At 49.2% G+C, this 60,948-nt stretch overlaps 3 protein-coding genes and 1 long non-coding RNA gene across 8 annotated transcripts; 3 read left to right on the plus strand and 1 right to left on the minus strand.

Moving 5' to 3' along the window:
- Positions 1–37,123: 37,123 nt before the first annotated feature.
- On the plus strand, positions 37,124–45,087 carry ehd4 (EH-domain containing 4). The gene is made up of 8 exons (XM_049740233.2): positions 37,124–37,524; positions 39,923–40,099; positions 40,726–40,823; positions 42,385–42,551; positions 42,629–42,762; positions 42,824–42,935; positions 43,386–43,550; positions 43,943–45,087. Exons 1-8 carry the CDS (start codon positions 37,295–37,297, stop codon positions 44,495–44,497), a joined length of 1,638 nt encoding a protein of 545 aa, XP_049596190.1. The 5' UTR covers positions 37,124–37,294; the 3' UTR covers positions 44,498–45,087.
- A 212-nt stretch (positions 45,088–45,299) lies between these two features.
- g2e3 (G2/M-phase specific E3 ubiquitin protein ligase) lies at positions 45,300–52,945 on the plus strand. Of its 4 annotated transcripts, none has more exons than XM_049740264.2 (10): positions 45,300–46,781; positions 49,647–49,769; positions 50,113–50,210; positions 50,315–50,416; positions 50,481–50,605; positions 50,677–50,845; positions 50,923–51,029; positions 51,652–51,768; positions 51,859–51,983; positions 52,241–52,945. In XM_049740264.2, exons 2-10 carry the CDS (start codon positions 49,703–49,705, stop codon positions 52,531–52,533), a joined length of 1,203 nt encoding a protein of 400 aa, XP_049596221.1. In that variant the 5' UTR covers positions 45,300–46,781; positions 49,647–49,702; the 3' UTR covers positions 52,534–52,945. The 4 variants fall into 4 exon arrangements, with proteins under 4 accessions (XP_049596221.1, XP_049596219.1, XP_049596222.1 ...); XM_049740262.2 differs by lacking the exon at positions 45,300–46,781 and adding an exon at positions 49,181–49,335; XM_049740265.2 differs by lacking the exon at positions 45,300–46,781 and adding an exon at positions 49,181–49,335 and having other exon boundaries at positions 52,244–52,945.
- Positions 47,009–49,185, minus strand: LOC137840897 (uncharacterized). The gene is made up of 2 exons (XR_011088058.1): positions 48,020–49,185; positions 47,009–47,910 (listed from the first exon to the last, which is right to left on the minus strand). It is a non-coding gene; the product is annotated as an uncharacterized lncRNA (long non-coding RNA).
- A 264-nt stretch (positions 52,946–53,209) lies between the features above and the next one.
- Positions 53,210–60,624, plus strand: scfd1 (sec1 family domain containing 1). 2 transcript variants are annotated; one of them, XM_049740228.1, is made up of 25 exons: positions 53,210–53,335; positions 53,840–53,910; positions 54,075–54,163; positions 54,235–54,325; positions 54,700–54,822; positions 54,973–55,060; positions 55,156–55,245; positions 55,317–55,372; positions 55,675–55,760; positions 55,822–55,921; positions 56,004–56,143; positions 56,213–56,303; positions 56,371–56,444; positions 56,747–56,828; positions 56,902–56,998; positions 57,071–57,141; positions 58,002–58,081; positions 58,495–58,557; positions 58,631–58,706; positions 59,020–59,073; positions 59,283–59,335; positions 59,415–59,448; positions 59,930–59,995; positions 60,061–60,129; positions 60,383–60,624. In XM_049740228.1, the coding sequence occupies exons 1-25, from the start codon at positions 53,305–53,307 to the stop codon at positions 60,404–60,406; spliced, it is 1,899 nt and encodes a 632-aa protein (XP_049596185.1). In that variant the 5' UTR covers positions 53,210–53,304; the 3' UTR covers positions 60,407–60,624. The 2 variants fall into 2 exon arrangements, with proteins under 2 accessions (XP_049596185.1, XP_049596186.1); XM_049740229.2 differs by having other exon boundaries at positions 53,290–53,335; positions 53,993–54,163.
- Positions 60,625–60,948: the final 324 nt, after the last annotated feature.

The raw sequence follows: 60,948 nt of genomic DNA on the forward strand, positions 1-60,948 counted from the left end.
ACTCTCCACACTGATGGCTGAGGTCGCTGCGATCATCAACGCCAGACCTCTGATTCCAGTGTCTACTGACCCGGACGATCCTTTCATTCTTACTCCAGCAACCCTCCTCACCCAGAAGGTGAGTGTACCTTCAGCCCCAGTCGGTGACTGGATCAAAGACCTCCACAAGTCCGGATGGCGCCAAGTCCAACATCTGGCACAAACGTTCTGGGATAAATGGAAGAAGCAATACCTGGCATCACTTCAGCCGCGACAGAAGTGGCAGGCTCCCACTTTGGAGGGCAGGATACTCACCTTTAACCATCTCGAAACGCTCTTCGACACACTCTGATTCAGGCGATTGCAGTTCTTGTGACGGCTTGAGCGCTCAAAGGCCATTCACGGCTATTTAACCGTTAAAGGGGTACACCTCTGCCCTTGCAAAACACCCCTCCCCTGTGCCTCTGCTCTGTTTCCCATCATAGTTTATAACAAGGACGGATGCCCGAACAAAACACCCTCCTGTATGTCATTTTTATGTCATTTTAATTGGATGGGAAAAAACTTAACCTAACACTCCTATAGTTTAAATTACATATCTTTCCGATAGTTTGCATGATTCATTAACCGTAAATCAACTTAATTAACACCTGCTCTTTTGAACATTAACGTAAATCACAGACACACACATGCACACACACACACACACACACACACACTGGTACCCATCATACGTATATAGTATACTATAACAGCAAATCATGCATTTAATATCAATGATTCATTAACTGTAAATCAACTTGTTAAAACCTTTGATATATAGATCACACACACGCACACACACACACACATACATTACATGCCATACCACAGATAACATTAACATCCGCTCTTTTGAACATTAACGTAGGTCACACACATAAGAGAATAGAAGAAGGCACTAAGCCTTGATGTCTATTCATATGCAAATGAGTTAGGGGTCATAAAATTTTATGACCTTTTTATGACTTGTTATGGTATCATAAATCACCCCCTTTTGAATTGGGGCGGGGTTGGGGGCATCAAGATGGCGCCAGTCGTGACGGCGCCATCTTTGACTGTCGCCATTTTGGTTTGCTGGCGCCATTTTTAAGATGTGGATATGTATGGGCATGTATTTTTATGAATCAAGACAGGTGTAGCATCTGAGCTAGCTTTGCTACCACCCCTCTGAGCTAGCTTTGCTACCAGCCCGCGCGTGTGGGTTGAAGGGGGGCCGTTTTGTTGAGAAGGCGATGAGGAGGGGTGTTTGTGTCAATGTGGGGTCGTTATTATTGGTGCCAAAGTTGTCTGGATGAGAGTCGCCTATAATTTGAGAAACAATAGTTTAGCCAAAGGTGTCTGAAAGCGAGACGCATGTAATTTGGCAAACAATAGTTTAGAGGATCAAGGGGGTTTTGTTGAGAAAATCATTGAAGTATCGTCAGCATGGTGCCAAAGGTATCTGAAAGATAAAAAAAAATCAAGAGGGAGACAGACGAAGGCCTCTGTTTTTATGAAGGCTGTCTAAGTTTAAAACATATCCTGATTAAAAAAAAAAAAAAACACGTGATACACAGAGGTGTGGTTTGAGAGAGGGGCCGGACATGTTGTTCATATATTGCGCGAGAGTATTGTGCTGATAGTTCATAGAAAAGAGCTAAGCTAAAGCTGTGGTGTTAAACTGCAAACCTGAAGCTCAAATCATGATAGCAGAGACGCCGGTCAGTATCCATCTTTGCCGCAGAGGCCCCGATGATTTGCTAGACGCCCCTAGGAAGAAACAAATGTATCTAAGGCGTATGCAACAAAGGCCTACAGAAAAACTTGAGCGGAGCTGGCATCTAACACCAGAGACTCTATGGGGATTTAAATTTTTTCACGAGACTGGTGAGTTGTCTTTCTTTATGAGAAACCAAGAGAGCTCTGGATCAAACAACAGCAACTATGAGCAGGCCGGTGCATATGGTACGTTGAACTCAAATGACTGGGGTGTTTTAAATCAACTCCTGCCAAAGGTCTTGTCTGAATTTCTCAATGAATACGGGTTAGAAGGTGAGCTGAATGCAACATGGATTTCAAAAATCACAGCCGGCGGGAGATGTTTTTTCCGGTTTAAAGTTTCTCCTCAAACTGTTGATGGGGCAGAAGATGGAGAGCAAATCGATCTATTGTATCTAACGCTAGAAGTGTTTAGCAGCGAATGCGGACTTTTCCAGACGATATTGAATAAACCATTGACCGCATGGTATGAAAGGATGCAAGCATTTGGTGAGAGTATTACGGGGCTTTTTCTATCAAGCCGTGTCTGGACAAACGTCGTCGGGGTGAAACGTAAACTGACTTTAGATTAACCCTTACTAAAAAATTAAGTTTAAACCCCTGGCCCCCCACAGCACACAAGACTCTGTTCCTCCTACCCCCTCATACCCCCCTCTTTTTCTCACCTGCAGACACAGAAAGGTGGGGTTGTAGTCATTAGCATAACTATCTAAAATGTATAAGAGCGGACATGCAGACACCCCCTTTCACACACGCACACACAAGAGAGAAAGAAGATGGCTCAAAAAATGCTTGCCAGAAGACTTTTACCACATTTTGTACCTATGGGCAATGAGCCGGGCATCACATTCTGGTCCAGCCCTGACAACTCTGATGCCGAGACAGATGATGCGGACACAGCTTTCATCGAGGCGCCACGGCCAAGCACGGCTGCTGAACAAACGGAACCAACGCCAGCGGGCCTGAGACAAGGGCGGAAAGGTTTGAGATTCTTCCAATGCCTACACCCGACCCGAACGAACGCATTCCACCGATCTGCCTCGACGATCTGCAACCCGATTCTCTCTATGGAGCTTTGTCATCAACTTTTGACGTGTTTGAAACCCCTGAAACCTCGGGGTACAACCTACCAAGCACGATGGGACAGCAGGAGCAGCTGGAGCAGCAGCAGCAGAGGCCTCAACGGCATGAAGCGTGGTCATCGTCACGAGCTATCGAGTTGTTTGATGATGCCTGCGCACGCTATCCTGAAAATGGCATGGATTTGCCCTGCTTGTCTGCTGCTGACATTAGAATCATGCTCAAAGAGACAGAGTCAGAGGTGCCCGGTGATTTTGAGGAGGCTGACGACACGATCGTTGACAATGACCCCCCGCTGGATCTTGAGTTTGGTGTCGTCCCTCCGGTGACCTCGACGCCTGGGAAAATCAACACACAACAGGGCTCAGAGTATAATATGAGGGTCGAGCCGCTTAAATGGTTATGTTAAACCTTAGGATTCATAGAAAAACATTTTTTTACCATGTTTTTATTTTTACCATGTTTTATACTTGTTTCTGTTTATTAGTAATGTTTTTTAAGAACTAGTTTGATTTTTTTCTGTAATAAACTATTGTGACTGGAAAAGCGATTGTTTCTCTGTGTTTATTCAATTTAAAATCATAGCTTGTTTTATTAACAGCACCACACTCTGATATCCAACAGAGCTTACCTAACAATGGGTGGCGATAGATGTCTTCAGAGACTCTATTATTGTGCTAAGAATCCAGCTAGTTTTGGGGGAGAGACACGCCTACACAGAACAGCGGCTGTTAGCTGTAAAAACATTAACATTAAAAAAGTGAAAGCTTTTTAATCCGATCAAGATGCTTACACTTTACACAAACCAGCCAGAATAACTTTTCCTAGAAATAAAGTTTTTGTTCGAAGTCCTATGAGACAATTCCAAGCAGATTTATGCGATATGCAATCAGTAGCACACTACAACGATGGATATAAATATTTACTAACCGTAATCGATATCTTCTCGAAACGTGCATATGTACGCGTTTTGAAAGCTCAAACAGGTACGCAGGTCACCAAAGCATTTGAAGATATCCTATCAGTTAGCGGTTCACCATTACGCCTTCAAACAGATAAAGGGGCGGAGTTTTTTAACAAACATTTCCAGAAATTAATGAGAAAGCACAATATTACACATTTTTCCACCGCCTCTGACACCAAAGCGGAAACGATCGAAAGATTTAACAGGACTCTAAAATCACGCATGTGGCGCTATTTCACAGCTAAGAACACACAACGATACGTGGATGTAATTCAGGATTTTATTGTCAGCTATAACGACAGTTTTCACAGCAGTATAAAAATGACACCAAACGCCGTAAACGAAGAAAATTAGGATACCGTTTTCACCAACCTGTACGCCAAAAATCCTTTCCGACGGGGGGACAAGTTCCGGTTCGCACTGGGTGAAACTGTGAGAATTTCCAAAATAAAAGGCAATTTTGAAAAAGGTTATTTACAAAGTTACACGGATGAAACGTCTCCACCGTGTTCCTCCCGTCTATAAAATATCGGACTTGGATGGTATGCCTGTAGAAGGCAGCTTTTATGAAGCGGAATTACAAAAAGTAAAAATAAAAAATAAATACAATTTTCGCATACAGAAAATTCTTAAATCACGCACCGTGTCAGGCAAACGCGAGTCCCTCGTCCACTGGGTGGGCTGGCCAGCCAAATTCGACAGTTGGGTACCCACAAAGAGTATTAAAAACATCTGACGATCTCTAAAACGGCCATTCTGTGGAAATTACAAGATGGGTGAATTCTACGTAACATTAGCGTCAAATGCTAGTATACATCTATTTAGCTCAAACACCCTCACAGAATTTAAAACCGAACTGGCTCAACATATCGATTTAAAAGGTTCGTGGGAGGTTGGTTTATGTGAGATTTCATACATCAACTCAATCCCCAACATTCCTGAGAAAAAACGGAATTTCTATCTGAAACAGCCTAAGTTCCCGCTCCCGAGAGGTGATATGTTTCAAGATGAGTCAGAAGTTCGGACCATGCTCAAAACTAAAGGAGGGGTTTATCACAATCATGACTCGTTAGCTTTGGACATCCAAACTCTATTAACTAAAGCGAGTAACAAAAAGATTGACGTCCAATTTGATCAACATAAACAGAGGTTCAAGTTTTCGGGCGAAGAAGGGTTGAGAATTATGTTCAAGAGCCCCCTGGCGTACATTGTCGGAATGAATCCTGAACATTGGCTCTCACTCAAACCGGAAGGCGTAAACGCACAACATCCTGCCGACAGACGAGCCGGATCATATTTCATGTTCATCTACACTGACGTCATACATCATCAGACAGTTGGTGACGCCTACGCTCCAATGCTTAGAACCCTACCTCTCGAGGGTAACTATGGCGACGTTATAAACAAAACTTTTAATCCTGTTTACTATTTAGATGTGTGCAGAAGCCATATTGAAACCATTTCGGTTTACCTGCGAACAGACCAGAACAATCCGATAGATTTCGAATACGGGAAGGTCATTCTCACTCTGCATTTTAGATCGAAATAATAATAAATTTAAAAAATAAATAAATAAAAAAATGACGACATCGTCAATGCATCCCGACTTGTATCGTTTTGTTGATTATTATGAAACACAAGTGGGGGGCTCGTTTCAAGGTTTTGCAGGTTCGCCGGTGCAATATGGGCGTGGCCTAGGGTCTATTTTTGCAAAATTATTCCGTTTCGTGATGCCTATGTTCAAAAACGGGTTTAACTTGGCCAAGCCGCATCTTCAAGCCGCCGCTAAATACATAGCAACGGATGTAGCAGGGCGCGTCATTCAAAGAATCCACCAGAAACAAGGCCCCGATCAACAAGGTTCCGGGCTAGCTGTATTGTCACGTGGGGGGCTCCAACCTGGTGGGCGGAGAAAAAGGAGCGTTAAAAGGAAAAGGCGCTCAACCGGTCTCAGGTCAGTCGTTAAAAAAAAAAGCGAACTAGACGCCAGGTGGATATTTTCTCTTAAAAAATGGCCCTTCTACATTTTAAAAGTCAAGAGGCAATTTTATCAAGTCTAGACCTATTTTCGGCGCCTCTGACGCAATTCTCCATAGAAGATAGCTCATATGTCGAATTTCAACCGTTATCCGCAATCGTGGACCAAGGACCAATAGAATTTTTTATACCTGGGGACGGCTCAAAATATTTAGATTTATCCGACACTTTACTACATCTCCGTGCAAAGGTGACGCGTAGGGATGGGACAAATATTCCACCGCAAGAACAAGTCGGCATCGTGAATTTCCCTATAAACACAATTTTTAGTCAATTAGATATTTCGTTGGGTGGGCGGTTAATCTCACAATCTAGTGCCACACACACCTACAGATCCATCATCGAGCTGCTGTTAAACTTTTCAAACGATTGTTTGGAGTCACAATTCACAGCAGTAATGTTCGCAAAAGACTCTAGTGGGCGTATGGACTCCATCGCTCTCGAAGGGGCGGGGGTCAACGACGGTTTTGTGCGGCGCGCACAGCAGATTGCAGGCTCACGTGAATTCCATCTCACGGGACCGCTTCATGGAGATATTTTCTTTTCCGAACGCCATCTATTGAACAATGTGGATCTGCGTCTAAAGTTAACTAGAGCTTCTGATGATTTCTGTCTCATGAGCGCTCCAGACAGCGATTCGTGTCTCAAAATACTAGGAGCGTCCTTATTTGTGAAAAAAGTATCAATCTCACCGGCTGTGGCTATAGGTCACGCCGCCGCTTTACAGAAGGGTAATGCAATTTATCCATTAACTCGAGTCAACATGAAGACCTTCTCGATCCCACCAAACCCACGGATTTGTCATCAGGATAATCTATTCCTCGGACATATACCTAAACAAATTGTAATAGCGCTCGTAAACCACAACAGTTTCATGGGACGGAGAGATTTAAACCCGTTTAATTTTTTGCATTATAACATAGAGTATTTAGCTCTCAGCCACGAAGGTCGACAGATACCTGCCAAAGCTTTTCAGCCCAATTTCGAAGCTGGGATATGTACACGTGAATTTCATAATTTATACACGGCAACAGGTCGTTTTTTAAAAGATCTACCTCTCTGTATAAATCAACAGGATTTTAGTCAAGGCTACTCACTTTTAGTTTTCAATTTAAGTCAGGTAGATGATTCCGGTGCATTAACGCCAATTAAAAACGGGGTTTTAAGATTAGATTTGCGTTTCAGAACGCCGCTACCACACACAGCCACTCTTATTGTATACGCGGCTTACGATTCGCTTATTGAGATTAACGCTAAAAGGGAAGTATTGATGGACTATTATTAACGCTATGAACGGTCGTGAATTGGACTTGATTATGACTCGGATGCAGAGAACCTTATTTGGAGGCGTTTTCGCATCGGATGAGTTAGCTGATGTCAGAGACACGCCTCCAAAATATTACATCGTCAACACCCATCCAAGGCATTTACCCGGAGAGCACTGGCTCGCTTTGACTTTAGAATCGAACGGTTCGGCCACATTCTTTGATCCTTTTGGTCTGCCACCGGACAGCCCGTACTACCCATCGAGTATATACAGATTTTTGAAGAAGCATTCTAAACGGGTCGAATATCAGAACGGACAGCTGCAACACGAGCTGACAGACACCTGCGGTCAGCATTGTGTGTATTATCTCAGTCATCGTGGGTGGGGGCTGACCTATCGTGAAGTGCTGACTCGTTACAATTCCGACCCTCTCCATAACGATGCCATGGTTAGTGAGTTTGTCAAAAAATGTCAAAGACCAGACCGGATGTGCGGCGGACAAACATCATGTTCATTGCATAAATTTAAAAAATGTCATTGTCTGAAACCGTGTTAATGTTTTATAAAATCTCTTTTATTCAATAAACATTGTTAAAGAGAGTTACAGAGTCATGCGTTTTTGTTTTTTCCACTAACAACAATAGAGTATCATCTAATAACTAATCCATTTTAGTATCGGGGATGTCCTCTTTCTTTTTTTTTTTATTCATCATGCTTACATCTTCTACATAAGAAACATCCTCATCTTCACCTGTAGCGTATTTTAAACGTTTAAAATCTGTGCGAGCCAAGGGGTTGGAGATGCTTGTTTCCGGTAAGTTTAACCGGGCTAGCGTCCGAAGAAATTCACTCCATCCTACCGGTTTCTCGTTGATTTTTTTCCCACTCGCACACAAATGTCTCAACAAATCGCTCATATGGGAGCCTTTGATAGTTTTTCCTCTAAAAACAAATTCACTTAACGGCGTCCAGCTTACATCTTCTGCCGACAGTCTTTTCAGCACATAGTTGGCATTGGGTCGGAAACGTGGACCTATGGCGTCCAAAATATCCTCATAGCGTTCACCTGTCATCTCATCTGTCGTCTTTCTTTCACCCCCCTCATTGGCTTCGTTGCGAATCGTAATAGGAATTTGCTCGGAGTCTTTTTGTTTGATCAACCCCATGTAACGCTGCATTAAGGTCTGATAAATTTTGATCTTTTCATATTGATTTAAATTTTTATTATCCAAAACCTGTTTCATCTCTTCATCCAAAGAATGCTCTGCTGTATCACGGATGGTCGGAGCGGATCGATTCAGCCTCTCGGGCTGATAAGGTGAAATCAGGAACATTTTCTGAGCCGTTTTCAAACTCATTTTATGCTTTGTTCATAAAGCCACTAATGACACTTCGAGAACAGGTGCGAAAGCGGCCAGTAACGGCAATATAAAACCACCTTTCTGAACTAACACAGCTCTTTTCTTCTTCAAAGTATTTTTCTTATCAGCCAAAAAGCGGATATTTTTCTTTTGCTTTTTAAGTCTCTTGTAAAGTTTTGATTTTAAGGGTACATGTCCTTTAAGAAGATTTAGAGCAATCTCACATAATGCTTTCACCAAACTACTGGGGCCTCTGAGTAGCAAATGCTTACGTTTGGCCGGTTTGGATGTAAACAGAGATTTGAGTAACGGTGCGTTTGTTTTTAAAAGCTTCGTCATCGTTTTATTGTTTGGGTATATAAACGACAGGCCACTGGTTATGTAGTACACCTGTACTTAGTCTATATTGTTCTGGGCATTAAGGGCGGTTCGGTCCCTGTATCACCGATGCCAGAGTCTGGTCCGCATTTCCGGCAGTAAGTCGGATTCGTTCCCAGTGAGGGTTGGACTCCGCCAAGGCTGCCCTTTGTCACCGATTCTGTTCATAATTTTTATGGACAGAATTTCTAGGCGCAGCCGAGGCGTTGAGGGGGTCCGGTTTGGGGACCTCAGCATCGCGTCTCTGCTTTTTGCAGATGACGTGGTGCTGTTGGCTTCTTCAGGCCGTGATCTCCAGCTCTCGCTGGAACGGTTCGCAGCCGAGTGTGAAGCGGTCGGGATGAGGGTCAGCACCTCCAAATCCGAGTCCATGGTCCTCGATCGGAAAAGGGTGGAATGCCCTCTCCGGATCGGGGATGAGATCCTGCCCCAAGTGGAGGAGTTCAAGTATCTTGGAGTCTTGTTCACGAGTGAGGGGAGGATGGAGCGTGAGATCGACAGGCGGATCGGTGCAGCGTCGGCAGTAATGCGGACCCTGTACCGGTCCGTTGTGGTGAAGAGAGAGCTGAGCCAAAAGGCAAAGCTCTCAATTTACCGGTCGATTTACGCTCCTACCCTCACCTATGGTCACGAGCTATGGGTCGTGACCGAAAGAACGAGATCTCGGATACAAGCGGCCGAAATGAGTTTTCTCCGCAGGATGTCCGGGCTCTCCCTTAGAGATAGGGTGAGAAGCTCGGTCATCCGGGAGAGACTCGGAGTAGAGTCGCTACTCCTCCACGTTGAGAGGAGCCAGATGAGGTGGCTCGGGCATCTTATCAGGATGCCTCCTGGACGCCTCCCTGGGGAGGTGTTCCGGGCATGTCCCACCGGTAGGAGACCCCGGGGACGACCCAGGACGCGCTGGAGAGACTATGTCTCTCAGCTGGCCTGGGAACGCCTTGGGATCCCCCGGGATGAGCTGGATGAAGTGGCTGGGGAGAAGGAAGTCTGGGAGTCCCTCCTGAAGCTGTTGCCCCCGCGACCCGACCCCGGATAAGCGGAAGAAGATGGATGGATGGATGGATGGATGTTCTGGGCATGAAGGTGTCAAATCTACCAGTAAATACCCATGCGGCTCTCTTGTAGCATCTTCAAAGCATTCCAGGAAAAACCTCCGGTTGCTGGGAGGAATTTGATTTGCCAGGACACTCACCTGCAGTTTATCACGGGGGGTTTTGAACAAAATCAAATAATTACTGTTTAAACTAATAGTACGGCTGAATTTGCCCTGATGGAATACATTCTGCGTTAGCATTATAACGCTTACATTTTTATGATGTCTATATTGGGTGAATATTCGGACCACTTCCGGGTTATCCGAAGCTTGGAAGATGACGTCATCCAAAATCAGTAGATGCTGCTGCTGTGGCGGGAACAGCCTCTTGTCATCAAAAGATTCAGGCAGCCCCTTGATAAAAACAATGTCTTTATTCAGGTTTTTGAGCTCATCGTACATTGGCTGATATGAAGTATAAACCCAGACAATATTATCAGGTTTTTTTCTCAGAACATGTTCAGGATTTTGCAATACATTTTTTACAAAGAAAGTCTTGCCACAACCTGAAGGCCCTGCTACTAGAGATGAAAAAGGAAGTTCTAATCTAGGGTCAAATTCAATCTGGTTAAAAGCCATTTCCACACACACACACACCCCGACACACGTATGGATAGATAGAAATATCAGTAGCCAAACGGTTCAGTGGTGCCTCGCTCGAGCAGCCTTCTTTTATCGTACACCACACGAAGCCGCTTGGAAAATGACATGTTTCTGAGAGGAAACCCTCTCTTATCGCGAACGATATTACGTTGGGGAGCGTATAGCACATCTGAGGTTGCACTTGCTGTATCGACGTACCCTTGAACCAGACTGAGCATGCTATCGAGATTGACGCTGTGACCGCTTTCGTGAGACTGCGTGATCCCCTTCACTTTCATGACCGTCTGAGATGATCCTCGTGTTTTGTAAGCGTATGTTTTGGGGCCGGCTGAGACAAATTCTAAAATGCTGTCATTCGAAAGCTCATCTGTCAAATCACCCAGATAATCCCCTAGAGGGAGAACATTTTCGCCTGGCTTCACAGTGTACACGAGGCTGTCTGTATCGGTGTAAAGGACACGCCTCTGTAAAATTTCTAAATAGCTGTACATTTTTAGGCGTGCATAGGCTGTTGTGAAACACGCTGCAGCCACGTTTGATGTTTTTGAGGCGGGGATCTCATTGTTTATGTTGATACAATACTGCACAATTGAAAGCTTCTCACTGATAAAATGGAAGAATTTCACATTGTACAGACCTGAAAACAGAAGTTCAAAAAAATCCTCAGATTTTGTCACAATTTTTGTGTTTGTCATATTCTCACGTTGCGCAAGTTTTCCCTATAGATTGTTAAGACAGAGTTTGGACACTTGCCTTTTGCCAGGGTTTACAGCAATTTTGGAAGGGTCGAGTTGGATACCCTGGTGAATGGCATACTCATGTATATATCTTTGTCTATCAGCCTGGTTGACCACGTGAGCCGGATACCTGAAGATTCCTGTTTACCTTTTAGAAATGTCCGCATATAATCGCGGAAGATTGTGTCGCTCGTTCTTGTGTAATGCTATACCTCGGTAATATCTGCAACCGTGTACCCGAGATCAAGTGCCTTAACAAATTCAGGGGTTGTCCAAACACCTGTTAACGATCTTTGCTCATCACGCCGTCTGCTGGTTGTTACACTTGGCGCATGAGCGGCACAGTGTGAAGACGAGTTTACCTTTAGCTGTTTTGAAGGGTAGAACAGGAAAATAAAAACCACGGGGTGGGTTGACTGTGGCGCTGATGAAACCGAAATACGACCTAGGGTCTTTAAAATCGCCGTGGATAATCGTTGGATGACCTATAGGGTAGGTGCCTGTACTGTTGATGAAAGGGTATAATGACGTCACATCAACATACAACACGCGTTCGTTAGGCTCAGCCGTGTATCTTAAATCAAATGCGTTTGTTGAGCCCCCAAAAAGAGCCTGCCTCGGTTTGAGTGGTGTAGGAAATTTGTTTTTTTTAAGGAATTCCTTCACCTCTATGTCCATCTTTTTCATTTGCAACCATTCATGCTCCCACGTAATTACAAGGTACACATCCTGTCTAAGCTGTAGATCCTGAATTTTCTTTTGTGTTTTATCAAACCTCTCCTGAAAAGGGCGTTTTGTTGTCGGGCATATTTTAGAGAGGTCGAAGCATTCTGCGCAGCCGTGGTGATAACAACCAAAATACTCAAACACTATTTTTTGCACGATTTCAGAATAGTCTACAGCAGGGGTCACCAACCTTTCTTAAACCGAGAGCTACTTCCTGGGTACTGGTTAAGGCAAAGGGCTACCAGTTTGACACACTGTCACGGTGGAGCATGGAGCAGGACGACCAAGTGCAGCTTGGACCAGGGTTTATTGAACAACGCAAACTAACAGACTCGGCAACTGACATGACTTAACAAAACCTAACAACGAGACTGACCAAAAAGACGTGAAACAAAAAGACAGGGTGACATTACCAACGACAGGAACCAAAAAGACATCATGACATGAACACACAACATAAATCCAACACCAAACAACCACAACCAATGATCCGACCGGGAGTGAGGGGCAGACAGGACTTATATACACGACAGGTAACGAGAGGCAGGTGGGAATAATCACACTGATCATGGGCACACAGGAGGGGAGGGGCGAGCACACAGACAGAAACCAAAACAGAGACATAGTGGAGCAGTTGGGGACGAGACGTGACACACACACTTCTGAAATAGCCAATTTGCTCAATTTGGCTTTCGCTATGTGTTATTATTGTCATTTTCCAATTCGCATGTAAGTGTGATTTTAACAAGAATAGCAAAAATACAGTCAAACCTTGGTTTTTGACCACAATCCGTTCCAGAAGGCGGTTCGAGAAGCAATTCGGTCGAATTCCGAATCTATTTTTCATATTACAAATAATCCGTTTCAAGACAAAAAACTTTTTTAAGCATTTTTTCATTTGCGCGTATTTGTCCGATCGCACAACTGCAGCGCACCGCTGAACGTGCAACCGCAGCGCGTCGCATACCGCGCAACTGCACCGCGCTGGTCGCATTATTATGACAGAGCCGTCGCTGAAATTTTGAAAATATTTTTAAAGTCCTGATGTACTTTCCAAAATTTAAGTGGACTTAAGTGCCCAGGGAGCTTAATTTTGTCCGATCACGCAACTGTCACGTGCTGGTGGCACCTGCGACAGGACGACGCCCCCCTGTCAGTGGAATCGCCGTCACCTGCCACGGGTTCATGGACAGCGCTATATCAGCGCCGCCAGCGCAGACCCGAGTGTTAGTCTGTCCCGTGATGCTTCGCTCATCTGTCCCTGAGAATCTGACTTACAATTCGAATCCACAGAACTGCTTGTCCACCCCAGCCAGATCGCCGCTCCAGCGCCAGCCACCCCCAACATCCCCTTCCACAATAAAGTCTTGGCTGTACTGTCCGATCCCTTACAGCAACTGCAGCGCACGGCCGAACGCGCAACAGTGTCGCGTCACCGACCACGCAACTGCACCGCGCTGGTCGCATTATTGTAACAGAGCGGTCGCTAAAATTTAGAAAATATTTTTAAAGTCCGGATGTACTTTCCAAAATTTAAGTGAAGCTCAGTGCGCAGGGAGCTCAATTTGGTCCGATCGCGCTACCGCAGCGCGCCGGGCGCTCACTGTCGCATTGCTTTAAGAGCGTCTTTGTGTTTTAGGATGTCTTTACTGCTCCCACTTGCTTTCTTTGGAGGTATGATTAGGGCAGTGACGTGCGGTGAGGGTTGGGGTTGGTGAGGCAAGTAACGAAAATACAATAACAACGGAGTCAGTCGGCATCCGGGCCGCGCGGTCGGGTTTTTTCGGGTCCTCCCGCCTCATCTCGCGAGGTTCGACCTCCAAATTTTGTTCGACAACCGAAACAAAAGAATTCTCGAATTTTTTGTTCGAATTCCAATTTGTTCGAGAACCGGGACGTTAGAAAACCGAGGTTTGACTGTAAAATAAATAGATGCAGCTCGCTGACAAATGCCGCTATTTGAGCTAATTTTAGAACAGTCCTGCGGGCGACTCATGCGGTCCTCACGGGCGACCTGGTGCCCGCGGGCACCGTGTTGGTGACCACTGGTCTACAGTGTAGTTGTCTATCCTAACTTCACCACCGTTCAATGCATGTCTAATTTGGATATTTTGGCTGTGCATGATCCATTGCATGTACTGAATAGAATTGTGTGAAAAAGCTTTGTGCTGACGCATATAGTTGTCTGATGGTGTAATGGCTAGTGTTTGAGGGGTTAGAAAATTAGCTCGAAAAACTTTCATGCACGCCGACGCAATTGTTACAGCATTGAATGGATCTGTTCCCGTGGCCTCAAAAAACTCACTCCTGAATTTTTCACACCCTTGCATTAGGAGATCAACATCATTCTCGCAGTAGGCTATTGCCTGTTTAGCAAAATCAAACACATTGTTAGCTTCTTTGGCATACCACTCGTCAAACTTTGATCGTTGGGAGGGTGACATTCGTTCGGTACCGTAGTACGCGGGGTCAGGGTGAGACCCTACGTAGTTTAGATGCTCTAAAGAGCTGAATTTGTGTCGGAAGTAACCCTTTGATTTGTCTTCAAACCCCAGGGCCTTAGGCATTGCACTTAGAGGCATCGTCAAGAATGAGAGAGAGTCTATGAATCGAGATTTTGTGTCTAAATCGACAAATGATAGAACTTTACTCCCTTGCATCAGAATGTCAAGTTTGAGACCTAATTCAAGCATTCTCCTTATCAGTATGTATGAATCAAAACCTCTCGCATTATGTGCAACAAACGTAGTTTGTTTAAACTGTGGCCTTCGGAAAAATCTGAGAAATTCATCAACACAATCTGTGCCATACCAATGCTTCGCCAGTCTATTTGATTTGCAACAGATGAGAAAAGGTTTGTGTAAACCGTCTGCATCTACATAGGTTTCGAAATCGTAGTAGACTACATTTTTGCACGGTGGTTGAGGCTTGATGGGCTGAATGTAGCACATGTGGGGGTTCAACAAGGCGTCATCTTGATTTAAGATCTCATCACACACTGTGCATTTTTTAACGGGGCAACGATGTTTAGCACCGGTAACATCAGCTTTCACATAATACCGAAGACCACACTGCAAGCATTTTTTGTATGAAGTGCAGTTGCTCACACGATTCATTGATCGAGACTCTTTATGTTTGGTAAAGCATTCCTCATTACGACAAGTTTTGTTACAGTCGGGGCAGATGAGAGGTTTAATCCGTCGCTGTTTACAGCATGGCTCAAGACAAACGCCACAGTGTCCTTCACACTGGTGCTGTTGCCAATTCTCATGCCCTTTGTAACAAGCCTGCAAAAGAATGCATGACCAACGAATGCCTCTATCGCTTTCACACCGTAATAATGTTCCTCGAGGTGTAAGACAAATAAGGTATCGTTATCTGTTTTGGGATAACGCGTGTCGAAAAAGGTCATGGGGCGGCAGTCCTCTTTTCGATACATTACAGTTATTTTCCGTTTGAGGACTTTCTCAAATTTATGGACATCGCCCAGACTCACAGGTGTTTGACAATCCAATCCTACACTCTCATGTAAGAGCCGTGCCTGTCTTGTGGCTTGTTTTGTTGTAAGTGTGTTATTTAGCAGATAGGTTAGTGAGAGAGCGAAACACAAATTGTTGTCTTTATTACGAGGTATGTGTAGGTGTCGTTTTTTTCAACCTCAAAATCTCTCTGTTGGTAGTGTTCAACAGCCTGCGACGCATTCCACCACGCAATGGTGTGACTATTTGTACAATGAGCTCTAAGCCCCCATCAGCCAGAAGCTCTGTATTTGATTGGGCTAAACGTTCAAGCATGTCTGATACATTATCTCTGATAGAGTTTATATCACTAGTTTGCTGGTAGATGTGAGCTTTATCGTTACCACCAGCTAGCTCGATCTGAATTACATCACCTGTTTGGGCTCTGCTAGCTACCTCTTGCATGACATCATCTATTTTATCTTCAATCTGGAGGTAGAAGGTGGCAAAATCATTAATGTTCTGTTGCGATGGTATATTTAACTGTCGCCTTATCTCTACATTATTGAAATGCGGCCTATTGATTACAACAGAACCGCCGCGCTGATCAGCTAATACAAAACCGCTGTTAGATTGCTGGGGCGTGTGTTGAAATGCTGGTGTATTGTCATCAATAACATCTATTTTGTGATCAATTATAACAGAGCAGTTGTTAGGTTGAAATGTCAGTGGAACGTCGTCAATAGCAACCGGCGATGAATCGACAGTGTTAGCGGTCGACGGGTCAACCAGAGGCTGCGTATTTAGATTTTGGATAATGTTTAGCAACTGGACAGGAATGTCAGGACTGATACGCCCGTTGTTGTCATTAGCTTGGTTGTTTAATTCTGCTATCATGTTTAGCAATTGTGACGGGATTTGTGTCGGACTCTGCCCACCTTCATTCAGACTTTGATTGTTCAATTCATCTATGACAGCTTGTAAATGGGTAAGAATAGCAGGACTGTCTGGTCTCTCCCCCTCTAACAAAGCCGTGCTCACATTGTTGAGCAAATCTGTTATTTGACTCGTAGACGTATTGTTAACGTTTGATAAATCTAGCTCTGGTGTGTCACTTCTTTGGCTTGTCCCGCTAAATGGTGGCAAATCTATTTCATCAATGTTTGCTAAGAAATCTGACTCCGTTGACGTAAGGTTTGGATAATCCATTATATTTTCTTTTACAAAACACAACAGAAACAACACAAACCTATTTTGATTCGGCTAAATCTGTAAGAGCACGTATAATCTTAAAACATTCTTGTAACCGTCTTTTGTAGATACAGTTACCACGGCACTTTACAGACCCCCTGCTGGTTGAGTGGTGCGTGTTGTAGAAGGGGTGCCCCCTCCTCCTCCTCCTCTTCCTCTCTCTCTGAGCCTCCGTGTCACGACGCTCACCTGCAAGTTAATCCTTTATAATACCGAAAATAGCATGTCGGACTATAGCATACAAAGAGAGAAAAAATATAAGGAATACCTCCAACTTTGTTTGTCAACTCTTGATGATGATGGTTTAAACCTTCGTAAGTAGATAGAGCTTCAACTAGTTCTGAGTCCGTCGCTGCCTCCTGTCGGTTGGCGTGGGATGCAATCGGATTGGTTTCGACAGTAGCACGTGACTCTGATGTTGCTAGTCTAGATGGCTCTGTCGTTTCGACTGCGTCAATACGGCGGTCGAAGGCAGCTTGTGTCGGCCGATTGTTTTTTTCTAGTGGCCGCGGCCACGAGATCTGATACATACATACATAAAATAAAATCATCAACTACCGACATTTATATGAACTATCGTAGATGCACTATTGACTCACCGTAGTCTAATTGTGTTAGGTAAACGTCGCTAAAATCGTCGTCAAAGATGCGTGGACATCAGCAAGAGCGATGATGTCTGCAAATATTATATAAACATTACATTTTGTTTTATAAAATAACCGCAGTGTATTATTATTATTATTTGTTATTATTATTATTATCGCGAGAAAGGTATTAAAATGACTTACCTTTAACCATTCTCGAAACAGCTTTTTGACGCGCTTCGACTCCGTTGCTCAGAGCGATGGCTTGTCTTGTCTTGTCTTCTCCAAAATGATGCTCGTCCACACCAAACTTTAAATTCGGCGGGGATAAGACCACGCCTATGGGATCACGTGTCGCGGGAAATCAGATAACTCTGGCCGTATGTTGATGACGTATCAAAGGCTCTAGCTCATCAGATATCTTTGGCCCCAGTCAGTATTGTTTCTCAAATTATGCATCAACACCTTGCTTTTTTTATCTTTCAGATACCTTTGGCACCATGCTGACGATACTTCAATGATTTTCTCAACAAACCCCCCTTGATCCTCTAAACTATTGTTTGCCAAATTACATGCGTCTCGCTTTCAGACACCTTTGGCTAAACTATCCATCCATCCATCCATTTTCTGAACCGCTTAGTCCCCACGGGGGTCGCGGGCATGCTGGAGCCTATCCCAGCCGTCATCGGGCAGTAGGCGGGGGACACCCTGAACCGGTTGCCAGCCAATCGCAGGGCACACAGAGACAGACAACCAATCGCACTCACACTCACACCTAGGGACAATTTGGAGTCTTCAATCGGCCTACCAAGCATGTTTTTGGAATGTGGGAGGAAACCGGAGTGCCCGGAGAAAACCCACGCGGGCCCGGGGAGAACATGCAAACTCCACACAGGGAGGGCCGGAGGTGGAATCGAACCCGCACCCTCCTAACTGTGAGGCGGACGTGCTACCCAGTGCGCCACCGAGCCGCTAAACTATTGTTTCTCAAATTATAGGCGACTCTCATCCAGACAACTTTGGCACCAATAATAACGACCCCACATTGACACAAACACCCCTCCCCAGAGCCTTCTCAACAAAAAGGCCCCCCTTCAACCCACACGCGCGGGCTGGTAGCAAAGCTAGCTCAGAGGGGTGGTAGCAAAGCTAGCTCAGATGCTACACCTGTCTTGATTCATAAAAATACATGCCCATACATATCCACATCTTAAAAATGGCGCCAGCAAACTAAAATGGCGACAGTCAAAGATGGCGCCGTCACGACTGGCGCCATCTTGATGCCCCCAACCCCGCCCCAATTCAAAAGGGGGTGATTTATGATACCATAACAAGTCATAAAAAGATCATAAAATTTTATGACCCCTAACTCATTTGCATATGAATAGACATCAAGGCTTAGTGCCTTCTTCTATTCTCTCTCACATACATACACATACACACACACACGCACACACGCACACACTCTGGTACCCATCATACATATATAATATACTATAACAACAGCAAATCATGCCTTTGATATCAATTATTCATTAACCGTAAATCAACTTGTTAAAACATTTGATATATACATCACACACATTTTAAATAATATTTTTTGACATTATACACTTTGATATTTAAATGTGTAAGCCATCAATCAAGTTTTTGACAGCTCGACCTTTGGCCACATCAATCAAATTTTGTCATTAAGTCCATTTTCCCTCTCTCTCTGGTGGGTACTGTCACGACTCGTAGTTTCTGTCCGTGTGTCTGTGTGCTCGCCCCTCCCCAACTGTGTGCCCATGATCTGTGTGATCATCCTCACCTGCCTCTCATTAGCTGTCTTGTATTTAAGTCCTGTCTGCCCCTCACTCCCCTGTCGGATCGTTCTTGTTTCTTGGTTCCTGTCTTTGTCAGTTCTGTTTCGGTTAGCCAGTCTGTAGGTCAGTCTGTTAAGTTATGTTAGTTTGCCAGTTCTGTTGGTTTTGTTCCCCTCATCCTCCCTTCCAACTCCCTTTTCCCTCAATAAACACTGGACCAAGCTGCATTTGGTCGCCCTGCTCTATTCCGTTTCCTGACAAAATAACATTTGCTTTTTCAATGTAGGCTACTCATACAGTTATAAACTTTCAAAAAGATTTTATTCACTTGAGATTTTATATACTTAAAAAAAAACACTACCATTAACATTTAGCGACCATTAATGTTTGTGTCAGAAGCTCTTCTCTTCCAAATTATTAAAACTAAAACAACTAGTCACGTAGCGAATTATGGGAAAACAAAGTACTTAACAGGCAAGCTACAACTTAAGTCCAAGCTTGAAATCCATTGATAATGAAATGGACAAACATTGCAGGACAAAACAACAGCTCTTACTGAAAAACCTCAAAGACTCACCTCATAGCTGTTGTCCTTAGTGTCTTTTTTTTATTTTGTCTTTTAGAAGCAACATGCGTCGACTGAGCAATTTACTTGCTGCGGACACTTTTACTTCGAGTTCTTCTTCATGTTTTTTTTTTACGGTGGCGCACAATTTATCCGCGTTTCTGCCCCTAGCATTTCGAACGAAGCAATACAACATTGTTCGTACAAATTACAGCTGGTTTAGGGTTAAATATTTCATATTTGATGGATTTAATTTTGGCTTCTATATAAGGTCTATGGAATAACCTAACTTCTATATCAGGTTGCAGAAATAACCACACTTCACACGGATCATTGGTTGTTTAAAACAAAGCAATAAAACTTCTGTGCATTATTCATACAACTTATAGGGTTTAATATTTCATATTTGATGGTGGGGACAAGCGGTATAGAAAATGGATGGATGGATGGATGGATGGATGGATGGATGGATGGATGGATGGATGGATGGATGGATGGATGGATGGATGGATGGATGGATGGATGGATGGATGGATGGATGGATGGATGGATGGATGGATGGATGGATGGATGGATGGATGGATGGATGGATGGATGGATGGATGGATGGATGGATGGATGGATTTAATATTGGCCAGAGGTTACAGAAATAACCACACTTCACATGGATCAATGGTTGTTCAAAACAAACCATCACAACTTCTCTACATGATGTATACAACGGACAGTACAGCCAAGTGCGTAGCGACAGACTTTATTGTGGAAGGGGATGATGGGAATAGCTGGTGCTGGAGCGGCGATCTGGCTGGGGTGGACAAGCAGTTCTGTGGATTCGAATTGTAAAGTCAGTTTCTCAGGGACAGATGAGCGAAGCATCACGGGACAGACTGACACTCGGGTCTGTGCTGGCGGCGCTGATATAGCACTGTCCATGAGTCCGTGGCAGGTGACGGCGATTCCACTGACAGGGGGTCGTGGTCCTGTCGCAGGTGGCGCCAGCACGTGACAGAACCCCCCACACAAGGGACGGCTCCCAACGTCCCCAGGAACCAAAAAACAAAAAAAAAGAAGGAAGCCAATACCCCGGGCGACCAGGTGGGGGGGTCAGCACACCGCCGAAACGTCCGACACCTCGCCAGACGCAGGATCGACGGACGTGGGAGCAGAAGACCCCGGTACCGACGGACAAGACCCCCCTGGACCCTCACCCCTGGTCCCCTCGTCCCTCCTCGGGCGCCCGCGCCGAGGACCCGGTTGGTCCGGATGACAGCGATGGAACTCCGTGATGAGCGAACGGTCGAGTATCCAGCGGCTCGGAACCCAGGAGCGGTGCGCGTCATCATAATCCTCCCAATCCACGAGGTGTTGGAGGCCACGACCGCGCCGCCGCGATCGGAGCAAGGAGCGGAGAGCGTAAGCCGGACCCCCATTGACGAGCTGGGGCGGCGGCGGTGGAACAGGCGCCGGCGCCAACGCGCTCTCATGGATGGGCTGCACACGGGACACGTGGAACATGGGGTGAATCTTCATGGAATCTGGAAGGAGAAGACGGACTGCGGATGGGCAAATCACCTTCTGAATAGTGAACGGTCCAACAAAGCGGGGCGCCAGTTTGCAGGATCCCGCTCGCAGCGGCAAATCCCGCGTCGAGAGCCACACACGCTGCCCCACTCTGTACTCCGGAGCTGGCGCCCGGTGCTTGTTCGCCTGGCGGGCGTAGCCTGAAACAGAGCGGAGAAGAGTGACCCCGGCCCACGCCCAGGCATGATGACAACGGCGGACACAAGCCTGGGCCGACGGGAACGCCGCACCACGCTCCTGGTGGGCGAACAAGGGTGGTTGGTACCCGAAGACACAGTGGAAAGGCAAAAGTCCCGTGGCCGAGCTGGGGAGGGAATTGTGAGCATACTCTTCCCGGGTAAGCTGTTGGACCCACCCGCGCTGGTCCCCAGCAAGAGACCTGCCCAGTTCCTGTTTCAGGCGCTCCGCTTGACCATTGGACTGAGGGTGAAATCCGGAGGAGAGGCTGGCCGTGGCACCGAGGAGTGGGCAGAACCCCGCCCAGAAGGTGGAAGCGAATTGTGGACCTCGGTCTGACACGATGTCTTGTGGGAGACCGTGGTGACAAAACACCACCCGGACCATGATGGACGCAGTCTGCTTCGCAGATGGGAGCTTAGGCAGAGGGATGAAATGCGTCATCTTGCTGAAACGGTCCACCACCGTGAGGACCACCGTGTTTCCCTGCGAGGGGGGGGAGGCCCGTGTCAAAGTCGATTGACAGGTGAGACCAGGGACGCTGGGGAACCGGCAAGGGTTGAAGCAGCCCGGCCGGAGGACGAGTAGACGTCTTACAGCGGTTACAAATTGAGCAGGCTCTGATGTAATCGCTGGTGTCCACTTGCCAGCTGGGCCACCAGAAACGCTGCGCCACCACGTACCTCGTGCGCGCAGCGCCGGGATGACAGGCCAGGCGTGAGTCGTGCACCCATTGGAGGACGGACGACCGCAGGCCTTCAGGGACGAACAGGCGACCCTCCGGGCAGTTGCTGGGGCCGGGTTGATCACGTGATGCGGCTTCCACTTGGCGTTCAATCTCCCATGAAAGAGCCGCCACCCGAACCGAGCTTGGGATGATAGTGGGAGGCGGACCCTGTCCCTCCTCCCCCCCCACGAATTTGTCCAGCATGTCTCATAACACGTCGGGACTGGAAAACCTCTGGGGCGTTGGTGAGCCCAAACGGAACCACCAAGTACTCGTAGTGTCTGCTCGGGGTGTTGAAAGCCGTCTTCCACTCGTCTCCCTCCCGGATGCGGATCAGGTGGTGGGTGTTGCGAAGATCCAGCTTTGTGAAGATGGTGGCACCCTGAAGGCTCTCGAAGGCGGATGAAAGAAGAGGCAGAGGGTATCAGTTTTTTACAGTGATCTCGTTCATTCCCCGGTAGTCGATACACAGGCGGAGCGTGCCCTCCTTCTTCTTCACGAAGAAAAACCCCGCTCCCGCAGGTGAAGAGGACGGCCGTATGATACCGGCTGCCAGGGACTCCCGGATGTATTCCTCCATAGCCCGGCGCTCAGGAGCTGACAGGGAGTAGACGCGTCCCTTGGGAGGGAAGGTGCCGGGCAACAGATCGATGGCGCAATCGTAGGACCGGTGTGGAGGAAGAACAGTGGCCCTGGCTTTACTAAAAACCTCCTTGAGTTCGTGATAAAATGCTGGGACATTGGAGATGTCGGGACTGTACCTGGGCCGGGCTCTGCCGAGTGGGCTGGTGGCCACCTTCAGGCACACCCGATGGCAGCGTTCGCTCCACTGCCGAACAACCCCCACTTCCCAGTCCAGCTCCGGGTTGTGCTGCCGCAACCCAGGGTGCCCCAGTATGAGCTGCTGTCCTGGGAGGGAAAGAAGAAAAAACTGGATGGTCTCGTGGTGATTGCCGGAGAGCAGTAACTTAACTGGTTCCGTCACGAAAGCCACCTCGCCGATCAGACGGCCATCAATGGCACGTGCGGGAATGGACGGGCTCAGAGGGAGGAAGCCGACACCCCACTGACGTGCCAGGCTAATGTCCATGATGTTCCCCTCCGCGGCGGAATCCACCAAGGCCGCCACGTTCTGGTCACCCACCGCAAGCTGGACACGTGCCTGTAGTGTGAGCGTGCTGGGACTGGGAGAGCCGGTGCTGGTCGAGCTCACGCGGATCCCCCGACGCCGCGTGAGCTCCGGCCTTTTAACGGGCACCCCGCCACCCGATGACCCCCTTCCCCACAGTAGGCGTCGACGGTGCTCCTCCGAGGGAACCCGAGCCCCTCCCAGATCCATGGGCTCGGCGGGTGGTGTGGTTAGCGGGTCCCCACCAGACGGAGGAAGGTGACCACGCGGGTTCCGCGGGGACCTCCTCTCCCGATCGCGCCGCCGCGTCCAGATCCGCCGGTCTACTCGGGCCACCAAGTCCATCGCGCCCTTCAGGGTTCGCGGGCGATCGTAAGAAACCAGTTCGTCTTTCATGTACTGAGCGAGGCCGTTGAGGAATGTGCTAACGAGCGCCGGCGTGTTCCATCCACTGCTGCCGGCCAACGTCTGGAACTTAAGTGCGTACTCCACGACCGATCGGCTACCCTGACGCAGCATCGCCAGTTCCTCGGCGGCGTCTTCAGCGGCGGAGCCCAGGTCGAACAGGCAGAGCAATTCCTCCGCGAAGGCGTCGAATGAATCGCAAGCTGGGGCCATCCTTTCGTATTCGGCCAGACCCCACAGCCGCGCCTCGCCCGTGAGGTGGGTTAGGACGAACTCGACCTTGGCAGATTCCGACGCAAACGTGACGGGCTGGAAGCTGAACATTATACGGCAGTTAGTCACGAATGCCCTCACGTGCTTGGGATCTCCGTTAAACTTCTCGATGTTGCCAAGGCGGGGCTCCGGGACGTCCACGAGCCTCCTGGCCTCGACAGACGGGCGGTGCGGGGGTGCCGTGACAGCCGGGGACGCAGCCACCGACAGTTTCTGGAAGGCTTGGGCCATCTCCTGCTGCTGTAGCTGTTGTTGTTGACCAACCTCGATCAGATTCCGGATGTCGGCAGACAGGCTGCTGATGGCAGTCTCGGCTCGCTCCAGTCGGCTCAATGCCATCTCGTTGTTCGCTGGCTGCATAGCGTTGGTCAGTCTGTACTATAAGGGATCGGACAGTATAGCCAAGTGCGTAGCAACAGCCTTTATTGTGGAAGGGGATGATGGGAATAGCTGGAGCTGGAGCGGCGATCTGGCTGGGGTGGACAAGCAGTTCTGTGGATTCGAATTGTAAAGTCAGTTTCTCAGGGACAGATGAGCGAAGCATCATGGGACAGACTGACACTCGGGTCTGCGCTGGCGGCGCTGATATAGCGCTGTCCATGAGCCCATGGCAGGTGACGGCGATTCCACTGACAGGGGGGCGTGGTCCTGTCGCAGGTGGCGCCCGCACGTGACAGTTTTAGGTTTAATATTTCATATTTGATGGATTTAATTTTGTCGTGTATTTTAGGTCTATGTGTAGGTTTAGGTTTATTTTAGGTTATTCTATATGTAACACCTTTTTGTTTTTGACAGTGCTTACAGTAATTTAGATAGTGGACCAGTTCTAAGTTCGACTATATTTGTAGTGGTGATAGAATAAGTAAAATAAATGACCACAGACCAAGGTTTGAATTAAACTGACGGCTTATTTTAGTAAAGAAAATAGTTGACATACAATTTACAAACAATAGACATACAGTTTACATTTAAACTCAACATTAGTTGAAGAAAATAATTTCCCTTTCAGTTAAACTTTTTAATTTAAGGAGTTTTTGTCAGGTCTCGTCCCCAACTGCTCCACTATGTGTCTGTTGTCTTGGTTTCTGTCTGTGTGCTTGCCCCTCCCCTCCTGTGTGCCCATGATCAGTGTGATTATTCCCACCTGCCTCTCGTTACCTGTCGTGTATAAAAGTCCTGTCTGCCCCTCTCTGCCTGTCGGATCATTGGTTGCTGTCGTGTTGGTTGCTGTCGTGTTGGTTGCTGTCGTTCAGGGTTGTCGTACTGTCTTGATGCCGTCATGTCCTGCTCTCTTCTTGTTTCACGTCCCGGTCAGTCAGTCAAGTTATTGTTTGTTAAGTCATTGTCAGGCGCAGAGCAGGGAGAGGACTCGAATGCAGAGAGTTCAATGTCCAAAAAGGCTTTTATTGTCGCCACTGACAGTCGAACAAAAAACGCCTCACTAGGAGGGAAAAAAGGGAAAACAAAGGCGCCTCGAACCGAGGGAGAAAAAGGGGAAATCAAAGCGCCTCGAACCGAGGGAAATACAAAAACAAGGTAGCGATGTAACCAAGTTAACATCGGTGATCAAGGTTGCTCAAACAAGGCTTCTACGTGGAACTCGAGGGTTTCGTGATCGCTAGTGTTCTGACAAGGCAAGACGCACTGGCACTGGATACGGGGAAAGACGCGGGTTATATGGACACAGGAGGGGAACACAGGTGAAGACAGTTGGTCATTGGCGCAGGTGCACACACTTGGAATCAGGGGTTCACGTGACCGGACGCACAGGGGAAGGACACACCGACTGGAACGAGAGGAAAATCACACAATAAAACAGGAAGTGATCCGGACGACACATGACAGCATGACATAACCCCCCCCTCTAGGGCCGGATCCCAGACGGACCCAGAGCATCGGGGTGAGCCGCATAAAAGTCATCTAATTGCCCGGTTTCCAGGATATAGCTACGCGGCACCCATTGCCGCTCCTCTGGCCCGTAACCCTCCCAGTCCACCAGGAATTGCCAGCCTCGGCCCTTCCGGCGCACGTCCAGCAACTTCTTAACTGTGTAGGCAGGCCCACCCCCCACCGTCCGCGGAGGCGGAGGTGCCGCGGGAGCCGGCACCATCCCACTCTCCCTAACCGGCTTGACCTTCCCGACGTGAAAGGTGGGATGCACCGCAAGGGACCGAGGCAGACGGAGCCGCACAGCCGCTGGACCGACGACCTTGGAAATCGGGAACGGCCCTACAAAACGGGGGGCCAGCTTCCTGGAGCCCACCTGGAGGGGAAGGTCCCGGGCGGACAGCCAGACCCGCTGGCCGGGCCGGTAGGCAGGCGCCGGACGACGTCTCCGGTCAGCCATCCTCTTCACCCTGTCGCCCTGGTGGACCAGTATGGCCCTTGCCGCCGCCCAGATGCGACGACAGCGTCTCACCACGGCGCGTGCCGAGGTAACTGACACCTCCGGCTCGCTGGCGGGGAACAGCGGGGGCTGGTATCCAAAGACGCACATGAAGGGGGACATCCCGGTTGCCGTGGTGGGAAGGGAGTTATGGGCGTACTCTACCCAGGTCAAGTTTTGACTCCACGACGAGGGGTTCTGGGTTACCAGACAGCGGAGGCCCGTTTCCAGCTTTTGGTTAATGCGTTCTGCTTGGCCGTTCGCTTCCGGGTGGTAGCCCGAAGTGAGGCTCACGGTGGCCCCTATAAGCTTGCAGAAGGCCCTCCAAAAGCGGGACACGAACTGGGGGCCCCTATCTGACACGACGTCCCGAGGAAATCCATGGATCCTGAAGACGTGGTCCATGAGAACTACTGCAGTCCGTTTGGCCGAAGGTAATTTGGGCAGGGCAATGAAGTGGGCCATCTTGGAGAACCTATCCACGACAGTGAGTATCGTCGTCTTACCGCTAGACACCGGCAGTCCCGTGACAAAATCCACAGAGATGTCGGCCCATGGTCGAGAGGGAATGGAGAGAGGCTGCAGCAACCCCACACGGCGGCCCGGAGTGTTCTTACTTCGCGCACAGATGGAACAGGCTGCAACATACTCCCAGACGTCCGCCCCCATGGAGGGCCACCAGAATCTTTGTTGGAGGACGTGCAGGGTTCTTCGTACGCCCGGGTGACACGTGAGCCGGGAGGTGTGCGCCCAGTGGATCACTTGGGATCGTAGTCGGGGCGGAACAAACAGTCTATTCTCGGGACTTCCCCTAGGGGGTGGATCATCGTGGTTTGCCCGCTTCACTAAGTCCTCTATGGGCCAGGTTACGGCTCCCACCACGCAGTGAGGGGGGAGAATGGGCTCTGGCTCTGTGGACACCGGGTCTGGGCTGTAGACGCGTGACAGCGCATCAGGTTTGGTGTTCTTGGCCCCCGGTCTGTAAGACAACGTGAAATGGAAACGGTTAAAGAAGAGGGACCAACGAGCCTGGCGGGAGTTCAATCGCTTGGCCTCCTTGATATATTGCAGGTTCTTGTGATCGGTCCAAACCAGAAAGGGGTGTTGGGCTCCCTCCAGCCAGTGTCTCCATTCTTCCAGAGCCTTTTTGACCGCTAACAATTCCCGATCTCCGACGTCATAGTTCTGCTCCGCGGGGGTCAGCCGTCGGGACAAAAAGGCGCAGGGATGGAGCTTGTTGTCGACCTGGGATCTCTGAGACAGGACGGCGCCGATTCCCTGGCTGAAGGCATCAACCTCCACCACGAACTGACGAGATGGGTCAGGCAAGGTAAGAATTGGAGCGGTGGTGAACCGCCTCTTCAGCTCCTGGAAGGCGGCTTCAGCCTCCGCCGTCCAGCGAAACGGAACTGTCGGGGAGGTGAGAGCGTGCAGGGGAGCCGCGGTGGCGCTGAAGCCTCGTATGAATCGTCTATAAAAGTTAGCAAATCCTAGAAATTGCTGCACTCTTTTGCGGCTATCCGGTACCGGCCATTGGGTCACCGCGCTGACTTTGGCTGGGTCCATCTGGACCTTTCCTGGGGCTATGATGAAGCCCAGGAACGATATCGTTCCGGCATGGAACTCGCTCTTTTCGGCCTTGACATAAAGTCGATGGTCCAGGAGCCGTTGCAGGACCGACTTAACATGACTCTCATGGGTCCTCAAATCTGGTGAATAAATTAAGATGTCATCCAAGTAAACGAAAACAAAGTGGTCTAAGAAACCACTCAGAACGTCATTGATCATGGCTTGGAAGACCGCGGGGGCATTGGTGAGGCCGAACGGCATTACCTGGTATTCAAAGTGTCCCCGGGGGGTGTTGAAGCCCGTCTTCCACTCATCACCTTCCCGAATGCGCACGAGGTGATACGCGTTACGTAAATCTAACTTGGTGAATACCCGAGCCTGCTGCAACTGATCAAACACGGCCGACATGAGTGGGAGGGGGTACCAATTCTTTATAGTGATTTGGTTGAGGGGACTGTAATCTATGCAGGGGCGCAGGGTTCCGTCTTTCTTCCCCACAAAGAAAAATCCGGCCCCTGCAGGCGATGATGACGACCTGATCAGACCTGCTTTAAGTGACGCGACAATATAGTCATTTAAGGCCTTCTTTTCGGGGCCCGAAAGGGAATAAAGTCTACGCTTGGGGATCGAAGCACCGGGCAATAGGTCTATGGCGCAGTCGTAGGGACGGTGGGGTGGTAAGGAGCTCGCCTTAGCTTTGCTAAATACCTCCGCAAGTTGATGGTAGCATTTGGGTACTTGGTTTAGATCTGGAGCTCTAAAATCTGGTTCAGGAGACGCAAGGTCCGAGGGAGAATTGCAGGTGGGCTCGATCGAAGGGTTCGGTTTGACACACGATACTTGGCACTGGGATGCCCACCCCTTTATCTCCCCTGACTCCCAGTTTATTGCAGGGTTGTGGTGTTTTAGCCACGGATAACCGAGGATAAGCGGATTCAGGGGGGAGGTGACTACATGCAGTCTTACTAGTTCATGATGAGTGCCAAACGACAGTGAGAGGGGTTCGGTTATATAAGATATGTCAAAAAGGGCTTGTCCGTTAAGTGCCTTAGCCTTTATGGTTGTGTTCAAGGGTTCGGTCTTTACGCCTATGCTGCGAGCAAAAGCCCAGTCAATCAAATTCTCGTCGGCCCCTGAGTCAATCAACACCCCGAGCTCGAGTTCCTTGCCTTGGCAGGTTAGCGTCCCGACGGGTAGAGCCCTATTCTTCTGCCGGACCACGGAGAAGGTGCTTACCCTCAGCGCACTCCGCTCCGGGCAGGAGAGGAGGAGATGACCAAGCGCCCCGCAGTAGTAGCATCTGCCCTCCTGGCGTCGACGCTGTCTTTCCTCTTCGCTCAATTTGGCCCGGCCGAGCTGCATGGGTTCCGTCCCCTCGAGTGGCCCGGCCGGGATCGATCTTTGGTGGTGCGTCTCGTGGGATGACCGCCCGCCCAATGATGCGGAAGGAGTAACGATCGCACCCCGGCTTGCGCGCTGCTTCCTCCCCTCCTTTAGTCGGTTGTCAGTTCGGACGGCCAACGCGATGAGAGCGTCGAGCTCCACAGGAAGATCAAGGGAAATGAGTTGGTCCTGGATGGTCCCGGAAAGACCCTGGAGAAAAGCATCGTACAGAGCCGTCGAGTTCCATCCGCTTTCCGCGGCCAGAGTGCGGAAGCGGATCGCGTAGTCGCTGACTGTCTCTCGACCCTGGGTGATATGGGACAGCTCTCGTGCCTTCTCTCGGTCCATGGGAACTGGATCGAACACCATGCGCAGGGCCTCGATGAATCCGGAAAACGAGTGACAGGTAGCGGAATTCCTGGCCCATTCTGCGGTTGCCCACGTCCGGGCTCTTCCCGTCAAATAGGAGATCGTGTATGCCACCCGGGAGCGTTCCGTTGGGAAGTCGCCGGGAGCTCGCTCGAACTGCATCTCGCAATTCGTTATAAAGGCTCGACTCAGCCCGGGTTCCCCTGCATATCGTTCTGGGGAAGCCAGTCTGATCCCCCTCGCCAGAGGCGCGGGCGCCGGGTGGTCCACAGGGGGCGCCGCTGTGGAACAGGGCGTCGCAGCTCGCCCCGTGGTCAGCAGAGCGAGGACGTCTTGCATCTGACGACTCAGCGAATCCACCTGGGCGGCCACCGCCTTTCTGAAGCCTTCCTGGTTCTTTACCAGTTCCTGAACGCCAACACTCAGAGCGTCTACCTGCTTCTGCTGTTGGCCCAGTTGCGCAGTCTGGGAGCGTACTTGGGCGACCAGCTGCGCTGTCTCTGCCGAGTCCATGTCTGGCCAGTGCGTAATGTCAGGCGCAGAGCAGGGAGAGGACTCGAATGCAGAGAGTTCAATGTCCAAAAAGGCTTTTATTGTCGCCACTGACAGTCGAACAAAAAACGCCTCACTAGGAGGGAAAAAAGGGAAAACAAAGGCGCCTCGAACCGAGGGAGAAAAAGGGGAAATCAAAGCGCCTCGAACCGAGGGAAATACAAAAACAAGGTAGCGATGTAACCAAGTTAACATCGGTGATCAAGGTTGCTCAAACAAGGCTTCTACGTGGAACTCGAGGGTTTCGTGATCGCTAGTGTTCTGACAAGGCAAGACGCACTGGCACTGGATACGGGGAAAGACGCGGGTTATATGGACACAGGAGGGGAACACAGGTGAAGACAGTTGGTCATTGGCGCAGGTGCACACACTTGGAATCAGGGGTTCACGTGACCGGACGCACAGGGGAAGGACACACCGACTGGAACGAGAGGAAAATCACACAATAAAACAGGAAGTGATCCGGACGACACATGACAGCATGACAGTCATGTCAGTTTGCCTTTTGAGTTGCTTCAATAAACCCTGGTCCAAGCTGCACTTGGTCGTCCTGCTCCATGCTCCACCCGACCGTGACAGAATGATCCGACCACTACAACGACCAGCGCTTGGACCCCCCTCCACCACCAGCTTCCACTGCGACGCCCGATCCACATCTGAGCAGGTTCCATCGCGGTGGGCTCCACAGCTGCCGTCGAACTTGCTCCCGCGACTCCGAACCCGCGGCCGCCATCGGAGTGCTTCTGGCGCCAGCGGCTTTGCGGCCGCGATCGGACTCTGGTGCCGCGACGCCGGACACACGGCTGCCGTTGGAGTGCCTCCCGGCGTCATCAGACTCACAGCCGCCATCGGGCTCCACCCCAGCGTCGCAGGACCCGCGAACGTCAGCAGACATCCAAGCCAGCTGCGTCGGACCCGCGACCGTCGATGGCTCCACTCCCACTGCTGCGGCGCGTGATGGCTCTTGCCGCCGCGCACAGCCCTGCCTTCCGAATGCCGCCGATCACGGTACGGACTTTGTGAGTGGCCGCCGATCGCGGTACAGACTTCCGGAGTCGCCGCCAATTGCCGTACGGACTTCCTGAGTTGCCGCCGATCGCGGCACAGACTTCCAAGTCGCCGCCCGAGTGCGGTTCGGTTCCCCAAGTCGCCGCCCGAGCGCGGTTCTGTTCCCCGAAGTCGCCGCCCGAGTGCGGTTCTGTCCCCGAAGTCGCCGCCCGAGTGCGGTTCTGTCCCCGAAGTCGCCGCCCGAGTGCGGTTCTGTCCCTCAAGTCGCCGCCCGAGTGCGGTTCTGTCCCCCAAGTCGCCGCCCGAGTGCGGTTCGGTTCCCCAAGTCGCCGCCCGAGTGCGGTTCGGTTCCCCAAGTCGCCGCCCGAGTGCGGTGGGGTTCGGTTCCCCAAGTCGCCGCCCGAGTGCGGTGCGGTTCGGTTCCCCAAGTCGCCGCCCGAGTGCGGTGCGGTTCGGTTCCCCAAGTCGCCGCCCGAGTGCGGTGCGGTTCGGTTCCCCAAGTCGCCGCCCGAGTGCGGTGCGGTTCGGTTCCCCAAGTCGCCGCCCGAGTGCGGTTCGGTTCCCCAAGTCGCCGCCCGAGTGCGGTTCGGTTCCCCAAGTCGCCGCCCGAGTGCGGTGCGGTTCGGGTCCCCAAGTCGCCGCCCGAGTGCGGTTCTGTTCCCCAAGTCGCCGCCCGAGTGCGGTTCGGTTCCCCTAGTTTTTTTTTTGGGACGTCGGGAGCCGTCCCTTGTGGGGGGGGTTCTGTCAGGTCTCGTCCCCAACTGCTCCACTATGTGTCTGTTGTCTTGGTTTCTGTCTGTGTGCTCGCCCCTCCCCTCCTGTGGGCCCATGATCAGTGTGATTGTTCCCACCTGCCTCTCGTTACCTGTCGTGTATAAAAGTCCTGTCTGCCCCTCTCTCCCTGTCGGATCATTGGTTGCTGTCGTGTTGGTTGCTGTCGTGTTGATTGCTGTCGTTCGGGGTTGTCGTACTGTCTTGATGCCGTCATGTCCTGCTGTCTTCTTGTTTCACGTCCCGGTCAGTCAGTCAAGTTATTGTTTGTTAAGTCATGTCAGTTTGCCTTTTGAGTTGCTTCAATAAACCCTGGTCCAAGCTGCACTTGGTCGTCCTGCTCCATGCTCCACCCGACCGTGACAGTTTTAGTTTCAACCCAGGTTGTTTTATTAATTCTAAGGTTACCTCACTTTGTGTTGTTTGAATAACATTCAGTACAGGTAAGTAATTCGAAAGTAATAGTAAAGCTAATTTGAGTTCAGTTAAAGCCACTTTTAAATTCCCACCATTTCACTGATTTTGTTCAAACCAATAAATATTTCAATAACACAGATATAGTTCGCAAAAATAAAAGTGATAAAATGTACAAAACTCAAAACAATTCAGCAAAAGACTGAACAACTTTCAATATCCAAATGTCTCTATATCCCTTCAGTTGGCTTCTCCTGATTTTCCTGAATAGACAGTCAATCCTTTCCGAATCCACTTCGGTGTAGCACAGGAAAAAAATAGATAGATCCTACCAGGTTCGATGAACAATGTCCAGCGAGTGCTCTCCGCTCCTGCGTGAGAGACAATTCAAAGGCCTCTTTGGTGGCTCGCCATCTTGCGACTCGCACAAGAAAATCAGCTTCGTTATTAGTTCAGATGTTTGAACCAACTCTCGTGAATCAAGTCCCGTTCCGCACTTAGTGCATTACCAAGGTGAAAAGAAAGTTTGAAAACAGAAAAATAAGCCCATCAAATACAAAAAAACTTTATATAATTCTGTTTCACTCTCTCTCTTCCCTTTAGTTTAACGTACTTACTCCCGTATTTAGCGCACTTTTGTCGTCATCCCGAAAAAGAACGGCGAGAAAAAAAGAAAAGTAGAGTTCGTATTTTTGGTCACATGGGTCTTTTCATTACGTCATTATGTCTCCTTCAAAATAAAAGTGCATGTTCACACTTTTATCATTTTAACAAATACAAAACATTAATAAAATAATGAATTTGTATTGTTTTAATAATTCACATGCTTTTAATCGGTGTTGGTCTGTGTAGAATATATTTACAATGTGCTTTCTTTATTTTTATTAACAGGCTCTTATTTTACAAGGCTATGTTAACCTGGGTTACATATAGACCTAAAATAGACGTCTAAATTAGGTCTATGTGTAGACCTAAAATAGACATCTAAATTAGGTCTACACATAGACCTAATATAGACATCAATCAGGTTACAGAAACAACCACACTTCACCCGGATCAATGGTCGTTTAAAACAAAGCAATGCAACCTCTGTTCATTATTTATACAACCTACAGCTGGTTTATGGTTTAATATTTCATATTTAATGCATTTAAATGTGTCATCTATTTTAGGTCTATATATAGACCTAATATAGACGTCTATTTTAGGTCTACACATAGACCTAATTTAGACATCTATTTTAGGTCTATAGAATAACCTAAAATAGACGTCTATATCAGGTTACAGAAGTAACCACTTCGCATGTATGGATCAATATGGTTGTTGAAGCCAAAGCCAAACAACTTCTGTACATTATTTATACAACTTACAGCTGGTCAACCTCTGTTCATTATTTATACAACCTACAGCTGGTTTATGGTTTAATATTTCATATTTAATGCATTTAAATGTGTCATCTATTTTAGGTCTATATATAGACCTAATATAGACGTCTATTTTAGGTCTACACATAGACCTAATTTAGACATCTATTTTAGGTCTATAGAATAACCTAAAATAGACGTCTATATCAGGTTACAGAAGTAACCACTTCGCATGTATGGATCAATATGGTTGTTGAAGCCAAAGCCAAACAACTTCTGTACATTATTTATACAACTTACAGCTGGTCAAGACTTTAAATTTTTGAAATATGATCATATTTGATGTTTTTAATTTAGATGTCTATTTTAGGTCTACGTATACATAGACCAAGTTTAGACATCTAAATTAGGTCTATACAGAGACCAGACGTTTAATAGACGTCTATGGCTGACAGGGGATGTTGTGAAGGTTGCTGACGCCATCCAGCAGGGTTCGGGGGACTGAAGTGCACGCCACAACTAAAATTCTTGCTCACCTCTTGTGCCAATTTTAGATAGTGACTGTAATACTAAAAGAAACCACATGATGTCATAAATGGTCAAATACACACTGGAACTGCCTGAGTGGTACGTGTGTATTGTGTGTGTGTGTGTGCGTGTGCGTGTGCGTGTGTGTGTGTGTGTGTGTGTGTGTGTGTGTGTGTGTGTGTGTGTGTGTGTGTGTGTGTGTGTGTGCGTGCGTGCGTGCGTGCGTGCGTGCGTGCGTGTGTGTGTGTGTGCGTGCGTGCGTGTGTGTGCGTGTGTGTGCATGTCAAGTGTGATTGGCGAGGAACAGGAAGTCACCTCGTTTTTCAGGAAGTTGATGGCGACGCCATTGTTCTCCAGGAAGTGGACTCTCAGTCTAGGGCAGCTGGGCGGCGCCAGCAGCTTCCCGGAGATGAGCTCCAGCAACCGGATCAGAACAGCGCCGCTCTTCCGCGTTCGACTTCATCTACACATCTGTCAGAACTGCATTCTCCTGAACACACGCATCCCCCTCCAACATGTACGCAGACAGACACACACACGAGAAGAGACCGATGGGAAGTGTGTGCGTGCGTGTGCGTGTGCGTGTGTGTGTGTGTGTGTGTGTGTGTGCGTGCGTGCGTGTGCGTGTGTGAGACACACACACGTGTGCACACACGTACACGTGTGCACACACAATACAACTTACACGTAGTTGCGTGTTGTGCGGGCTGTCCGATGTTGAGCCAAGAAAAACAAAGATGTGGAGTTTAGAGTTGGTTCTTTATTGGCAAGATCTTGGGTTTTTTAATGGCAGCCAATACACATAGCCCGGCGGCACATAAACAACAGCTTCCTTCTCCAGGTCAGCTTGTTTTATACTGTCCGGAAATTGTCACATGACCATTTGGTATCTGTGAGTGTGGGGGGCGTCACCCCCCTCCTGTGTGTGTGTATGTGTGTGTCTATGGCTGTGTGTTTATACAGTTCTGTGTTGTATTCATGTTCTGATTGAGCAGTTACGTTAATATAAACTAATGAAAAGAATTGCACACATATAAACATTAAAACGTGCATGAGATCGTCTAACCTAACAGAATATGTGAACATTGCTGTTGCTCTCTCTTCAACGTGCACACACACATTATTAGCCAGGAAGCTAACTGCTGCACTTGGACATGTGGACAATTAGTTTGAAATGTTTTGACATTTGCTTTCAAAATAAAGTGTGGAATGTTTCCCAAAGAGGCCAACGGGAAGTTGAGCTGAGGTGGTCAGGGGTCATTCTTCGAGAGGCCACCGCCGTGCAGCTTCCTGCCAGTCTTCCACAAGTTCCTTTTAGCACACAAGTGTATGCTCAAATTTGAGACCTAAGTCAGATTTTTACTGATTTGACGTCATCAGCTAACACGTCTACTGTTTGCTTTGTGCGCTATGTGCTCACCCCAAAACTCACATTCATACAAGCCAAATCTGTTTGCAAACTTTAGTGACCTTGGCTCCCACCGTTGTTTTTTTTGGGGGGGTTTAGCTTCACGCAGGTAATAAAAGCATGTGTCGTAAGGTATGAAACAAAGGATTTAAAGTACTGAGTCAGCTGGGATAGCAAACGCTGTTTATTGTCAACAAGTGCTTTGTGTGGAGTGAGAACTGTCACGTTCAGGGGTGGAGTATGGAGCAGGACGACCAAGTGCAGCTTGGACCAGGGTTTATTGAGGCAAAAGGGAAGTGGAACGAGGCATCGAGGGAAACAGACGAGAACTGGCAAACTAATAACATGACAGACTGACCGACAGGGATGGCAAACAGAAACAGACTCGAAAGAGACAGGAACCACAAGGACAGCAAACATGACGACATCGACGATCCGACAGGGAGTGAGGGGCAGACAGGACTTATATACACGACAGGTAACGAGAGGCAGGTGGGAATAATCACACTGATCATGGGCACACAGGAGGGGAGGGGCGAGCACACGGACACACGAACAAAACTATGACACGATCGGGGACGAGTCGTGACAACAACAGCCAGTATGGAAACTCGAAAGGTGACACCTCAAAAGAACGCGTGCACACTTATATTTAATAGGACGTTCGTTAGCATTTGTTGCTAACGTCAAATAAATTTATTAATCTAAGCCATCAAATGTTTTTTTGGACCACTGAGTGCAAATGTCCTGTCTTGGTTAAAGGGGAAGTAACAAATTTCGTTGTAATATGTTCTGTGCAGCCAAACTCGTCGTAACGGTGTACTCATTAATGTTTCGTCTAGATTAATTAAACAGGCATATGGATATCCATATCGGGGGCGGCCATTTCGCCACTTGTTGTCGCAATGTATAATATCTTAAATTAAATTAGCAATGTATAATATCTTAAATCTTGCTTTGATTGCGCAGGCATTGTGTATCATGACGTAGGTGCGTGTTTAGCGTTTTAAGATCTGGACGAGCCATGGAGGAGCCTGAAGCTATGAAGCAGGGAGTCAACACACAAGCCTCGTCGATTGTACTCTTTTTAGAAATTCCCCTGCAACGCAGCGAGCGCGAGCGTCGGTCAAGACATACCTAAACTGCCGCTTGACACAGTTTGTCCTGAAGGGGGCGCCTAGCTGCCTTCAACAACTGGCGACGCTCAAATGACCTCCGAAGTGCCATGACGAACCAGTGACGCCACCTCGGTGACGTAGCAGCACTTTCAGCATTCAACCTATTCAGGGACAAAATGTCAGCATTATGAAACACATCTGCGCTGTTTGTTTCCGGGTTGCTGTGACGCAAACGTGAAGGGGCGGGGTATTATGAGCAGTTTGTCCCTCCCGCAGGTAGGTTGCTCGCTCGCCCATCCCCGGCAAGTTGCCCTCCAAGGCGTCGGTCAGAAAGTCCAAGACGAGGAGGGAAGTTGTAGCCCTTTACGCGTTGGCTTCTCCTTTTTTTCTCCCCCTCCCTTCGTTGTTCTGTGAGCGCTGCTGTCGCTGCTTGTGCTGGGGATGTTCAGTTGGGTGAAGCAGGAGCAGGGCGGCCGCAACAAGGAGGGCGAGATGTACCAAACGGTGACCGAGGGGCTGCAGAGCCTCTACAGCAAGAAGCTGCTGCCGCTGGAGGAGACGTATCTCTTCCACGACTTCCACTCGCCCGCCCTGGAGCCGGCCGACTTTCAGAGCAAGCCCATGGTGCTGCTGGTGGGCCAGTACTCCACCGGGAAGACCACCTTCATCAGGTAAGGCACGGCGCCACAGCGGAATATCCCGGCCAGCCAGCATTTGATTGATTGATTGATTGAACATTTATTTATCCCCGGGGGTGGGGAAATTCAGGCCCCAGCAGTATTCATACCACAGAGCGGGGATACAAAAGACACAGATGGCATGAGCGCAACTCAATAGGCTCTCATAAGGCTGCCACACAACGGCGCCACAAAGAAAGCCAGAAAGTGCGAAAGATAAAAATTTGCTTCCCAATTCTCTGCCGCACCTGGGAGGGACGGAGTGCGACCGTAACAGTCGACGGCGTTCAAATGGATTGGATGTGTTCGAATGACAACGACACGGGGCTGCTTTGAAGAAATCTCCGCCGCTCGAATTTAACTCGATCGGATTGCGTCGGCTCTCGGCGGACTTCCGCAAGTTGAAAGCAAAGAGGCATCGAGTGAATCAAGACGCCCGGCCCTGGCATGCTCATGAAACTCGTGCCGCACCTCCCGCGCGATGTAGAGTAATTCGGTCCCTCATCCTATTCGGCATTTGAACCTACTAGTGTGGATTACTTGGCGCGAACGCGCTCAATCTGATGCTTTTCAATATGGCCTTGGTGTGTGTGTGTGTGTGTGTGTGTGTGTGTGTGTGTGTGTGTGTGTGTGTGTGTGTGTGTGTGTGTGTGTGTGTGTGTGTGTGTGCGCGCGCGTGCGCGTGTGTGTGCGCGCGTGCGTGAGTGAGTGAGTGTGTGAAGGGGGTCATGTGACCATGATGTTTCACTTGACAGTTTCGCAGCTGTAAAAACACATTTTTTTGAAAAAAAAATTGAAATGTTCGCATATCTTTCAGCGCACGTGCACGTTGTTTTCGAACATTCACTTTGGACCTGCTACAAGTGTTCCTCCTTTTTTTTCTTTCGGCTGTCGACACCCCCATTGTGTGCACTTCCTTCATGTCATGTGAGCACTTGACAGGCGCTCGCAGTTTGCCACCAGACTCGACGTGATTTCAAACTGGTCCACTTGAAAAACGGCCGTAGCCACAGGCTGCAACATACTTGCAAATCGAATGCAACCGTGGTAGAAGACGCGGACGCGGCTGCACACCTTTCCCACCAGACGTGAGATTGGTGGTCGGTACCGACAGTCCAGTTGGTCGGTTGTTCCACACACCGTTGTTAAGTTAAATGAAACCTGTATTGCCATTCTTTTTTTCCAGCGTTTCATTTACATCAAATTTGCCCCAAAGCAAATTGTGTCATTGTGAGGTGTAGGTTGCCAGCCAAACGATTTGGGTACCAACCGACACCAAGATAAATGAGAATGATGTTCAGCCATCTGTCTTGTTCCGATTTGCTCCATTTGTTGTCTCTTCCCGCGAGTAACGATTCACTTACCCGTGCACAATTTGTGAGGACTCTCACGCGGTCCCAAATCACAGTATTATTTTTCACTCACTCGCAAAACTGATTTGGTTCTTGTTGTGACAGATTCGTTAATTGCTCAAATCATTTTTTTACTTTTTGTGTTTCCTCGGGTTGGAGTGTTCTCAAGTGAGAGCTGACTTGAGTATAATTTGAGGCGAGAGCGGGACAAAGAAAATGATTTTTTTCTTTCTTTATTTTGCCGACTAAGGGTAGAAATCCCGTGTGTGTGCGTGCTACATTTTTTGGGCAGCCTACAAGCTGCAGCGAAATCTGAGCTGCTGTTGCAGCACTCATGTGCGTGTGTGCGCGCGCCTCTTTGGTGCCTGTTCGGAGGAATGCCGCCAATCACAGGAAAAAGAAGGATTACAACTTCATCATGCGGACGGGACTCGACATGTCGCTTAAAGCAGCCGAGCTAATCGACTCACGTGACCCGCCAATGAAATGGCGGCTCTAGCGCTTGCTTATTTTCTCGTTAACGCGCTAGGCTGACGACGGCCCGTGTCGTGTTTTGGCCGTTTGTCGGTGCCGCAAATAGTAGTTGAATTTGTTGTGCGTGTGCGTGAGGAGTTGAGGACGGCCCCCCCTGCTTACAGCAACCAATCACATTGCAGCGGGGTGTCTACTGCCGACATTCGTTCTGGATATCTCAGCTCAGTGGTATTCCAAAAAGAATCGTTGCTCTTTGTAGAGGATAAATAATACATGACTGTGAGTACCGCGCTATTCACTGTCTCGGTGCTGCAGCCTGGAGGCACAAAGTGACGCAACATAGATGCTAATTGGCGCTTGCATATCAGGCCGCTTATTTTTTGAATCCTCAAGTTTAGGTTGAGCATGAAATCACATTCAACCAGGGCAATCGTGGTCATGACAGTTGTTATGGTGACATCACGTCAGAGGTAGCAGATGCAAAATGAGGCCGTTTCATCCAGTCATCCCCCCCCCCCAAAAAAAACGGGTCTTCGTTGCATAAGAGGAGGCTTCTATGACCACAGGTATCTTCTGGAGCAAGACTTTCCGGGTATGCGGATTGGACCCGAACCCACCACGGATGGCTTCATCGCGGTGATGTACGGCAATAACGAGGGGATCGTACCCGGCAACGCCCTGGTGGTGGACCCCAAGAAGCCCTTCAGGAAACTCAACGCCTTTGGAAACTCGTTTCTCAACAGGTATGCTTCTGACACCTAAAAATGGATTCGGCTCGCCGATAGGATCAGCACCGGTAATTGCCGTTTTGACGCATTTATACGCATCAGGCTTTGCAAAAAAATTGAATCTGCCATCTGAAAAGTGAAGAAAATTTCTGAGAATTAGTATTAACTTTTTTCAAATCGCTTCCTGTTCCAAGAGAAGCAGCCGAGTGTTTTGCTCGTTGCGCTTTTTGTTTCATCTTCAAAGCTATGTGAAAGAAGAACCTGTTAGTGCGCCCACAACCTTTGTTTACAATTTGAACACAAAGATGTCAGTTGTGTAAGACAAAAAGCAAAATACTACGTTGCCCGCATCCACAAGTATTTTTGAGAGGAAACGATGGGGAGCCATCTTGTGCCAGTGAGGCCCCCCGCCTCAATGAAGCATTGTTTCTAGGGGGAAGCGTTTGTGCGTCACACGTGGCGGCATTGCGCTCTTGTTATTTTCTGCCTGCCATGCGATTTATGACCAATGAGCCATTTATGGTCCCACGCGACCGCCCTTTTGGATGTACGCTGGGCTATCTATGCAAATACAAATACAGGCTCCACGAGCTAAGGGAGCTAAGCTATTGGCCTTCCAATTGATCTGCTTGTGTGTACAGGTTCATCTGCTCTCAGATGCCCAATCAGGTTCTTCAGAGCATCAGCATCATCGACACGCCGGGGATTCTGTCCGGAGAGAAGCAGCGCATCAGCAGAGGTGCCCGCTAGCCCTCCGCCTTGACTTTTGCTTCGTCACACGCTCACCATGCAACCGCAGCAGGAACAAAGCGCTAACTAGCCGACACGTAGCAATGCAACGCTATTTATTTCAAGAGTGGATTTCACCACCGCTGGAGCTGGAACAAAGCGCTTAAATAGATATTAATAAGAAATACTTTTTCTATTTGAACCGAGCATCTTTGAAAGCATCCCACTTGTCAATCAGACGCATGCCTGATTTAACATTTATCTTTGAATTATTTGCCCATGATATTTGTTGGTGCATTGAGGGAATCGGCTGCGCGAGGGACGGAGACGACTACTTTCAGGCAAAAGTCGTCATCCCTCGCAGACGCATTTGGAGCTTTACTTTATCCCCATGATTCCGTGTCGGTCCCGTCAACACATGATGCGTGGTGCAAGAAAGACGGGACAACCCGCTCTCGCTTCGGCGCCGGTTTGAGGTGTGTGCCAAAGAGCCCGCTGAGTTTGCTCGATGACATCACCGGCCTCAGCCAGTCGGGCGGAGTCTCGGTGGGAGGACGAGTGGAGATGGGGGGCGCGTTGCTGCAATCTGGAAACACTTAGCGCTGCTCAGCCGATTCACACACACGTACACGCCCTAACAACAATGTCACTCTTGTCACGGCATATTTTGTACGAATATGAAAAGGAATCTTAAAGGGAGCCCTTGATTGTTTCCAAGTCTGAAAATGGCCGTGCTACTCGGGTCACAATTTGACTCGAATCCCTCAACTCTGCCGTCAAGAGTGATGGTGTCACGAGTTGGAAGCATTTGTTGACATTTGACTCGTGCGTCTCACACCGCAAGTTCCACGTCCTGATTGGCACCAGGATGTGTTTCCATAGTGACCAGCAGGCCGGTTGAATGAATGAGCGCCCTTTGCGGGTTTTCTTGAGTCAAGTTGACAGTTGCCACGTGATTTTGTTTCACAACACTAAAAAAGGAAGCAAGATTGCTGGACAAAAAACATTTCCTCAAAAAGGGGAAATGGAACCTATGAAGTCTTCACCCGGCATCCTGCACATGCACACTTGAAACCGCGGAAGGAAACTGACACCCGAGGGCGTCGCCCTTGTCACCGCCATCCTTCATTTATTGATGGAGAAAAGCTGCTTTGGTGGGCAATCGCCTAAAGCAACTACGGCAACTTCACACCCTTATTGCATCTGCGAGAAACTCAGTATAGTTCTGGGGTCCTTTCTCGGGGGAGACGTCAAGGACTAGGTTAGCCTGTTCAAAGACAGCTTGTGGCTGATGATGAAGAGGAGGTATTCTGGCCTCCTGACGGGGCAAAGGGAAGGACCCGTGTGTGTTTTGGGTGGGGACGGGGGGGCTAAGCGAAAGTTTGTAGTAAAGCTGCACTACTAGGTGGATTTTTTTCCTCGATTGGATGGGCCGGGGTATAGGGGTCTGGAACGTGAGTCTCCTGATCAATGATGTGCTTCGGAGAGATTGGGAACTTTTTGGCTTGCGCTTTCCAGCTTTACAGTGTCCAAGCACGTCAACGTAAAGGCTCCTCGTCCTATGTGAACAGGTTACGACTTTGCCGAGGTTCTGCGTTGGTTCGGCGAGCGAGTGGACAGGATCATCCTGCTTTTTGACGCCCACAAACTGGACATCTCGGATGAGTTCTCCGAGGCCATCCGAGCTCTCAAAGGACAAGATGACAAGATCAGGGTGGTCCTCAACAAGGCCGACCAGGTCCGCTCTCCCTCGCGTCCGTTGCCTCGCCTCATCCGCAGCCTTAACGCCTTTTCCTGCCCACCCTCGTGTTGCAGGTGGACACGCAGCAGCTGATGCGTGTCTACGGCGCCCTCATGTGGTCTCTGGGCAAAGTGATCAACACCCCGGAAGTGGTGCGAGTTTATCTGGGCTCCTTCTGGGCCAAACCCCTACAGAACACAGAGAACAGGTACCTTCCCATAAGGCGTTTCCGTCCCATGACCTCTCGCTAAATTCACTCTCGCCCTCAGACGTCTATTTGAGGCGGAGTCTCAGGACCTCTTCCGGGACATCCAGAGTCTTCCGAAGAACGCGGCGCTTCGCAAGCTCAATGATCTCATCAAGAGGGCCAGGCTGGCCAAGGTGAGACAGGAAGTGCATGGCGAGGTGGAAGGAAGTCACATAGGCGCATGTTAAAACTGGAAAGGTTTAAGCAAGTCAATTACTGACACGAATGGCGGCGCTCGGCTCCAATGAAGTGGCTTGGGGGGACTCGACGTCAGAGACACAAGCAGAAACGGGGAAAAAACAGCATTACGCTTTATGTCTATATTTGGGCACCGCACTCAAATGTGCGTCAAGTATTTTGAAATGAATCTCATACTGACTTACCCCACCTGTGGAATGCAGAGGGTGACATTGGAAACGTTTGTGGAATGCGTGCGATGCCGTTTCCGCTGCCGGCGTCATGCGATATCCCCGCCAACGCCAGCCCACACGTTATCACCGCCTTTCTGCGCTCTGTCTCCTGTTGGAGAGAGGAGCCTCCGAACCATCCCACGTTTGCATTGACGCTGGCCGTGTGCTTGGCAGGTGCACGCCTACATCATCAGCTACCTCAAGAAGGAGATGCCATCGCTGTTTGGGCGCGAGAAGAAGAAGGAGGAGCTTATCGCGAGGCTACCTGAGATCTATGCCATCCTGCAGAGGGAGCACCACATCAGCCCTGGAGACTTTCCTAACGTCAACAAGATGCAGGTACGTAGAGGGCAATGCTCGACTGCCCCCCCGCTGCTGATGTCAAGATTCATTGGGCATTGAATGACTCGACAACGAGTCGATAATGGTTTAGCGCCATAATGATTCCAAATCCTCTGATTGATTTCTTCATTGAGATCGGCATGCTGAAAATAACGCTGTGGTGAGTCTACAGGTGTAACGTCAACTCCTCTTCAATCCTGCTTTTTACGCCCGCCGAACGTCCCGGTCAATGGCAGGCTACGCTTACTTGCGCGCAGTTATTTCTTTGGCATGCAATCACAGTAGCGGTCTGATGGACATATCACAGCCACCGGGGTGAATCAAGCAGACGGGTTCTGTTCGAAGGATAGGACCGGCGCCCCAATGACAGCTGCGCATGTCTCTTCCAGGACATGTTGCAGCACTACGACTTCAGCAAATTCCCATCGCTGAAGATGAAGCTGATCGAGTCCGTGGACAAGATGCTTGCGTCCAAGATCGCCGGGCTGATGACCATGATCCGCGAGGAGGAAACCAAGGCGCCGCCTGCCATGGTTTCGGGCGGCGCCTTCGAGGGCTCCCAGGACGGCCCCTTCGGCCGCGGCTATGGCGAGGGCATCGGCGCCGGCGCCGACGGAGCCGAGGACTGGATTGTCAGCCGGGACAAGCACCGCTACGACGAGATTTTCTACACGCTCATGCCCGTCAACGGCAAAATCAGCGGCGTCAACGCCAAGAAGGAGATGATGAACTCCCGGCTGCCCAACACTGTACTGGGCAAGATATGGAAGCTGGCTGACTGCGACCAGGATGGCAGCCTGGACGACGAGGAGTTTGCGCTGGCTCAGCACCTCATCAAGGTCAAGCTGGAGGGCTACGAGCTGCCGGCCGAGCTGCCCCCACACCTAGTGCCGCCAGCCCATCGCAAGCACGCCGAGGCTGAGTATGATCCCGGCGAGGACTAGACGCTCGCGTCCATGCACCCTGACTGACGCTCGACGACAACAGGCACCTGTGTTTATTTGCGACGCTGCCCGCTCGCTTGAAATTTTCGGTTTAACACAAAATTAGCAAGTTTGCCATCAGCAGATTTTTGGGGAGAGACTCTCGTCTTTTTATTTGCTGAAAAAGTCGCTTATTTGCTGTTTTTGTTCTCACTGCATCTTGGCTTTGGAACTGTTAAAGTGAGTTGAGGAGCTTTATTTAGGCAGATGTAGTGATTTGCTGCCATTTTGTGGTTGGCTAGTACAGTACACTTTAAACCGTTTTAGGGGCGTGTCACTCACAGGCTGGATGAGCTTCATTTAGGGCAGAGGTAACCCACCTTTTTGAAACCAAAACCAACTTCTTGCTCACACTGCTTAAAAGCAAAACATGGTTTTGAAGGTCCTTGTCATACTGGTTTTGCTGGTGTCACTTGCAAGACTCGGCAGCAAAAGCAGCCAAGATTTGAACAGCTGACCATTTGGTCACCAGGCAACCCACTACGGTAACTCAGCAAGAGATTTTAAGATGTGAAGACATATAGCCTTGTTAATTAAATTTGAAAAAAACAGTGTTTTCTACATGTATGTGTATATGAACTGTTTTGGAGCAATGATCAAAGTATTGTACATCATTTCAAGGTTCTTGTCCCGCTCTGTTGTCCCATAGTTAAAAGAACACATATCATGGGAAATCAGCTTTTTATGCTTTAAAAGTCATGTTCTTGTGTATCTGGACTATGCAGGAGTGTAGAAAAGTGTAATATATCCCTCCGGGTGCTACAGAGATACTGTTACGATCGTTTTGGGAGGCTATTTTTTACTCTGTTCAGATTTCTCTGTTTTCTATGACGTTTTTTTTATTTTACAACACATCCGTTGGGGCGGGGCAAACCAAACAAGGTAATGGGTATTGCCAAACGGAAATCCGAGTAATAAACATGGCGGATTCACGAATCTGCCATGTTTAAGAGGTATTCGCTTGTTTATAACTCAGCGAGACTTTTGTAGTCCAAACAACTCAAGAAGGCTGAGGTGGAGAGATCAAAATATTCCACACAAATCCACACAAATCATTGCACAACATCAGAACCTCCAAGGAGTGCCTGGTCAAATTTCATTTTTCATGCAGTGTTCCCACGTCTGTGGACAAAGTCCTGCCTGTTAAGGAGTGTTTCAGAAATCTTTTGTCAATATAGAACAGGGGTCACCAACACGTTGCCCGCAGGTACCAGGTCGCCCGTGAGGACCGCATGAGTCGCCCGCAGGACTGTTCTAAAATTAGTTCAAATAGCGGCACTTGTCAGTGAGCTGCATCTATTTATTTTACAGTCAAACCTCGGTTTTCGAACGTCCTGGTTCTCGAACAAATCGGAATTCTAACAGAAAAATCTTGATTTAATTCTTCGGTTGTCAAACAAAATTCAGAGGTAGAACCTCGCGAGATGAGCCGGGAGGACCCGAGAAAACCCGACCGCGCGGCCCGGATGCCGACTGACTCCGTTGTTATTGTATTTTCGTTACTTTGAGGATTGTATTAACCCCTAATCATGCCTCCAAAGAAAGCAAGTGGGAGCAGTAAAGTCATCCTAAAACACATAGACGCTCTTAAAGCAATGCGGCAGTGAGCGCCCGGCGCCCTGCGGTTGAGCGATTGGACCAAATTAAGCTCCCTGCGCACTGAGGTCCACTTAAATTTTGGAAGGTACATCAGGACTTGAAAAATATTTTCTAAATTTCAGCGACGGCTCTGTCACAATAATGCGACCAGCGCGGTGCAGTTGCGCGGTGGGCGACACGTTACGGTTGCGCGTTCGGCGGTGCGCTGCAGTTGCAAGATCGGACAAATATGCACAATTTAAAAAATGCTTATATTTGGCGTTTTTGTCTTGAAACTGATTAAAATTGTTTCCATTATTTGTAATGGGAAATATAGATTCGGAATTCGACCGATTCGCTTCTCGAACCGCCTTTTGGAATGGATTGTGGTCAAAAACCAAGGTTTGACTGTATTTTTGCTATTCTTGTTAAAATCACACATGTGAACTGGAAATGACAATAATACCACAGTGAAAGCCAAATTGAGCAAATTGGCTATTTCAGAAGTCTGTGTCAAACTGGTAGCCCTTTGCCTTAATCAGTACCGAGGAAGTAGCTCTCGGTTTAAGAAAGGTTGGTGACCCCTGATATAGAGAAGGATTTGCTGAAAGACTTCATTTCGTTGATGGTTCAGTTCCTTCAATCTACGGAAACGACGGACAGTTTGGTAAGTTTGAGATTACACAAAAATAAACTGTATTCTGCACTCGTTTTCATAGCATTAGCGCATTAGCGTCAGTCTTTCTGCTGATTTTGGAGTTGTGCGCTCTGTTTTCACTTTTTGTGGGTGTATTTTGAGTAGTTGTATCAGATGAATTGCGTCAAAGGCCCTGTTTTATTCTTGGGGATGCATTCGTTACCTTGTTTAGTTTGTCCCGCTTCAACGGATCCGAATCAAAGTCAAAGTCTGCTTTATTGTCAATTTCTTCACATGTCAAAACACACAAAGAGATCAAAATTGCGTTTCCTACTATCCTACTATTGACCAAGTTTGTGCATGCCAAACAGGGAATTTGACTCCGGTTGATCTCAGCCTCTGTACGAAATTTAAGTGACTGACAACATTTAAGTGGCGAGAGCAGGATGTTACTGCACAGTGATGTCTCTGAGTCTCTGAGTGGTGTGAATTCATCAGAGCAACAGCCTGGGGGAAGACGTTGTGCCTGTGTCTGCTGGTTTTGGCGTACGGTGCTCTGTAACGCTGTCCGGAGGGGAGTAGTTTGAACAGACTGGGACCTGGGTGAGAAGGGTCTGCAGAGATGTTACTTGCACGTTTCCTGGTCCTGGACAGGTACAAGTCTTGGATAGATGGGCGGTTGATCCCGATTATCTTTTTCGCAGACCTGATTGTCCATTGCAGTCTGTGCTTGTCTTGTTTGGTGGCCGATCCAAACCAGACAGTGATGGAGGTGCAGAGGATAGACTGGATGATGGCAGTGTGGAAGGTCTTCAGCAGCTCCTGTGGCAAGTTGAACTTCCTGAGCTGTCTCAGAAAGTACAACCTCTGCTGGGCCTTCTTCAGGACAAAGTGGCCGGTCCATTTCAGGTCCCAGGAGATTGTGGATCCCAGGTGATAGCATTACTGAGGATGCTGACGGGTGGAAGTGGCGAAGGGTCTCGCCTGAAGTCCACTGTCATCTCCACGGTCTTGAGCGGGTTCAGCTCCAGGTGGTTTTGGTTGCACCAGTGGACCAGCCGCTCCACCTCCTGTGTGTACGCAGTCTCGTCACCGTCCCGGATCAGTCAGATGAGAGTGGTGTCGTCTGCATACTTCAGGAGCTTCACAGAAGAGTCGCCTGAGGAGCAATCGGTGTAGAGAGAGAAGAGCAGTTGGAAGAGTACGCACCCCTAGGGGGCGCCAGTGATGATAGTCCGGGTGTCGGATGTGATGGTCCACAGCCTCACATGTTGTTTCCTGTTGGTCAGGAAGCTGGTGATCCACTGACAGGTGGAGGCAGGCACCGCGAGCTGGATGAGCTTCTGGTGGAGGATGTCGGGAGTGATGGTGTTGAACCCCGAGCTGTTGTCCACAAACAGGATTCTGGCGTACGTCCCTGGGGTGTCTAGGTGGCGCAGGATATAGCACAGTCCCATGTTGACCGCATCATCCACCGACCAGTTTGCCCGGCAGGCAAACTGCAGGGGGTCGAGCAGAGGGCCCGTGATGTCCTTCAGGTGGCTCAACACTAGCCTCTCAAAGGATTTCATGACCACAGATGTCAGGGCGACACGTCTGTAATCATTCGATCCTGTTCTGGTGGGCTTCTGGATACTCCAGATGCATAAGAAAATGACTTTAAAAGCAAAAACAGTCGATGTTCCAAGACAAGAGTCCTTTAAATATAATGCAAATATATTAGACGCGAGGGCACCTCGTAATAATCTCTTAGAAAAGATTATATTTTCACGACGAGCAAACGAGCGCCAACGATCCCTGTGAGCATTTTGTCGTCTAAAAGCGGTCCATTAGCGGTCTATCCGTTCACCCAGGTTTGTCCACTCTATTAAAACAATATTAATAGCTTTTCATTCTTTTCACCGCTGGCGTCATGTTTGTTGTTCAGTTCGACTATTTCGAATTGGCAGCGCTATCTGGTGGCTAAATTGTTGAACTTCCATTCCAATGCCATTTAGTCCACCAACAGGATCCTGGCGCACGTCCCTGGGGTGGCTAGGTGGCGCAGGATGTAGTGCAGCCTAATGTTGGCCGCATCCTCCACCTGTTTGCCCGGTCTTTTACGTCCAGATAATATTATTTAGCATTCAAAATGTCATAAATATGATGATTTTTAAAAAAAATCTGTTTAAATTGTTGTATTAGTACAAGGGATTCAATTCTCTGTCGTTTTCCTCAAAAAGGAAGCTGAAATGTATTTCTTTTTTTTTCTTTTCACGATAAAACACGTTAAAAAGGAACGGGAACCCGCCGCGTAAACTAAAACTAAAATTGTTGTATGAAGAAGAGACGACTATTTTAAAATACAAAAAAGACACATCTTCAAAAAGAATGCAATACACTCATTCGAAAGGCGGTGAACGCAAGGGACGAGAGAATGCCCCTCTTCAAGGAAAGGGGCGGAAGCGGAAATGACGTATCTTATTTTGAAAGAGCGAATTTTCAAAAGAGTTAGCCATCAGAAAGAACACCGCAAGTCCAGAAAAGACAACAGAGCGACATAAAAAATCATTGCAAACTTCTAAATCACGCGCTGAGCCTTGACGTAGGTCCACTCACTCTTATTCCACCGACATTTTTGTTTCGGTTTGGGCAGCTTTTGCACGGTTTCTCGCGTTAAACCAAAGAATGTTCGTCATGTCAACGGATAGCGAGAAGCAGTGGCTTTCATTTGTCAATAAATGAAACATTTCTGATGTATTGCTCCAAAATCCCATTTTAGACGAGAGTGTCTAGCTTCAGTTAGCTGTGAGTGTTTGCAATTAGTCATGATTTGAAGTTTATTTAATAGATATGTCTATTTTGGCAGCCTTGCTGTGTCTGTGAATGTACGAATGCATTTGTTGTTGTCTGCAGCATCAGACTTGAGTTTTCCAACAATTGTGTGACCGCTGACCCTGGAGAAGAACAACATGAAGAAGAAAGCCAGGCGCTTGGGAAGGCACAAAGCGGTCACCAGCAGCGAAATGTTGGTCCAGTGTAAGTATGGAACGAGGGAAGACTACGAACAACTCCCTTTATTACTTTTGACTTAGATTTGAAGCTTTTTTTTTTTGGTTTGTTTTTTAATTGGCTTCTTTTAGTACTGCCCTTATTGTTGTCTTGGTTCCTTTTGAGCAGATTTGGATTTATTTTGTGAATGAGCAATTTTGCATTTGACTAAATTTTGTCGCGTCGATTGCTTTTGGCTTCATCCTTTACTCAGTTTATTTCATTTTAGATGGGATAATTGTATTGAGTTGAGTATGTTTGTACTAAATTTAGTTCCCTCTTAATTTTTTTCCCCTCCTGCTCGGACCCAATGTTGCATGGTATCTCCCAGGTTGCGTTCTCTGCCGACGCTGTGAGGATGACCCCGCCTTGTTTGGGGACAAATTCACCCTGCGGGAGGACAACATCTCTGTGCACTACTTCTGCTTGGTCAGCATCGAGTTGCGCTTTCGTTGCCCCGAGAAGCCCTTCCTTCATAGACAAAGAACCAAGACCTCTTCCAGAATTTTGACTCTGTGCGCTTCTCCTCGCAGCTGACGTCGTGCGGCGTTTACCAGCGGGGCAAAGATAGCGAGGGCGTGTTGGGGTTCCTGGTGGCCGACATCAAGCGGGAGGTCCGCCGCTCGGCGCAACTGGTCGGTTTGCTTTGCCGCGTCGCCGCTGGCCCGGCAGTTGAGCCTTACTTGTTGCGTCTTGTAGACGTGCTGCGCGTGCAGGAAGAAGGGCGCATGCGTGGGCTGCAACGTGAAAAGTTGCCGAAAGACGGTGCATTTCCCGTGCGGACGCAACAGTGGGTTTGTTTCGCAGTTTACCCAAAACTTCCCGTGAGTCTCGCGTCTTTGACCTCGCGCAGCGCAAAATGTGCTTGTCCCACTCTCTGTCCATCTGTCCGCAGCTCTTACTGTCCCAACCACAGCCCGTCCCAGTCTGCATGCGTGAGCTCAAACCCGAGCCCGCCTCAGTCGTGTTCCGTGTGCTTGGATGCCATCGACGGCGACCTGTCCTACGGCGTCCTCAAGTGTCCGTCCTGCCGCGCTGGCTGGTTCCACAGAGACTGCGTGCAGGTGAGCTCGCCCGTCCGCAGACTGACGCCCTCACTGTGGACGCGCCTGGCAGCTGTGTGACATTACGTCCACGTCAGAGGCAAGCGCACAGCGCTGGCCTCTTCTTCTTCAGATGCGCCTTGTGCAATAACAAGGACGAGTACCAGCGGGAGATGCTACGCATGGGAATCTACATCCCCGAGAGGTACGCAACTCAACACCGCGCAAAAAAACACAAACTAGAGGACCACCATAACAACACAGCATCAAATAGCACATAAAAAAAAAACGGCAACATAAACTGACAACTGGCAAAAAAAACAGCAGCCAAGACATCGCCAGGCATCAAAAGGCATGACATAGAAACACACAGGACAAAACTGCACGAGAACGAGGCAGCACAACACGATACGGGATGCACAAGCGACGGAAATGCAACAGGCGATGGCAGGCAGGCAAAAGCCAAAGCGGCGCACCGAGCAACACAAGCGCACAGCTGGCGAAGGCAATGCGAGACGAGGTCACGCTGCAAGCCGAGACGCCTGCAGACCATTGCTGTGGTCTGTCTGTCTGTCTGTGAGTCACTCGAGGCCCCTGAGGATAATCCTCAGAAGCGCGAGGCTTGCTTTAGGGAGGCTGGAGAGTTCACTGAAGGAGGAACCAAGCTCTCGGTAGTACCGTTCTGACGTCAGCGCAGGGCACCGCAGCCAGAGGTGTTCGGCGGATTCTTCCTCTTCACCGCATAATCGACATCGGGCGTCGTCACACTTCCCCATTAGATGTAGCCACCTTCTGAGTGTAGTACCATTGCTGTGGTTGCGGTGCAGAGACGCATCGTGGGAGTTGGAGGCCAACGCCTACGCCGACCTGCTGGAGGTCTACATGCACTGCGACGCCCGTGCCTGTGTTTGCACCAACGGACGTGCGCATTCCGCCAAAACCGGGTGAGTCCGCCTCGCCGGAGGTCGCCGCATTCCCGCGACGTCGCTCTAAAAGTCGTCGTAATCTTCTCTCCCCGTTGCCACGACGCTCAGGTGGTTCACAGTGATCAGATGCCTGCTATGCGGGTCCAGGGGGACGCACAGGAAGTGCTCTGGGCTCAAGGTGGACGCCGCCGACTGGACCTGTCCCGAATGCGCAAAGTCCACTGACAGGAAAGGTGAACAAAGCCGACGCCCCTTTCAAGGCCCTTTTCAGCCGTCTTATGTCCACACGACTTCCTCCACCTTGACATACTTGTAGAAGCCCTTGCATATGCCTCATCCCCCCCTTGTTCCTGCTGGCAAATTACCCTAATCCCACAGCACAACAATAGTCTCTCCACATGAGTGTAGCCGCTTCACACGGACATGCAGGCCTCTCCAGCACACCCCAACGCACCGCATCCCCTCTTTGACATTGCATTTGTTTCTCCAGCAGCCAGCCGCCGCAGCACCATCTTCCTGCGAGACCTCCTCCTCTTGGCCACCGGTTCACCGACACCGCCAGCCTCCCACCGACTCCCTCCATCTATCTCCTCTGGCCTCACCGCCGACACGACGAGGAGGAGGAGGACAAAACGCGGCCAAAGCAGGGCCTCTTCCCGCAGAGCCAGCTCGAGGAGAACCCCCTCCTCCTGCCCGTCAAGTCGTCCTACCAGCCCGGCCGTTTGCCACCATACGCAGCTTCTTCCTGGCAACGTTGCACCATCACAGTTTCTTAACAATTAAGTTTTTTTTATTACTCTAAGACAGGGGTGTCAAACAAATTTTTTTCGCGGGCCGCATTGTAGTCATAGCTTCTTTTGGAGGGCCATCATGACTGTCAACCCAAATAAATGTATGAGCACCTCATACAGTAAAAGCTACAAAACAAACTGATTAAATTATGATTAAAAGTGAACACAATTTGAAATTCTAGTAATGACACACGAATTTGATGCACAGTTTGTCTTCGCGGGCCACATAAAATGATGTGGCGGGCCGTATCTGGCCCCCGGGCCTTGAGTTTGACACCTGCGCTCTAAGATGTAGCATGAAGAGAATAATGTTCCACAGTGACATTGTTCACTTGTTAAATTGTGACTTCAGTATCAACTTGGAAAAATACAACTCTTAATTCAAATAAATCCTTCCTTGCTTGCTTGTTTTGTTGAACTGGCTTTTGTACTCAGATTCTTCCCGTGTGAAGACCTCCAAAGTTTGAATTTTCCTCCAAGGACTACAAGAAAGACCTTTGATACATATGTTTATGATTCAAATGTTTGTTTTTCACGGTGCTGACAATCACGCTATATCATTTTGGAATAATTCAGCCAAATTGACTGGGGGGGGGGACAAATCGGTCGCGTTCAACGTCGTTCACTCAAAAGGTAGCGGAGTAATAACTCCTCTCGGTCGTCTCTCGCGATGGTTTCGTCAAACTGCGTCAGAGTGGCGCCTTCTCCTATTAATGCCTCTTTGTGCTGAGAGACACGTCACCGACAGTCCACAACATCCAAGATGGCGGCATCGGTGCGCGACAAGCAGACAGGTACGTGTCTTCCGATCGTAAATTTTCAAATCACTTGTCATCAGTCATCTGCTGCCGGTGGCGCACTCTTGACTTTTAAACTGTCAATTAAGACGGACGCGTAATCTAAACAAGCGTTCATGGACCGCCATATAGAATTAGCTTCTGTTCCCTGGCGCTCTCCCCCGTATTTCGCATTGACGTCTCGTCTCCAAAGATTTGAAGTCATCGAGATGGCAAAGAAACTTCCAGGATGAAAGCGTAAGCAAAAGTTGCCGCTTAGCTCGTCGTGCGTGTCCCAAAATTGACTGCCTCCGCTGCACATTGGAGGAGAGCAACGCTTGATCGTCCCGAACGGAAATGCGAACCTTTCCCTTGACTCTATTCCCCGAACTTCTCTTAAATTTAACCTAAGTTCCATCGAACAAAGTGTAGCAAAATAGAGCCAACCCGAGCAGGGTCTCGGCGCGTCTCAATTGATATGTCTGCTCACGTGTTGTGTCTTTTCTCGCGGTTGCCGTCCAGTGGCTCTGAGGCGCATGTTGAACTTCAACACTCCTCCCGTGAAGAACGCCACGTCCGAGCCAGTATGGAAGGTAAGAAACAAACACAAAATGACACACAAACTAACAAACCAAAGTCATCAAAAACCGACTCGAGCATGTGAACTTCACTTAGGAGCGAAGCGGGCGAACTCCATCGGATGGCAGTTTGAGTGTGGCGAAAGACACATCGAGACAAGTTTGCGTTTGTTTCCTAGGTGCTGATCTACGACCGCTTCGGCCAGGACATAATCTCACCTCTGCTGTCTGTCAAAGAGCTGCGGGACATGGGCGTCACCCTGCACCTGTGAGATGCCGTCGGGCGGGCGCACCTCACCTCGCCCCGCCATCGACATCTCGTTGCCTTTGTGCCTTCAGCTTGCTCCACTCGGACCGAGATCCCATTCCCGACGTGCCGGCCATATACTTTGTCATGCCCTCGGAGGAGAACGTCGACAGAATGTGTCAGGTGCTGGCGCAGGCGCCTGCGTCTCTCGAGTGGAACGTTGCCAACCTTTTGGCACTCAGTGAGCCGCGTCGGCAACCCAACCTTGAGTTGTGGCAGGTCTCAAATGAGCATCAAACTCAAGACGCAATTTTTTTCCCCTCATGAGGTTACACACTGGCATCGCCATATGGCGCGAATGGGCGCAGCTGGCTCCGGTTGCGCCTTATTTGGTCTTGGCCCGCTCCTTGAGCACGCCGTCATTTTGCGTCCGATTATCGGACTGCTTGTTGATCAAGCGAGCGACGTCTCGCAAGTGAAAACTCCCAAGTTGAGTTGATGTCAGCAGACTTCTGATCCGGCTCCGTGTGTGCATGCGTGTGTGTGCGCGGGTGCAGGACCTGAGGAACCAGCTGTACGAATCGTACTACCTGAACTTCATCTCGGCCATCAGCCGAAGCAAACTGGAGGACATCGCCGGTGCTGCCTTGGCCGCTAATGCCGTCAGCCAGATCACCAAGGTTGCCACGCTTACCCTTAATCGATTATCACTCACAAATTTCAGGATGAACAAAATGCGATACAACCTCGGCAGCCTCCTGTTATTATTTGGACCCAAATGTTTCTTTTGTAATGGCATTGGCTAACTGGACCTTTTTTGGTTGCTTCAGGTTTACGACCAGTACCTGAACTTCATCACGCTCGAGGACGACATGTTTGTCCTGTGCCATCAAAACAAGGAGCTCATCTCGTATCACGGTGCCGCTTTGCTGCTACGTCGTCACGCGAGCGCCTCACCACTGCTGGCTGCTGCCGCCCGCTCACTGGCGCCATTGTGCCGCATCACCCTGCAGCTATCAACCGGGCAGACGCACAGGATGCCGACATAGAGGCCATCATGGACACCATCGTGGATAGCCTCTTCTGCTTCTTCGTCACCCTTGGTGCGTCCTCGCCAGCCGCCGACCCGCCCTCGCCCTGACCTTGACGACAAATGCGCCCTGTGCTCGCGCAGGCGCTGTGCCTGTCATCCGGTGTCCCCGTGGCAACGCGGCCGAGATGGTTGCCGTGGTGAGTTGACCGGCGCCGTGCGCTTTTCAGCCTCTTTTGCAGGCAAAAATCCGCGAGAGCGTGGTCGAACTCAGGTCGGAACCCGGTGACATCTCGGATGGACACCCAGAGAACCAGAGACCTGTCTTGTAAGCTTGTGGTCGGTCACAACCATCGGGGCTCCATTACCGTAGAGGAAACGGAGCGAGTCAGTCGGTTTTGGTCCAGTTCCACATTGGGACAAAGTGATCCAGACCCGTTTGTCTGAAATGGATGCGTGACCTTTTGATTCATTTCACCGTCCACCCCACCCCGTCTCGTAGAAGCTGGACAAGAAGCTGCGTGAAAACCTCCGCGACGCCAGGAACAGCCTGTTCACGGGAGACAACATGGCCGCCGGGCAGTTCAGGTGAGCACACATTTCTTGCCAGCAGCGGCTCCTGTGACGCTTGTGCTCCTCTCGCACGCAGCTTCCAGAGGCCGCTGTTCGTCCTGGCTGACCGCAACATGGACATGGCCACACCCCTTCACCACACATGGACATATCAGGCGCTCATCCATGACGTCATGGTGAGCCGTCTGTTAAGTGTTTTGATTATGATGAATGATAAGTCCACTAAAATTATATTTTGACTGTTGAACTGCCCGCCAGGACTTCCACCTCAACTGGGTGGTGCTGGAGGAGGGCGCGGTGGCCGAGGCGTCCCCCGCCGGCGCCAGACCCAAAAAGAAGAGCCGCCGCACGTACGACCTGACGCCCGCCGACAAGTTTTGGCAAAAGCACAAGGGCAGGTGAGTGGCCGGGGAGCGAAGGGAGAGCAGAGTCCTTTTCTGACCGCGTATGCCCGCGAGCGGCGGCAGTCCCTTTCCGGAGGTGGCCGAGTCAGTCCAGGAGGAGCTAGACGCGTACCGGGCGCAGGAGGACGAGGTCAAACATCTGAAGAGCATCATGGTGAGAAACCCCGGGTGGGCGGGTGCTGTCCCCTTGCCGCCGCCGGCTGAGCTCTCTGTGCGGGCAGGGCCTGGAGGGCGAGGACGAGGGCGCCATCAGCATGCTGTCCGACAACACCGCCAAGCTCACGTCGGCCGTCAGGTGCGTGGCCTGCTCCCAGCTTCCTTATTCGCGAGCAAGTTAACCCATCCCCATGGGAATGCCTTCATGCAGCACCAAATGCAGCAAGTTTTTGGGCCTACTGTTCAACGCCTTTTGCGCTGCTTTTCTCCTCACCCAGGGGGCAATGTAAAACCTACACGCATACGAAACATACATTTGATGGCGAAAAAGAGCGTCACAGTTTTGTATCGCTCAGATGATAACGACTCGATGCCTGTGACAATTGTTATGTCGAGAGCAAGACTATGTGCGCAGGGTGGCTAAGTTTGGTGTTTGTCTAGTTCTCTGCCCGAGCTGCTGGAGAAGAAACGCCTGATTGATCTGCACACCAACGTGGCCACGGCCGTGCTGGATCACATCAAGGTACCGACATGCACGCGCGTGCCTAACCTGTAAAGTACGCGCCGTGACGTGTCGTGCCCTTGTGTGTTTTCAGAGCCGAAAATTAGATGTTTATTTTGAGTATGAAGAAAAACTGATGAGCAAGTCGACTTTGGACAAATCTCTCCTGGACATCATCAGTGACCCGGATGGTACGTGCGCACACTCGCGGCTCGGTCTGAGCGCCTTGTTGTTGATGCCACCATGTTGTTGTTGCTCGTCAGCGGGGACTCCGGAAGACAAGATGCGACTCTTCCTCATCTTCTTCATCACAGCTCAGCAGCCTCCTTCTGAGGTATCGCCACCGACAAGCTTAAAATTAATTTTTTTTAGACTTTTAAAATCAGTCAAAATTGTTGCATGCAGCAAAAGCCACAAACAATTGACAGGTTTAGAGTTGTCACCAGATGGCAGCAAAACACTACTTTTATCGTAATGAAATTTCTCAGGCGCTTCAGCATGTGTCCCTGCAGATTCTGCAAGGTGATGCTAAAGTGAGCCTTTGTTTCAAAGGAACTGCTTTGATTACGTCTTCAATTAGTAATCCCCTCGCAGCTAGATGCTGCAAGATGGCGGCAAAGCACTCCTTTTGTGTAACGGAAACCCTAAACCTAGTTCCTTGGCACTTTTATCAAAGAGCCCTTTTTGTCCAAAACAAGCTTCCGTCTTCACTCTGACATCATTTGTTGGCACCAAGGTGCCACACAATGGCAGTAAAGCACTCCTTTTGTCAAAAGGAAGCGCTTCACTTCGATGTGTTTTGCTTGAGCACAAAACGGCAACTATTTTTCAGCAAAGGTAAGTTAGGAGAAAAACAAAATCAGCGACGAGGTGAATATTGAACCGAGCTCTCTCCGTGTGTGCCTGCCAGGGAATCTGTCTCGTGTGCGTGCGTGTGTCTTGTCTGTCTGCCTACCCCTGCGCTAGAGCAACCGCGCTGATGGCGATCGCAGGCCCGGCGGCGGCCGGCCATGACAGCGGCCATGTCGTAAATCGTGCTCGTCCTTTTCCAGTCCAAACCTTCTCTAAGTACGACGGAATATTCCCTTGCCGCTCTTTTGTTTTTGCACTGGTCCTTTTTGTTTTGCCCTTGCCGTGGCTGCAATGATACCAGCACGACTTTGTTTGTTGCATTTGTTTGTTGTGTGCCCCCAGTCTGACGTGGAGCAGTACAAAAGGGCCATGCTGGATGCCGGCTGTGACCTGTCGCCCCTCAACTACATCAAACAGTGGAAGTGAGTCTCTGTGCCTGCGTCCTTCTATGAGCAATGCCTCCTGCTTTGTCCCCCCCCCCAACTCCCCCACGTGGCCGCATGGAAATTAAGTTGCGCTTTTCCCGGAGGATGATCTTGGAAAGACGAGTTGGCGGGTGGAGATAGAGAGCGGACAACCCGGTGTGCCCTCCCTCAAAACGTGTCCTCAGGAAACCCCGAAGCCCGTCTAACCAGCCTGTCATCGAATTGCTCCTTTTGATGCTACAAACCCTTGCAGCCAAAAAGAGCGTCTGCAGGCCTCCCCCTCCGAGCCGTGTGTGGGCTTTCCTGTCAAACCTGCAAAAAAATTGGACGGATAGATGCGTGGTCCGCTGTGATGCCTTTATGAGAACAAATGCCGCTGACACGCTTTGATTTGTGTCTTCGCTGCGCAGGGCCTTCACCAAGATGTCCACCACCCCCGCTAACTACGGCAACAGCGGAGTCAAGCCCATGGGGTACCTTCTTCAAATAGCCAAAGTGAACCCGATTTCCAGCCTGAGCTTGTACTCCGTTCCTCCTCCTGCTCAGACTCTTCTCACGAGTGATGAATAGCGGTTCTCAGCTGGTGATGGAGGGAGTGAAGAACTTGGTGCTCAAGCAGCACGTGAGTCAGCAAGCAAACACCTGCGCAAGTCGTTTCCACGCCGCCTCACCGTTCATTGTTCCACCGGCCCACTGCCGTTGCCCGCAATGATGTAATCTCTTGATCACATCACCTTGATGTCTCGTTTCCAAAACATTCCACTCAATATCTTTCTTTACAATTTTGTTCAAGATTAATGATGATTGACTCCAGAAGAGGCCCTTTTTTTCCATTTGGAAGGAAAGGAAATAGTTCTGCTTTCCTGATTCTTGTCTCTTTGTTGAAGTTAACAATTCACCTTGCGTCGCTATTAACGATGTGTTATCACTTTCAGAACCTCCCAGTGACGCGAGTCCTCGACAACCTGATGGAGATGAAGTCGCACGCTGTGAGTGTAACACATACACACACACACAAAGCGGTTGTTGTGCTTGTTGAAAGGAAGACACGAGCGAAATAATTTGTACCGACACGCTTATTTTTTCCCCGCTTGACTTGCTGTGCTCACACTAACCCATCTTAACCTTGGATCGTGAGGCTCCACCTCCTGGCTGCCAATAATTTTCGTCGTGTGTATTTTTTTCCTTCCCGTTCCAGGAAACGGACGACTATCGCTACTTTGACCCAAAGATGCTGCGTGGCAGCGAAAGGTAGCGCACGCGCAAGCGCTTGCTCTTAGCGCCGCGACGACATCACAGCAATGTCATGTCTCCCTCGCGTCGTCCGCAGCTCCATTCCCAGGAACAAGAACCCTTTCCAGGAGGTGAGTCCATCTGTTTTTGACCGATACGTTCATCCATTGACTGAATTGTAAATGCCTTGCCAAGGACAAGAAATGTGAGCCGGATGACAACGAGACAACTGAAATATTTTTGAAGGAAAAAAACAAGCAGTGTGAAAAAAGCAAATAGATTTTAAAAAAATGTACAAAATGTAAACATTTCTGAAAGAAAGGAGGAGAAAATGTCAAATTGGATATAAAAATAGTAGATTAACCAATTCTAGTTGTGTAAAAATGAAAAAGTAATTCTGTGGCAAAAGGGAATGAATGAGAAGGCAAAAAGTTCAATTTGAAAAAATGCTGTATTTCTGGATGCAAAGGTAAAATGCAGCAAGAAGAAAGTCAAACAGAAAATCAGGTCAATGCAAACATTTCAGTTTGTAAAAAGCTTTTCAGAAATTCTCCAGAAGGGAAAAAGCCAGTTAGTGTTGCGTATCACACTCATGACCTTGTTGTCTTCGAGGCCATCGTCTTTGTGGTGGGTGGCGGAAACTACATTGAGTACCAGAACTTGGTGGACTACGCCAGGGTATGTGAACTCGCACACGCACACACGCACACGACTCACCGTACTGACGTGTGTCTGTGTGTCAGTCAAAAGCAGGCAAGAAGATCCTTTACGGCTGCAGTGAGCTGTTCAATGCGTCGCAGTTCCTCAAACAGGTCAGTTGCAGCCCCCCCTTTCTTTTTTTTTCTTTTTGGGTAAAAACTTTTCAACTTGTGGCCTTCTGACGTGTGAAAACCAAATTGAACACCCTGTGTGCGTGCGTGCGTGCGTGCGTGCGTGCGTGCGTGCGTGCGTGCGTGCGTGCGTGCGTGCGTGCGTGCGTGCGTGCGTGCGTGCGTGCGTGCGTGCGTGCGTGCGTGCGTGCGTGCGTGCGTGCGTGCGTGTGTGTGTGCGTGTGTATGTTTGCAGCTCTCCCAGTTGGGCCAAAAATGAGGTGGCAGACCCCAAAGAACATTTTAGCCTGTGAGCAGAAGTGCTTGGGATGGATGAGCGCATCAATTGCTGTTGACGGGGTGGATGTTATCCAGCAGCATCAATACAAAAGAACTTTGTTTTTTAAAATGTGTTGCTTTTGGAAGATGTATCTGAGGAAACCCTGTCTGTCAACCACCCCATAAATAAATATGTAGAATAAAAATCGTCGAGCCTCATCAAGTCCAACCACGTCGTCGTTTTTTGCAAGCACATATGCGATCAAGTGAGGATAATCGGGCCTTGCCATTGAGAAGAGGCTTGATGCATGTGTTAGAGATTTGCTCACTCCAACTTATTTTGCAAGAACCACAAGGGAGACAAGCAAGTTCTTTTAGACACCTGCAGGTGGAGAGTCCATTCGTCGCTGTCTGAACAGCGATGATCGAATGAAGTCTGACTCAGGCCTCTTGCAGGAGCATTTTTATTGAGAGAAACAGAGTGGGGGTGAAAGTGGGGGTCAGAGTAGACAAATGGCCGAAGCCCCTGGCTGATCAAAGCAC

This window comes from Syngnathus scovelli, chromosome 14, assembly GCF_024217435.2.
Source record: "Syngnathus scovelli strain Florida chromosome 14, RoL_Ssco_1.2, whole genome shotgun sequence".
NCBI classification, from domain to species: Eukaryota; Metazoa; Chordata; class Actinopteri; order Syngnathiformes; family Syngnathidae; genus Syngnathus; species Syngnathus scovelli.

Excerpts from the sequence above, each read along its gene's own strand:
- scfd1 (XM_049740228.1), top strand. The coding sequence starts at position 53,305 with ATGGCGGCATCGGTGCGCGACAAGCAGACAG. Across the intron at positions 56,144-56,212 it reads TGGCAAAAGCACAAGGGCAG|TCCCTTTCCGGAGGTGGCCG; the intron begins GTGAGTGGCCGG and ends GAGCGGCGGCAG. Across the intron at positions 58,558-58,630 it reads AGCGGAGTCAAGCCCATGGG|ACTCTTCTCACGAGTGATGA; the intron begins GTACCTTCTTCA and ends CCTCCTGCTCAG.
- g2e3 (XM_049740264.2), top strand. The coding sequence starts at position 49,703 with ATGAAGAAGAAAGCCAGGCGCTTGGGAAGGCACAAAGCGGTCACCAGC. Across the intron at positions 51,030-51,651 it reads GGAATCTACATCCCCGAGAG|AGACGCATCGTGGGAGTTGG; the intron begins GTACGCAACTCA and ends GTTGCGGTGCAG. Across the intron at positions 51,984-52,240 it reads AAAGTCCACTGACAGGAAAG|CAGCCAGCCGCCGCAGCACC; the intron begins GTGAACAAAGCC and ends TTGTTTCTCCAG.
- ehd4 (XM_049740233.2), top strand. The coding sequence starts at position 37,295 with ATGTTCAGTTGGGTGAAGCAGGAGCAGGGCGGCCGCAACAAGGAGGGC. Across the intron at positions 42,936-43,385 it reads AGAGGGCCAGGCTGGCCAAG|GTGCACGCCTACATCATCAG; the intron begins GTGAGACAGGAA and ends TGTGCTTGGCAG. Across the intron at positions 43,551-43,942 it reads CTAACGTCAACAAGATGCAG|GACATGTTGCAGCACTACGA; the intron begins GTACGTAGAGGG and ends TGTCTCTTCCAG.